General features: G+C 38.4%; 1 protein-coding gene across 3 annotated transcripts; it reads right to left on the bottom strand.

Moving 5' to 3' along the window:
• Nucleotides 1-14,306: 14,306 nt before the first annotated feature.
• Nucleotides 14,307-65,976, bottom strand: CABCOCO1 (ciliary associated calcium binding coiled-coil 1). 3 transcript variants are annotated; one of them, XM_075757535.1, is made up of 8 exons: nt 65,761-65,976; nt 59,105-59,217; nt 56,033-56,202; nt 52,783-52,927; nt 47,718-47,790; nt 18,709-18,831; nt 18,177-18,317; nt 14,307-15,498 (listed from the first exon to the last, which is right to left on the bottom strand). In XM_075757535.1, the coding sequence occupies exons 1-8, from the start codon at nt 65,776-65,778 to the stop codon at nt 15,421-15,423; spliced, it is 861 nt and encodes a 286-aa protein (XP_075613650.1). In that variant the 5' UTR covers nt 65,779-65,976; the 3' UTR covers nt 14,307-15,420. The 3 variants fall into 3 exon arrangements, with proteins under 3 accessions (XP_075613650.1, XP_075613651.1, XP_075613652.1); XM_075757536.1 differs by having other exon boundaries at nt 14,307-15,494; nt 65,761-65,790; XM_075757537.1 differs by having other exon boundaries at nt 56,033-56,091; nt 65,761-65,790.
• Nucleotides 65,977-72,089: the final 6,113 nt, after the last annotated feature.

The following is a 72,089-nucleotide window of genomic DNA, read 5'->3' as shown; positions in this document are numbered from 1 at the left end:
ACACTGTAGACTTACACGTAAGACTTCTAATATAGCAGCACAGTTTATTCCCATTTCCAGTTAAATGGACCCTTTCTGATTATTCTCACAGCATTGTGTAAGGGGTTTTTTTTTTCCTGCTGCACAAAAGGGAAAAGCTCCTAATAGTGTTCCTGAAATGCCTCGTGAAGTTAATGTGACTTATTCTCTATCATCAAGAGAATGATCCGGGAATGAATAAAAGTCAATATTTTTTCTCAAAGTTTCTTAATATTCAGTCCTCATACGGCATAACGGAGTAAACTCTCAATTACCCAAAGGCAAATACAGAGAAATCCGTCAAAGTCAATAGAGTTATTCTGGACACCTGAGTAATTTGTCCCTTGGCATGATTCAGTCTCCAAAATCCACTCTGAATGTCCATAACGACTGTTTGCTATTCACTTACATTTTTAGCTCTGTTATAATTCTAATTTTTTCCATGTTTCACAAATAGCTGGAGTCAGTTTCTTTCAGATGATGCTGTTTCCCCAGCTTGGCTTCCCTGTGAATAACCTCCATCATCACTATGCTACTTTTGCTCGAATGTTTCATTTTTAACAATAAACATCTATCCCAGATGTCTTATTTTCAGCTTCATTAAATGTTTTACTAGTTCATCTTGAGTCACGTCAATATTTACCTTGGACACGGTTCCGTATCCTTTAGTTTCTAATACCAAAATTCTCCAGACAAGCTTATTGTTCCTGGCTTGCCTTCTCCAAGTCACAGCTTAAAACTTTTTTTGACATACTAAATAAGATGCAAATTCACCCAACTATTTGCTTTGCTGCGTGCTGCCAGCTATGCCTATTCCAAACATCTCTGAACTGATTGACTTCAATTTCAGTGTACACACGGGCCCCAAACCTGTACCCAGTTGCTCCAAGGTAATTTCAAAGCCATTTAATCGTAGCAATTAGCAGAAAAGAAAGCAGAAATCAGACATCAACCTTTTGGGTGTAGTATCATGAAAGACTGTTTCTACTGACCTTTTGCATCCCAGAGGAAGGGTGTCAGGAAGCCAGGAGGGTCTGCCAGCCCCTGCACCTTCGTGTTGGTCCTCATCGTACAAACTGGGATCCTTTTCGGAGAGATGGGACTCGGTGTTTCTTCACTTCAGCTCCCTCCCCTGTTCCTGACCAGCAGGACCGACTTGTGCCGAGCCTTGCGCCACACGAAGGTCATCGTGCTGCCGCTTGTGCTCACCGACGTACTGAGCAGGTCAGAAGAAACCTTGTAAACTAGCGAGCAGCAGCAGGATGCCACGTTCACCAGACAGGAGGGCAGCAGCACTGTGGGGGTAAGTTCTCCGGTAATATCAATAACACGGGTAATGGTAGTAACCGAGAGACAGGAGAGGTGGTGTGGAGGGTCATATTGGAGCAATACAGAGCCTAGAAGGATGAAAATGCAAGTGGAACGGGTTCTGCCCCTTCGGCAGCTGCGTCAGAGCAACCTCTGGCTTTGGCAAGAGGTTGGCAACCACAAGATGTGTAAAGGAAAGCAGCTACGGGCACGGGGAGGAGCAGCGCAGGTGTCGGGGGGATGCTGTTTGAGGGGAGTGACAGGACAGGTGGGACCTGAAATAGCTCAGTGTGCTCATCCCCAAGCAGTCCTGAGCTGTCGCCCACAGAGCCACCCGGATCCAGGCTGCTCCTTACTGCTGTAAGCATGGCTTGCTTCAGAAAAGTCGTTCCAAATACGTACAAGACGACAGGGAACAAAAGTTTGAGAAGTGGAATTTTCTTGATAATTTTCTCGATCTTTACGCTGAATTTACTTCAGGTTCTTTTTCAAAGCAGTAGCACAAAAAAGGTAGTGTGAGGTTTGATATATTTATATTTTATATTCATGTACTGCACTGGAATAAAACATTTTGAATTTTATATTGGATATAAAAAAGCAAAGGTGTCAAGCTGGGAAAGTGCTTTGAAAATAACAAAGGACTTTATGTGGGATTGTTTGAGGTCATTTTATCTGTTGTTCCCGACAGTATTTAAATACCTCCTTTCAGTTTGAAATGCCTTTGGTTGTCACTCACTGCAATCAGTGGTGGAGGCTAACAGGGCAGCTGGGCACGCACCACCAGGGGAGACATGAGGAAAGCAGCTCTCAGCTTTTTGGAGATCTCCAAAGTGAATATTATACCCGTGCCACCAACCCACGTTTCTCAAGAGGTGTCAATGTGCCCTAGAGAAGCCATGAGCCGTGTTCTCGTGAGAGGGGAGAAAATTTCACATCGTGCTGCCTTCCTTGAGCAAAATACTCCTAGGAGCAGGTGAAGGAGGCAGCTTTAGATCTCAACCCAGGTGTGCAACAGTTTTCAGCAGGAATCCAGGGTATTAAGCTGAGTTCACAGTGCAGGGATTTTAGTGGTTGCCACACATGCAGATACACGGGGCTAGTTTTGAAATACCTTGCTTGGGTGCTTGAGCAATAGCAGCACAAGTAAATACTGTCTGTAGTTAGCCCACACGCCATTGCCAACATCCCAGAAAGAGCACCTCTGCTCGGTGTAACGAAGCTAATATTTCTGTGCACCCTAGGCCACAATAGAGCTTACGGACTGTCCCCCTGTGCTTTGACCCCAAAGGGCTGTACTGCCAAGATGACAGCTGAGGGTTTATTTGTTTTTGAAAGAACTTGCTCACCTCTAAAGCACAGGTGGTCATTTTCCTCTCTTGGTCTAAGCCAGAATCAGAGAGAGAGAGCAGTTTGAAACTGGGATATTCAAATTCCCTTCTCTGCCCTCTGTTCCCCTGCACATATACTCCAGCAAAAAAAAAGCAGCTTGGTACAGGAAGGGAGATGAGACAGGGTGAGGGACCACTGTCTCCCCCAAACACACGCAGCCAGGAGATAAAAGGGAATGGTTGAATACGAGATTAAATGCAAGTTTCATGTAAATGATCACTTACAGAGACCTAATAAATGATTCTGTGCAATGCACTGTCAGAGATTTTTCTCTGCCATTTTTGTTTTTGCATGCGTATTTAGGAGCTTTTTCCCCTTGGAGGATAATGTTCAGGTTTTAAAATTTGTATTAATCTGTCACTACATTAATCTGTCATTCTGTGAAAGGGCTGCTTTTTTTTTTTTTTTTTAATAAAGTGTCTTTTTTTCTTTTAATGTGTTGCCTTATCAGAATGGAGTATTTAGGATAAGCCCTTTCAAAGCAGTACCACACAGGGTGGGATGACATGTAGGAAAGCACTTTACATATCTTATGATCTCTTTTGACCCAAACAACTAATCAGAATTTTAGAGGTTTTGTATTTACCCTGGCTGGGGACTGGCAAGGGTCTTCACTGGAAATCTATCTGCTCCCAAGGACAGTCTTCATTTCCAGGGCAGAGAAGGACTCAACCAGAGACAGGGGCTTTGCTGACAGGTTCCCAACACTTCTTTCAGGCAAGAGTGCTGGCCCAAAAGCTCTCAGGGTGGGGTTTTTTATGTTTTGGTTTGGTTTTTTGGGTTATTTTCCCCACTGGGTCAGGGGTGCTACTCTAAAGAAATGATGAATTGCTCCTTTCAGAGCAAAAGTCTTGGCCAGCCTTTGCTGGGTACCATCAGATGTCCTCCCCTCCCCTGCTCTCCACCCCACCTTCCAGCTAGAGGTTACCCCCGGCTGCAGCCGCTCCTTACCCACCCTCACCTCCTTCTCTCATGCGGGTCTGAAATCCCCGCTGTGAGGTTCAGCCTGCGTGCCGACTGAGGCATAGCCATCAGCTCTGTCCTTCCACCTCTGCTTGGAATATGGACAGAGAGGGGACAACATAAGGAGGTACTGAAAAGAAAAAAAAAAAAAAAAAGCAGCTGAGGATGCCCATCAAGTCCTCACATTTCTTCTTGTTGCTGTCCTAGACAGCCACCTGGGCTAACTGCCTGCCTGGGGGTCTCACTCGGGTCTGTACATTTCAGCCCCTGCGACCACAGAGGACACCTTTCTCTCACTCTGTGCTGTCTCAACCCTTCTTATTCTGAGCTTGCCCTACCTTGTGACCTAACTAAAAATGGCATCAGATTACTGTGCTGTGATCAGTCAGTGTGTCCACTTCCTCTCGCTCACTCTCTGCCTGTGTACCTTCAATTATTCTTTCCCTCAATTGTTTTTTTTCTTCCCATCAAAATATCTGGAAGCATTCCAATAATTTTTTCCTGCTGCTGAATAGGAGCATTTTATTTGCTAACGTCCACTTGAACGTGATCTTGAACAGCACGATGGCTTTACACATAATATTTCACATAGGGCCCATGATTTCGGTGCCGATTGCAAGATAGAGACGTGCTAGTCCCACCTGTTTGAGTTCTGTTTTCTCCTCAACTCTGGGAATTGCCATTTCACCAGTCTTCATTCCCACCAGCCATCCTGCGTTTGGCCATATGATTGCTTTTCTCCTGGAACAGAAGGGACAGTCATTCAGCCTGCAGGTCATACCTAGATTATCTTGAATCACTATGCAGCTTTGCTGATAGCAATCTAATTTCTTTCAGAATAAGGGAAAAAGCCTCCATGAAAAAAAATAGAGGGTGTGAGGATGCTTCTGAATTAGTCACTAAGAAAAAGGTCCAAGGCTTATTTCTCATCATCAGCCTCTCCGGTAGAAACACAGAGTGACTCCAGTAAAATCGGTGTAGCTGAGATTCAGATCAAGACAGATGTTTTGGAATATGCTGCTGTGAAGGTTTGGTTTTTTGTGGGGTTTTTTGTTTGTTTTTGTTTGGTTGCATTTTTTATTACTGACATCTCCTCTCCTGCTTTATGAGTTATTTTGAAGGTTTACTGTATCCAAGAAAGTAGAGCAGGAGTTCAGATTATGAACTTTGATTGCTCATGGTTTATTCAATATTTTTAATAAAGTTTGAAAAGGTTCCCTTCCATCAAAGAATGTCCCCTTTGAATAATCAATTGAATTTGATATTTTTCTCTATGAAGAATACAAAGCAGTATACTCCTTTGCAAGTTGTTTACAGGCAGCTTCACAGCACACAGTATAACAATTATTTTCTAAGTAAAAGAGCTGTGATCAGAAATGTTAATAAACCACTTAATACTGTGGCATCTTTTTTTCCTTTAAAAAAACCACACAATAAGGACATATCAAGCCATTTTTAATATAATCTGCATAGTTTCCAAATAACATATTGAGGGAAACAGAGTCGTCTTAAATGGCCTCCTTCACATTTACATCTGTAACAGCTGCAGTAGCAGCTCTGTCGGGCCTGATTTTATTCAGTGTTGCAGGATCAACATAAAATCTAGGCTGAAAATTAAAGGGAGTAAATGTCCCCCTGACAGTCAAGAGAATGATTTTGGTCCAAGAGTATTTCTGGCCACAACTCACTTTCAAAAGCAGCTTTGTCATTTGTGCCTGGCCTGGTCCCAATAAGTGCTATTATGATTTGTTACATTTTCTATAGAACCAGGAGACCATTTATTAGCCCCATGGTATTGTATTGAGCTTCAATTATGTAATAGTCATTATTCTGCTGAATATCCGAAGCTTTGTAAGAAAGTTTTAGTTCTGGAAAGAAACGTACAAGGTTCTCAAATGATTTCGAGGAAGATCAAACTCCCTCTTTTTTTGTTAGTTGAAAGAGGAAAGGTCCCTTCTTGATATAAATCATGAATAATTTGAATAGACTTTTTTCTAAAGAAAAACTCCTTTTTCTTTGAAAGCCATTGATAGCTTGGGATTCAAGCAGAAAAGAATAAAAGAAGAAATAATAGTTTCTTCCTAGAAGAGAACGTGATAGGTATGCTTCCAAATCAGCGAGATTTTAATTTAATTACGACCGAGGAGTGTGCGTGCACGTGTGCTTTGCCTGCTTATAAGTGAGGAATGAGGGTCCCTCCCGGGCGCAGCGTGGAAGAGGAGGGGGCAGGTCCTCGGCTGATGGGAGCCTTGCAGGCCCCCTTGATGCCGGTTTTGCAGCTGACGTAAGTCAAGGATGCGCCCCGCGGTCCCGTTTGCTTGTTTAGCTGCCCTTTGTGGTTCAACAACGCAAACTCTTGATACCTAATCAAATCCCAGTGGCCCCCCGTTTCAAACTGGTCTGAGCCATCTGCATCTCCCAGACTTGTCAACAAATTAACTACCATAAAATAACTAGTTAACTAGTTACCTGACATCCATAAAATAATACCTAGTTACCTGACATCACCCTCTTTCTATCATCCCTTAGTGTTTATTTACAACAACCCACAACCCCAAACCATAGATTTTTAAAAGCACTGACATCAAAATAAAAATTGATCAGCTCCAAGCAGTTCTGCCCTTCACAAGCCATTTTACATGATTGAAGGCTTCAGCTTCCAGTTCTCAGAGGCTTCTCCAGTTCTTAGCCACATGTGAATTTTTCCCTGCTCTCTGTCAACAGCCAGACACTACAGTGCCTCCAACCACCAGGTAAAAGTCAGTCCAGCTGTTGCCTCTGATGTTTTTTTTTTAAACAACGAATACCCCCCTCCCCAATGCACATACAACATATACATGCAATAGCTGCTCTGCCTCAGAGTAGTAAACCCAATTACTTCTAGGTATTCTCAGGAAATGGAAAAGCAATGTTCCCAAGGCTGACAGATTTCTGAAATGATCTTTCTTTAATGTATGCTCAGTTTAACTGGTATTTTAGTAAAATGACTCTAGCTTTATGCCAGCTGAAGAGAAAGTAGAAAGTAAATCAACAAGCTTTTTTTTGGGTAGACTTCAGTATCTCAAAAATTCACAACCAATGGAAATTTGCTGCCCAGGTTGTACCTCTATTACAGAAACAACCAATTCAAACACTGCTGCTACAACTTGATGTGACTACAGCCATCGCATAGCAAGCATATGTATGCTTGCACGTATGTTTTGCCCTCTGTGAGAGCAAGCAAGAATAACGCAGGTGATACTACATTTTGACCACAACCATGTCATCCCCCGGTTATTTTTGCAGTATAAATGAGTTATACGTGGATCAGATGCATTTGTATTCCATTCACTAATTACACTCAGAGCAGCATTTAAGTGTCCTTATTTTTCACAGTAAGAGGAAAGAAGTTGCATACCCAGTTTATCTTAAAAAATGTGAACTGAAGTAAAACGCATTTGCAAGTTGCACATTTATTGGATCAAGTGAAATAAGGCATCAAGCCAGAATCTGATCTTGTTTGCCACTATGTAAATGATGAGTAAGTCTGCTAGGGTCAACAGAGCAGCAGCGGAGTCACATGAGTCACAGTGTACTGCTCTTCGGAAAGATTTCTCCATGGCTAAATATACTCTTACAATTGCTTCAAGAAAAGCTCTGCGTCAAGTTCTAATAAATGCTGGCAGTGATGCTGAGCTCTGAGCAGTCACAGAGCCAAAAGGATGAACGGGAACTAACAAGTGGCCTTAAAATCCTATTGAAGAGAATGGAAGTTTTGTCCGCACAAGAACTGAAGAATCAGGACTTTGGTAATGAAAATCATGACCTAATTTTTCCACTACTCATGTTTCAGATGGGCCTGGGGGTGGGGGTGGGGGGGAAGTAGAAAAGGAAACAGAATTTTCTTCAGGATCAAAGTGCAGAAAAAACCACTATACTCAATAGACTAAGTTTGTACAAGTGACCGCTCAACTACGCAACAACACGGGGTTTGTTTCACTGTGATTTAAACCAGGCTTGTCCCAATAAATGATGTCTTGCTCCTCCCAGGGGAATGTGTTAACCAAACCTACTGTTATCAGTGAACAGGAACAGCCACACTGACAGAAGCCAATCCAACACCCCATCCCTGTGATCCAGCAAAACCATAATTCCAATAAATACCCTTTATATCTCCATCGGATACACACAGTGCTGAATCTGGAAAAACAAGAGCTCAGTAAAACATAAAAGAGATGCCCTTTGGTCTTGTCTTTTTTCAGTGGGCTCATAATTTAGTGCTATTACCACAATAGTTTTAAGTAACTAAAATTCCTTATCAAATGCAGGTTTGCATTCTCTATCAACGAAGTACTGAATTGGAAGAGATTTCATAATTCCTTATGAATTGCTCTCCTACCTAGTCTTTCCACTGGAAGCCTGATTAAATGAGTATTATTTCTTCTTAAGTGGTTTTACAGGTCGTTTATCTTAGATTTATGAGTATCAACCTACTTTAGAAGGTATTAGATAGCTTTGCCGTTTGACACGTATTCTCTAAATCATTTACAGTGCTCTCCATTTGCACTAGACGATCAGTAATCTTCTCAATATTAGGTTTTATTGACAATGCACCATATAGAGTTCTTATTATATGGTAATGATTTAAGATAGGTGCAAGATTGGGAACTAATAAATCCAAAAGCTCATTTTTGATTGTTGACACAGAGCTGAGGACTAACGTGCATCCATCTAAATCACCCTGTCTCTCAATAACGTTAACACACATACGTGTTTAACCTGTTAGGAGCACAGTGCAGAGATGTGCAAACAGATCCTAATTCCTGCTTTGAGCCCGACGGACTCATGCATTTACTCAGAGAAAACCGCCAGTGGATGAGAGACTCCTCCATTGCATGGAAGCACCTGGCAGCCTCAAGCAGCCCCAGCACACCTCTGTTACACTTGAGTCACGCCAAGGTAAAGATGCCTATTGAGATTGAGAAGCATTTTGCCTCGGTAGGGAGTTAGTGAGACTGAGATTAAGGGCTTAAAAATGAGCCCCGTAATTTATACTTGGGAGACGGTATCGAAAGCTGTCATATATAACAAAGACATACCTTCATCTAGCCCTACACAATAGTAATTTCACAGAAATATTGACATTGATAGTAATTGAATTCAATTGAATAATTGATTCGACTACTTCAATAGATCAGCCCCCATATCTACATTACTCACAGAAAATTGGAGTAGAAGAAAAAAAGAAATAAAGCAAGCGCCTTTGGTAGCAAACAAACATCTCTCCACTGAGTTCTACAGAATTAAAGTCTCATCTGCAACCCTGTAATCCAAAGGTATGTCTTTGAAAAGCAGTCATGAGTCCTGCTTTTAGAGCTTGTCACTGGAAATGGTTTCTGGGGCATTGGAGCTGCAGGAACTGGCAATTTGTTAAGTTGAAACGTGACATTTCAGAAACAGGCTGGAGTGGTCTCAGAGCAAAACCAACACAAAATCTGAATCCCACTTTTAACCCAACAACCACCTGGGAAGAAAACTCCAGTGAAAAATTGGTGCTAGTGGCAAAATCATCCTGCGAGAATTACACGCGACTGTAACTGTGAATAGCAAGGAAGCAAAGAGGTGTCTTTCTCTCACCTTGCTCATTCAGAAGACAAACAACCCAAAAATCCTTACTCAGGCTAGAGGCTTGGCAGGCTCACTCAGCTGCCTACAAATGATTTAGTAGCAGAGGAACTTGTGCCACTAAACTCCAAACTCCAATCAAAATAAAACACCTCATTCAAAGCAACGCAGTAAGCATCGCTGTCTTTCTTCAGTAAAATCAGGCACATATTTGCTAGGGGAAGAGGCAAAAAGAAAGGAAGGAAAGGAAAAAAAAAGAATCATCCCCAAATTAGCACACCCCAGTGCTGCATGCACACTTCTGGCCTTGATACGAGGGCGCACCTGCAGACCCCCAAGCTAATATCGCATTAGCAGGCAATTTACTAACATGGTGGGTAACAGCAGAAATATCACAAGCTCCATTTTTCTTATTAACGGAGCTAACTGCATTCTGCAATGCGGGATCTACATTTTTGTAAGCTCGGTTCATTCACTCAGTTCCTAAATCAGCAGAATTTAGCAATCTTCAACGTCTCTCAGTGATGAGTGAAATTTCTTTTACTACTGTGAAGAAGGGAGGAGGTCAAGAAGGCTTGGGAAAATTTGTTAGCATGATCTGTAATATGAATTTGGCAGAAAAGAAATTGAGAACGTTTCTTTGGAAAACAATCAAAGGGCAAAGTTTTCCTCTTGGAGCTGCATGGTAATTCATGACTTATATGCTCCAAAGAAACTTGCTACTCTGATGATCAGGATAGCAAAATATTCACTGTCTGCCTGACGGACCAAAGATGGTCATTTTTCCTCCCTTTGTCAGTATCTATCCCTCGACATACAAAGATGGACTGACGCACACTCTGCTCAGAAAGATTATAATCTAAATTGGATATGGCACAAAAAGAAATGACAAAAAGCAACGGGGCAGGTGGCAGAAATTTAGGCTCGGTCTTGCAGAGAACGACACTGCTTTCTCTTACCTGGATCTTGTCTGCTCCTGGTGTATGTGAAAAGTCAGCGTCTCCATGGTTCACCACTTACAGAGCTCAACACACACAAGCAACCAATTAAACTGAAGACCTTGAGAACATCCGAGATAATCTTGAGCCTCCTGTATCTGTTCCAGCTGGGGTAATCAAGACAAAATTAAAGCTTGGAACTCATTGCTATGGAATAGTAAGGCATCCAGGAGCACAACTGAATTCAAAAAAGGACTAGGCAAATTCACGGAGGAGATGTCCTTTGATTTCAAACCACTGTTGGGTCTGGGTGCATACTTTGGCTCCACAAGTATCTACAGCACCGATCAACGGAAGGGTATGCCTTCGTGTGGCGGATACTCTTCTCTAAGCATCGCCCATAGCCAACGCCACAGGAAGGACCCCCAGGCGCTTGGATCCTGCTCTGCCCAGACATGACATTTCTTGCACTGTAATGAATGCAATCATAAAAGTAGACTGTTTAGACAAGAAAATTGTTTTAGGTGGAGTTTAAAAGAAATAAGAATCAGATTTTAAGAAAATGCTGTATGAGAGATCTTCCGAAAGGGTTAAAAAAGAACCAAATGGAAACTTTGAAATATTCACGTAGACTAACCTCAGTGGAGGGAGGCGAAATCCTGAAGCCTTCTTTGCAGTCACTGGAGCAACTGGCTCATCTAGGAGGCGCTTCAGAGCACCCAGCAAAGGCTCCCACCACCAATCACTATCCACATCAGCATCCCAAACTGATACAGCTCCAGTAGCCTTTTTCCAGGAATGGAGAAGGACTATACTCAGTTTAGGTGAATAACTTTTATGGACCATTCTTCCTTGTAGCCTCTAAATAATTTTCTTCTGTCAGGCCACAGTCTCTGCTCTTGCTCCTCCTACCCCACCTGGCCGGGGTGCTTGTAGCAACTCACCTTTTCCCTTTTTGTTCTTTGAATCAGCTGCATAAATATGCGAAACACAGACCATGACCAGTGGGCCTAGGCAAACACTGTGAGCACAGAATTCTGCACCAGCACAAACCTCACACTTAATGCAGTCTTTGTTGTGACACTGACAGTGGAAGCTTCAAAGCAGTGGGCTGCTAAGTCTACTGTGTAAAAAGTCAGGTTCTTTCTACCCTGGAAATACTTAACATTCTGTATTTTCTGCAGTATTACTAATTCCAAGTTCTGTTTAATGCTCTGCATCTGAATGGGACTCTCAATTACATGAGTCACTGCAACTATCCTTTGATTTTTTTTTTCCTTTTTTTTTTGGTCACGTATGTGTAATCTGAATCCGCAGCTGCTGAAGCCTGAAGCTTGCTCTGCACACTCAAAGTACCACAACAAAACGAGCTGAATTGTTACATTCAGTTTTGAGTTGTTCACAGCAAGCAGCGCTGCCCGCACGTTTTGTCACTGCTGTCACTTCCTTGTGAACTGTGGCAGAGACGTGGAGGTGGTTTCGCCTTGCGCACAACCCCTCCCTAGACTGGTTGCACATTGTGGCAGGGGCAGGTATAACACCATCCTAAGATGAGGGAGGAGAGGAGAGAGGATGAATTGTCCAGTTGCCTGCAATACCTCTTGCCATACTGGCTGGTGCTAATAAGAGTTCAAACATCCATTTCACACCCCAGTAAATCTATAGGTGTTAGCTATGAACTCTTTACCAGCCTCACTACGTACATCACCCATGTTAAACTTCACCTGTGGCATCCACACTCCGCCATAAACAGGCGCAAGCTGCCCATGAGAGGATACAGCCCATCTTTAGCATCCTTTCTTCTGCGCAGCCCTCTCCTTCACGCTTCTGGGTTAGCCCAGGATCAACCCTATGCTCTGGAGGCTTTTCAGGTAAGTACGACGTGTGCACCTGGATAAATATGTTTTGGTGGTCAACTGAACCATGAGCTCAAGAGTCCGATTTAACAGGACCAATGCACACATTTTGTGGTCAGGTTAGCAGTGTGGGTTATTGAAGAAAATGTCTTTTTCTCACTTGTGAAAAGCTGAATTTGATGCCTACGCACAGTGGCTTTTCTGGGAAAGCAAATTTTCTAGGAATGCCAGTTACAATTTTAGGGAGGAAACAATGTGGCAATTTCCAAATTCAAATCAAGTTTTGGCCCAGAAGAAGAGAAGCAAGGCTTGAGAAGAAAAGGTCATGGCAAAACACTATGAAACAGGTAAAAAACTGTTTTCTCTTTTTGTCTCCTTTCCCATTTTTTTTCAAGCTAGCCTCTTACTAGAAAAGCTGCTTTCCATCTCTTCTAAACTTTCATCCTCTGCCAGTATAATGCAGGAAAGCACTGCCTGAAAACAGAGCTTTTCTTCTACTGGAGGATAATTACCAGTTGTTCACTGTCTCATTATAAAATCCTAGTGGAGACTAGGATTTTCCCTGGTGGAGACTAGGATTTTACCATGAAGATGCTAAAAATTACCAATATGATACCTTATATAGGAAAAACTATTGTGTTTCACTCGGTCTCTGTCCCCTGGAAAATCAGCACTTCTCTGGCAGACAAGGTGGACTATAATACCTCTTTCCTTCCTTTCTACAAGATCTGCCTGATTTAAATTGAAAGCTCTCTAGGGTGGGAACCTGTTAGGGACTATGTTAGGTATGTATATTGTAAAGAACTATATTACATCAACAGTCTTGCAAAAAAAAAAAAATCAAAGATTGTTATACCAAAGCCTCAACTGTAGGTCCCAGGAATGACAGTGTAATTATTTTTAGAGATGACTCTAGCAGTAACTCAACATGACATGAGAGACCTGAAAAACAGCAAGCCTGATTTAAACCAATGGAAAAGCCAGGAATGCAGAATGGAGACTGTTCTTAATGCACCATATTGCATCTGAACATTTTGTTCCTACCCATCTATCCAAAGCATGACGTTTTGCATTTCATATTAACATTCTGAAGACATTAAAGGATTCTTCAATTTGATGTTCATATGCTGTGTCAGAACATGCACTCTGCTTGCTTAGAGAGATGTTATGCCTACCTTTTACTCATCTTCCCTCCTTCAGCCTCCGAACCACCCTCCCTCCCACTCCCAAGAAATCCCTGGGGCTATTTTTATTGGTAGCATTATTTAGTTCAGCAGGAAGATAGCTACAAATACGGTTTGTGGGATCTGAACTTCACTTTGGATTTCTGCAATACCTCAGCTGTTATGCATATGTACTAAGACTGAATGCTAACAAATCATTGCAGTAATACTTGATGTTCATATACAATTTCTCATCTTCAAAGCACTTTAAAATTTCCCAGAGGTTCTACAAAATCTGGGAGAGCGAGGAAGAGATACGGGCAAAAGCCTTTGTTTAGCATTGGTCTTAACATAAATCATAGTTAGTCCCTTTCTGCCTAGCGCTACAGCGGGAATGCTGTAGTCTTCAGATTTAAGTCTGAAGTGCTAAACAATGCTAAATTGCCAAGAACACATTTTCACTAAAAAGCATTTAAAATACTCTTTTTTTTTCATACGGACAGCTCTCTTCAGAAGTTCTGTTCTCACCGTTGACTTCAAAAACCAGGGAAACTTGTGACATTAGCATAATGTATTGGGAGATGAATTAATGTATCAAAATAAAGGACATTTTGATTACAGAAAGTTTTGATAACAAAAAATCATATTTCAAAGCATTAAAACAACAAAGAGCATAACCAGGAATCTTAACAATTTTTAAAGATTAAAAGATTTTTCAAAAGATTCTTTAAAAGGTAAAACTAATAATTCCTCATGAATTCCTTCAGTGTTTAAAGCAGAACAGTTAGCTTTTAATAGCTGAAAGGAAGCTCTCACCAATTTGCTGGCCAGAGCTGGAAAGAGCAATCAAGAAAACTTGGAAGCAAATCATTACAGACCTTACTTCTCCTGATCACGTACCAGGGGAAGAATTTTTCCTCAACGCATGAGACCAAATAAAATATTCTGCCCACTTAAAATCTCAAAGCATTGCTTTACAGGAGCTCGGTGCCCACATCTGAGGTGCACTCTGAAGAGCACGTCCAGGCTGCTGGCACCCAGAGGCAGCTCCTGGATGTTGCCTGTAGGTGCTGATGAGCGTGCAGGCAATGCCCCCTTCTGTCTGTGCGTGCAGCCCCAAACAAGACCTTCCAGGAAAAGTAGTTCAAACTACTTTCCTTTTGGAGTGGGCTGAGTCAGGCTTGCAAACTGTTTTCATTATCACCATAAAAAAATGGGGATGAAATGAAACAAAAACTAACTTTTTTACTTAATGGGAAACAAATATAAAATTGAAATGAATAAAACACTCTCTTTCTCAAATATTCCACTGAACACGTAATCCAAACCAGCCTTCACGCTTGAAAGCATGACTTGCGTTCAACATGCTTTCTAGGGCAGAGAGTTCTGTAACACAACAATTAGTACAGGCTCCGATTTTGAAACATAGATGTTAAACTGGTTCTTCTGAGGTCATTTATTTGGTTAGATTCCTTTTGAGTTTGAAACATTTCTGTAATGTCTGACAAAATATGGAAACATTCTCAGATGAAAGATTACATGCATTCCAGAAAAATTTCCACTGAAATCAAAAGGAACTCTTCTTGGGAATACTGTAAAAGGGCAAGCTCTTCATTTATGCAATTTTAATATGGTAGAAATAAAGAAGTGTAAGATATTAAATTTGTTTTAAAGTTAGGAAGCAATTTAAAATGAAATAACATACATATTAATAATGAATAACTATAGTGAAAAGTGTGTAATTACATGTTAATTAAATTCCCTCCTTATTATATCTGCAGTGCCTCAAAACAATTTCTTTCTTTCTAGCAAAATATCCCGAGAAAACCCCATAGGTGTAAAGCCGAAACTGTTAAATATTTCACAACTGGAAAAAGGAAAGAGAATGAAACTACAGCAATTTTTTTTTTTTAAATTAGGATTTCTGTTCAGAAATAAACTGAACTTCAACATGTTTTAATTACATATCCTTCTGTTTATAATCTTCTACTTAAGCTTAAACAAATAACAACACTGGCAGAACACAGTAAATTTGAGGAACTAGGATGAACTATTTCTATCTAGGTAAATGCTAACAGAACCATTTTTCTTTATACAAAAATAATTACGTTCAGGCAGGGAGCCAGTCTTCTGTGTGTGCCATCCCCTACTGCAAAATCCACCATCACCTTTCTTATCTGGCTATTTAGGACTTTTTAATTTTTCTTTTCTCAAAGTATAAGCTTCTTCTTGCATTTGCAGCTTTTCATTTATCTCTGCCTGTAAAGAAAATCAGAAGAAAAAAGTGGTTATGATGGAGCTATCTTAGGCTGCACATTGTCTTTGTGGTTTTGACACACTGTAGTGCAGTAAGACAGACATTATCCTACACACCTTCCTGTTTTGCAGACATAACGGTGTTTCAGCCTGTACTTATGTGATAACACTTTATCATATTACTGTGCACAATCCCAACGTATGGTATGGCTGCCATGAACAGGAAGTGATCTGGGACAGCCATTTCTCATGTAACCTTGTCTTGGGAGATAGGCTAATTTGCCTGTATGCTCAGACAGACTTTACCAATAAACACCAAATCACAAAAATTGCTTTGGGATTTGGTTGTTGCCACTGTTTTCCTTGGCTGCAGATGTTTGTTCTCTAGTGGAATACATTTTATTGAAACACTGCTGGAATTAGAAAGCATTACTGAAAATGAACAATAAAACCCCCATATTTCTGTGATGTTGCCTGTCTGTCTTAATTGCAAACACAATTATGAATGTGTATCTCATTCTGGAAATCCAAACTGCCATAGACAATGAGTGTTTAATTTGCAAAGTAACATTTGTGAGGAAGGTACAAGGGTTGTGACACGTTTTAGTGAAAACTTTGGCAGTGATAATGCATAGCAGTCTTTAATTCTATAGCATTTGGAAATGTGGGATGACTGGAAAAAAGGCCACAAATACCAGGGATTTATGGGGATTTTATGTATATTTCTCAATATCAGCATTCATCACTGCCAAAATACATGAGAAACAGAAGGAGTACAATGACGCTCTTTCCAAGAATGGCAAAGTTTTGTCCAAACAACTGGAACAGGCTCAAAGGTCCTTTACAGACTTCACATAAACTGATCCAAAACTTAGAGTTACATTCTAACGGACTTCGTGTAATTTTGATAAAGTGAATGGATTTGGCCCAGAAAAGCTTGCAGTAACTTGCCATTTTAGGACCTTTGTGGCTCGCCAGTCCTAGAAATCCCTACTAGTGCTATACCGCAACCTATCAATGGATAAACACATCTAAAATGTTTTCAAAGTTCTCAGTAGCTCCAATTAGCATCAAAAAGCTGGAGTATCTTTGGAGATAGCCTTCACCATATTCAATCCACCCTCAAGTGTCAACAAGTATGTCCCTATCTTTCTACTTCCACAAATCATATGTATACTTAACTGCTTTGCTGTGGAACACTGATCCTCCAGGCTAATCCTCTCCCAGCCACCCCACATGCCTTTTTTTCTCCAGTTTTTAAATCTCTCTCTGATTCTACATTCATTAAAATCAGCTGCCACCACACTCGCTCTGTTGCGATCATTGAGTGTCAGCACTGATTTTGGAGTAAAAGCTATTTCCTAAACTAGAACAAGAGATGCTTCATGTCCCCCTGGAGATGTATTGCAAATTATGAAATCACAGTTCTCATGTAACAACAAAATGGTATGAGTTCGATTATGTATCCAGTAAAAATCTGATGATAAGATTACCTCAGAGGTCAACAAACTGAGAAAAAAGGTGAAAAAGATACATTGCTGGAGGACTTCTAAAAGGAAAGTATTTTCTGTGTATATAACCAGAATTGCAAAAGAGGAAAGAAAATATGCATTTTTCTCATCTGTGCAGTTTTTGTAAAGAAAAAAAGTTCTTAGCACTGATGCTAATGAAATCAAGGTCAAGTGAGAGCCATGCATTTCATTTGTTCTGTAGGTAGGGACAGGAATAAGAACATAGGCCAGGATCCCTCCCATTTCTAAAGACATGTTGAAATGGAATATGAAATCAAATAGGTAGATCTAGTGATGGCATAATTATTCCAATTTATATTCCCCATTCACACATAATCATGTAAAGAAAAATATCAACTATTTTCAGACAGTACTAGGTATTTAATAAACTGCTGCTTGGCCAACAGTGTCCAGCTTAATGCCACCCGGTTGTTGCAAACGAGACCAAATTCCACCAGTTCCTGGGTGGAACTGAGTTCTAGCTGGTTTGCTTTCAATAACTTCGTATGGTTGAGGGAGCAGTTTACAAAACAACAATGATCTACTCTGCTGGCTTTCCACATGTTTCAATTTATAGACCTCCCTGTAGAGAAGCAGATCACCCTTCAAGAAATTTAAGTGCACTGACAATAGCTTCCTTCCCTTTCATGAACTCCACAGAAAGAACTCACGGACTCCTCAGAGTCTGCAGAGCACATACTGAAACCTGATCTGTTCCATTAAGGCAGCTCTTGTATAGTTATGTACCTACCAAATAAAGTCTAGATTTGGCATAAATATGTTATTTCTTACACAGATTGAAGGATGTGTAACATAGATGCATCTAACAATTTATATTAAGCACACATTGCATATGCTCCGTCACAGCAGCTGATCCTGAATCCCTGCAAAGGCATTTTATCACTGACATCACTGGGAGCAGGATTTGGCCCATGTTTCTTAACACATAGTAATGTTGAAGATATATGCTGTTATATTACAGAATATTTTTTATCTTATCGCATGTAAGCTGACTAAACTAGGAGTTATTTATAGAGGCTAATTCACATTTTTATAGCATATGGATGTGCTTTTTGCCAGCCTTAGCACGAATACAGTTTATATTCATTAAGGCTGAGCTAGCTAATTAACCATAGACAGAATTAGTGAATAGCTTTCTAGTAATAGTACCTCAAGGTTGCCAATAATTTCATTTGGGATTTCACACGCTGTGGACTTCTGATCTTCAGCAGTGACACCGGGCACTGTATCTGCCTCGAAGGACTCTACCTCTGGACAGGGCTCTTCCAGGTAACCCTCTTGATCAGAATCCTAGCAGCAACCAACCACAAGAAATACGCGAGTTAGAACATCCTCCTTCTCTCTATAAGACCAAACAGAATCAGCCCAAAGACATGCAACAATTTGAGGACTCCTGCTCCGACAGAGACCATCGGTGTCTCTCTGTAACTCCCTAGGCCAGGCAGATCCTGAGGTTATGAAGTCACATGGGGAGAGAGCCCAGAGGTGCTGACTCAAATGTCCTCTGTTGACTGATTAATGCACTAAAAGCAACTTCATCCAGTCTTATAAGAGAATGTATGCTATATTCTTGGAAATAAATATCATTAGCGACTGGGCTCCAATGGGAATCAATGAGGTGGGAGACTCATAGAAAAATAGCTTTTTTAAAAAAAAAAAAAAAAGGAACAAAACTCTATACCTTAGATTCTGTCTCTGCAGCTGTTGGCGATATCATGAATGATGAACAGATATCTGAAGGTATGCCTTCTTCCAGCAGAGCAGGGACAGGGGGAACTGCAGGCTGGGCAAGTTCAATCACATACTGGCAGTATTAAAAAAAACAAACAAGCAAAAAACAAACAACAAAACAAACCAAGTAGTAGTAATTCAGGTTTCATTATTGCTCAGAGGTTTAGTGCAGATTTTTTTAAAAATGGAAATGAAATTGCTGGCAAACAACAAAAACCAATACCTTTTTTGTTACTATCCAGGTGCTCAGAACTGGAAAGCATACTGAAAATGATTATAGATCAGCTTTAATTTCTAGCTGCATCTCAAGGGGCCCTCTTCATAATACTTGGAAAGAAAGATGATTTTCATAATTTCATAACACTACAGCTTCTTACTCATGTGGATAATTAAGTTTAGAAAACACAGAGCTTAGGTAACATGCGGTCTTCCCAATGCAAATTTGTCACTTCTGAACAGGGATCCTGTTGCATTTTGGAATTAAAGGGCCCGGCTGACCACCAGGGCATTCTTTCAAAGGAGTCAGCTGGAGTAAGGGTGTAGTGACACCGCATCAAATAAGGCCCTAAGAAAAATGTTTTCATTTGTGACTATAATATAAGAATTGCTAATGATCCAAGTGTTGCTGCTTCATCAGCTTGCTCCCATTTCTCTTTCCTGTGAACATGGGAACCACACTGGTATTCTGCTGGCATGTGAACTGCGGCTCCAGGAATGCTCGGACCAGGAAATGGCTTCTCCCCCCCCCCGCCGGAGTGGCTGGATGCAGCACTTAGTCCTTGCTTGGGCTCTCACGAGTGACGCAGAAGGCAGCCCTGCGTCCTCTAAAGGACGAGGTTTTGTGGGGTTTTTTTTAACAAATGGATGACAGAACATATATGCCAAATACGGCGACAAAAGACAGTTTTGAACGAGCCTGGAACAGGGTACAACAGTAAAATGGTATGTTTGGGTCCTCTACAAGGGGAAGTGCCCACCGAGAATACCAGGCAGATGTTCCAGTTCTGAGTCAGCTATTGGAAACGTGATTTTGCTCGGATGGTGTAAGTCAACTACATTAATTCACATCAGGGTAATTGCAGCTCCTATAAATTAATTTCCTCATACCTTTGAAATCACAGCAAGGTTGATATTTGGTTTATTTAATTACTTGCTACAGTTAAACATGCTGAAAATATTAAAGGTTCTGTACATTTGCGAAAGTGATAGCAAAAATTGAAAATAAACAGTGAGACCTAGCCATTGTATTTCTTGGATTAAAAATTTCTTTTGTAGTCCTAAAAGCTTTTCAGAAGTTATGTATTATCTTCAAGATAGCCAAAAAGTTTAGGGTTTGCATCAAAATGAAAAAGCCTTATGTTGAGCTAAATGTTATTATTCTTTCCAAAATAAAAAGAAGCTTTGTTTTCAAATCCTAATTTTTTTAAAACTAGAGCTCTTTTGATTTAGCAAATATTTCCATTTTATCCGACTTCTTACCTTATATTTTCTTACTTAAAAATATTAGCTGAATTGGATGAGAATTCACAATTACATTCTGCTTCCTTAAAATAACATTTTTTCGTTAGTTAGTTAACTATTCACTCAAAATATTTTCTTTATTTAGATTAAATCATTATTCCATTTATTCCCTCCGGCCCAAATTTTAAAAAATGAAATAATGTAAAAAACTAGAATGTGTTTTTAAAATCAGTTCCTGGCTGATCAAATACATTTTTGCAGCATGGATAAGATTTTCAGAGGTTCTATTTTAGAATAATATTTTTACTTCACTGCATCCTTTTAAAGAGAGCCATTCTTTACTCATCTGTTCCGTGCCTAAGAATAACCCTTGGATCATTAAGAAATAACTAAATTACAGCAGAACTAGTCTCTTTAATGAGCCATAATAGTCTCAACATTCAGCCAAAAGTTTTTTAAAAGACTGTGAAACTTCAATGTAGAATATGAAGTATTTTGTTTAGTAATAATAAGTTTATGAGCAGTACCACAGTTTACAGCCAAAATATAGTGACCTAAAAATGCCATTCTGCATTGCTCCTTCCTATACATTGTGTCCTTAACAAGTCCAGGGGAAAATTAGAACGAATGAATTGTGGTGAGAGCCTGAAGCCAACAAACGTATTTAAATGAATCCTTCTGATGCAATACTTTCCTTTAAAAAATACAATTAAGTCTTTGTATTTCCTTTGAACAAAACCTCATGTTTAATAGCACCAATGGCTCTGTAGTAAAATCTATTTAAAAACAGAGAAGGAGACACAGTAAGTTTTATACAGTTACAGTTAGCTTTAAAAAAATGTTGCTAGTTTCTGAAGTCTGAGTAAATTTATGGTGAATTACTTCCACTGACCTACATTAAAAAATTCATCCTCCTTTTTGTAATTCCTGAAGATTTGTCATTATGTGAGCATTATTCACTGTGACAAAGATGTATTACTCAAAGTGTCCTCTTGAATCAATCTAACTATCGAAATGTGAGAAACAGTTTGGCAAGATGATAATGCCTTAAAATTAATTGGCAATATTTTCCTGCACATTGTCATCCGATGGGTCCATGAGAATTCAAACACAAAGAAATCGCAAGGCACTTCCACAAATGTAGAGGGCATATCAGTGTCAGCTGCAGACAAAAGGATGCTCCAAAAGAGACTGGAAGGAGCAGAAGTTAAATGCAATATTCTTACTAATTCCTAGGTGCGGTGGGGTGCCAAAAGGCCACTTGAATCTGGACAAGCTGGGGCAGGCCAGAGACTGCTTTATCACTCAGCAGAGGTTAATGCAGGAAATAGCATTCGGCAACACCTTTGCTTTCCCACCCCAGTTGCATCAAGCCTCAGCGTAGTCACAGCTGAAGACTGTAGCTGGTGTTCCAACATTGCTCTCGGTGTACAGCCCCCTGCTGCAATTTTTCTCTGGAATTCTTTCTGGTAAAAGCGTGCGTAAAGAGAGGTAAGTATAAAAAAGGGTCATGTTGTTCTGTACATAAACCCACATACTTTTCTTGCTGTTGAGAGCTAGCAAATTACCTTTTTACAAATGTAGGCAGAGCAAAGACAATAAAGTAGTATACAGGAAAATTTCTAAACCAGAATAATGGCAGGAAAGAAGATTGGTAAAGCGTTCTAATAAACGAGTTCCACAGATGTGGTAGTTATTATAAAATTAGCTTTGCATAACTTACCAATATACCATTACATTTTCCCCCAGATGTTATCTGTTACTTAAATTAATTTTGCTTAAGTTACTATTATTGCAGATTTTATCCACACTGTATTTTATTATTTAAGTTTCTGTGGCATAAAACAAGCCCTGGCTGATAGCATTACTTTTAATAATATATGTAAGAGGTTTTAGTATTATACAAATGGCTGCTGGGTATATCTTAATACTCATAGCACAGAACGTCTGCTCTCAAAATACTATGTAGATTAAAACCAGCTATTTACTTACACTCTAATTCAAGTCATTGGAAAGGTTTGCAGTATTTATGTATGTGGTATGAAGGGAAACAATCTACTCGGGGAATAAATACTAGAGTTTGGAAATTAGCAAAGCTAGGGTCAAGGTCAGTTTGGATTTACTAACATACTTGCTGAAAATTAGAATTTATAGTTTATGTTTACTTATTTCAGAAATGAGAAAAGAGACTGAGGGGGTGGTGCATTTGCCTCTTTGATACAAGGCTTTTGTATCACAGAAACATTTTAAAACCACCGTTTCAGCTTAATATTATCTGAAATTCTGTACTCCTCTCCACAGAGTCTTAACATAAATTCTCTGTAGCTAATCTTACCAAACATAGGAAAATAATTATTTATAAGGATTGGAAAAAATATCCCACGTTCAGCATGGACCATTTCTAAAGCCTTGTAACATCTTTCAAAGCCTTCAATGGCCTTTCAGTGGATATGGATTTGATTTTATATGAATGACAGATGCATTTAAAAAGGGTGTTCTTTGTGTGTTGTTCTCTATATTCACATCATGTGTGTAGTTTCTAATTGTATGCCATAGGACCTTATGCTACCAGAGACCTGCGCAGACTTCTCTCTTGTATATGTGTGAGATTTGCCACGAAACAAAACATTTAATGCAGGATTTACATTAGTTTGCCATTCATGCTAAGCATGCTCAGCTACACACCTACAAATGTGCTGAATTTCAGTCGCTGGAATAAAAGGCATTTACAAGATATGGTTTGTTAGCTGCCTGTATTTCATGTGGTTGAATTTGAATGAATAACTAATGGACAGAGATGCACTGTCTCACACGGACTCAAACGAGCCTGCCTTCCCCCCTCTCCTTTAACCTGCCAGCATATGCAAACACAACAAATCCACCCTACCTGCCTTCCGAGGCATCGCCCACCACCGTTCTCACAGGTGAGGAGGTTTCTGGGAGGCTGCTGATAGCTCTACCAATACATTTGCCATCCTATTTCGCAGCAGTGCTACACACAAGGTCCAAATGACCAAAAGATATTATGAAGCACTCAAAAACTTAATCCAGATGTATGATCTGTGCGGCGTGACTAAGATGGCGGAGCTTCCTTCTGAACGCCTTCACTGTACACATTTGTATTAATATTTAAAGTGGAATTAAGATCAATGAGGGACTAAACTTGGCCTCTGAAGTATGTTCCCCAGTTGCTAGTGATGCACATGGAAAATCTGTGTGCATGTTCCTGGGCAGGAGTTTTCAAACCACTGTTCCTTAAATGAGACAAAAGTTCAGTAAGTTAAAGGTATACTTTATGCTCTTTTTCCTGCATTTCAGAATTCAAGTTAATATGTTTTAAAGAGAGTTTTCCACGTTTCAGAGCTGAGATGTGAATCAACTTTGTTGACAATACATTAGTAATTAATCTAGTCTAAAATAGCTATCTGAAGCAATTTGGTGCCTACATTGACAAAACAGGATCTACTTCTCCCCCCAGGAAGCTGTAAATCAGTCAGTGACATCTGGCCTCAAGGACATCAGAGTCATCTGAAATGTGGTAATTTATATTAATGAACATCAATATTAATTTTTAAATAAAAAGAATTTGCTACTGCCATTATGTTTACATACGGAATATTATTTATAGCTCATGTTCCTCCTTTCCTACATTTTGCCCATAAATTACTGTAAGGAAACACACTGTCACAGTTATAAATATTTTCCCTTGGAGTTAAAGCTTTTACATATCCTCTTACTGTTTTCAGTAACTATATGAGGCAAACAACCAGGATTTTCTTGCTACTCCAGGAACCACTGCCAATTTTAATGCTCAACTGAGTAGAAAAGGGTGCTTCTACAAAAACAACCAAAGCCTTCGTCTCTAGAGATATCTTAATGCAGAATGCCCTTAATACACAGATTCTGTAAAAATATCCTAACATACCAGAAAAAAACCCTAAATACTGACTTTACTGGACTGCAGTCATCTACTTCTTCTTTTACCAAGCTTCCAATTATTACTGCCAATTCGCAGATTATTTAGAAAGACAAAATAAGAGACATAAAAAAAAAAAATCCCCAGTTGGCTTTCATGCTGAGGACACATCACTAAATGATTCACCTTGGAATGGTCACTCTAAATTCACATTGTGTTTAGCATTGCCAAATCTCCTAGAGTTGTGGGATTACAAGAGAATCTCAGCTTTCATTTAAAAATAAAGTTAGTGTCTAGCTCTTACGGTTGCAGAGGAAAGATTGAAAACATAAATCTTGAAAGCTCAAAAACTAGACTGAAAGCAAAAGGAACCAAACAACAATTATTTTTAAGCAAGTCTCATGACTTTTTGGGATCTGTCTCACCATTTTAAATGCCCAAGGTTAACAAAACTCTTAAAAACAATGCATACACATTTTGAGGAGGGGTGAAGGATTTTTTTTTTTTTTTTTAGTACCTGAAAGTGCAACTCTTGCATCAGGACTCTTCAAAGTGCCAGCCCCCCCTTTCCACTTCAAGAGCACCCATCAAACAAGCAAAGAGCACACAGCTCCTATTCTGGCTGTACAGAAAAATAATCTTTTGCTGTTGGTACAGTAACATGTAATCACTGCCTCAAGTTGGACAGAGGTCCCACCTCCTGCCTTTGTCCGCTGCCACTCTTGAACAGCCTTCTCTTCCTATCCATTTCCTCTGCAACCAGCATTTTCTCCATGCAAGACTGGCCACGGACAAGCCCCTCACACAACTGCCCCATACTCCATGCATTCCTGCACCACCAACTGACAAAGGAACAAGCTCTCTCTAAACTCTTCTCAGTCATCAGGTGCATTAAATGTGAATAGGCTTGTCTATATTGATTCACTCCTAGCTGATGCTACACAAGAAAGCTGCTCTAACATTTAAAAGGTTGCATTAAAAAAAAAAAAACAAAACAAACAAAAAACCCCAACACACAACAAAAAACAACCTAAAGAATACTGATTCTGAGCTAAGAGAAAAAAAAATTGCTCACACAATTTAAAAACTGCAATATAGATTTTTTTTTAAATATGCTACATTAGAAAACTTTTCAGGATATACGGTCACATAAAAATGGAGAACTTGTGTTCTTTGTTATTAGACCTAAAACATAAAGTCTTTGCTTGAGTGTGTAAGTTTCTGTTAAAACAACAATTTGTCCTGTGGACTGTAAATTCAATTACTGTTTTTATTGGAATCACATTTTGCTTTGGAAACAATCATGCAGAAAAACAACTAGTAACTTAGACATCTTAAAACCATCTCAAAACAGGCATGGCTCTGAGAACAAATCACTTATGGTAATTCTTCCACTGTGAACTGCAATGTTTTTAAAATCCATTTCCATATTTTTAATTAACACCTAGTTAAAAAAATAATCTTACTGTAGGTCATTTTAATCGCAAATGGGAAAACAAATTTGCTTTATCAGAAAATTGACTCGACACTATTTTAGGGACTTATTTTTCATGTTTTTATCATCAAAATTAAGTTATTAACATACATTTCCAATTTGGAAATGCAGAAGTCAGTCAATTTTTCTCTCAAATTTCAGACTTACAGTTTTCAGTCACCTCTCTATGTGAAGCTAGTCTATTTTAGCACCAGAATATTTGATCAGTACTCACAAACCCCCATAAAACTCTAAGATATCAGAACTTCTTTACAATTGTGTTTCTATATAACTTGAATCTGCAGTACTCTCACCATAGCCTGTTAGTCAAAAGAAACCACCACTTCCTTATACCACACTTGAATTTCATATCCCATTGTAAACAGGCTCTCCTTATTACGGTATGTGTTCATAAATCTGTTTATATTGGATCTCAGCTTGAATGCTGGGGTTGGTTTTAACTCTATCTTATAATTCTGTGATTCACATTAAATAAAAATAGAGTGGTGGAGAGGGGCAGGGTTAGTCTGGTGAACGCAAGAGTTAAACAAAGCTTTGTTTTAGCATAGCTTGGCTTGGTGGGTGATTTGAAATCTAATAAGTTTCCTCTTGGTAAACTGCCAAAGCTAACCACACCTTGGATGATGTGAGATTGTTTTTGAGAAGGTAACATCTCCTCACAGATTATCTCCTCCTCCTTCAACTTGGAAGGTTTCTGAGAAGAACAGTCATTTCCATTTCTGTTGGGGCATGAAATGGTTTCTGGTGAAAAAGCGCATAAATCTCATTCTGCTTTGACTTGTTAGGTAGCTCATGACAGATCATATAATCAAATATGGATATTTCAAAATCTCTTTAAACAAAGGATGAGAAGAAACAAGCATTTATACGGAATAATTTCTCCCCAAATTAAAAAAAACCCCAACAAACAACAAATCAACAGACACTTAACTCCTTATCCCTTATAAACTTTAAGTTAACTTAATCTTTTAGAAAATTACCACTCACACAAGTAACAAAACCAACCATTTGTTCGAAGAAGGTTTTCATACAGAATTTTAACACAAGTCAGGATCAAGAGCAAAGGCTTCAAACTTTGAAGTGAAAAATCTTGAGTCGGCTATAGAATAAGTGAATACAAATGGTATTGGGTTGAATTGTATACAAGCGGCTTTCTTCTCCTCCCCTTGTGTTTTGCCTTTTTGAGAAACTGTTCTACAAGAATAGGCAAAGACAATGTCATCACAAAGTTTGCCTGATGAGATAAAGATGACATGTCTGTGATGGTCAGCTTTTGATGGGAAAAAAAGAAGCAATGATGTCCAAGGGATTTATCTATTTATTCCTTTTAACACCACCTTTTCCCTGGCAGCTTTCCTAAACAGCATCATCATCACTACCTAGAGGGAGCAAATGCCAAACAGCAGCACCTTCTCTTAAGAATGCAGAGCTATACCCAGAAACATGACATTGCCTTCTTTGATGCTGCTGTCTTTCGATCTAACCTTCAGTAGAAAACACCTATTAGGAATACCAAGTGTGCCTGGATTGCCAAGCAGAGAAGTTGAAGAGAGGGTAGAAAAATCAATAATGGCTGGAAAGCGCAGCTGGCAATAGAGAGAAAGGCGAGGTGGACGGGGACACAGCAATTAAATTGGTCCTGTGGAAGGAAAGACTTCTTCAGCAGCTCAGGAAAAAGCATGGGTCAATGTGCAGAGGAAGAGAGCAGGAGTGATGGGAAGTAGCTAACAGCAGAGGCGAACGTCTCGCACGCGGAGAGGCAGTGAGGCTGAACAGATCCATCTTTCCCACTCCGGCAGCAGAGTGCAATGCTGAACCGTAACACTTATTATTCTAGTCTCCAACTCCCCTTTGGCCCCAACCACCAAGCATGCTAGGCTGCACAAAGCAGCTGAATGTCTAGTGTGGCTCCAACAGTATCTCTTGTCACCAAACCAAGACTTTAACTTACTTTTCCAATAGATTCATAACCCAAAGATCATGTCAAAGATGGCACTCTAAAGACTTCTGGAGGTGGGTTCTATTCACTTCCTTATCTACGTCAGGCTATTTCCCTTTGATAATCCCTCGCTCCATCTAGACAAAATGTCACATATCCTAGGTCCTCCTGTCATATGATACCTTATTTTGATTTTAACATTTGGCAGAATGTGAGGCAGCTCTCACCACTGCCACTGGGTTTGTGGGTTTTTTAAATATATATATATATATATAGGTTGTATATATATTGGTAATTGCTAATTGTTATTTAAGCCTAGAGGAGCTAAAATAACCAAACCAAAAAATGGCTTTTAAAGAAGGAATTGATACTGAGAGCTGAAAAGACCCTACTAGAGACCCTAAAGAGAAAAGACCTTACCAAATATAATAGACAAAGTTTTCAGTATAGCCCCTCTGCACACGCTATCTTCACATTTATAGGATTGTCTGGTTTAAGTGTTCTTTGCAGGTGTTCATTAGATCATGTATACACCCTAATAAATCATACTGGATGCACAGCTCCATGTGGAAGAAATAGAGCTGATAGGCGATACCTTTGAAAAACTTGGTCCCAAAACCAGAGATAGCTTATTTCCCCATGACAAGAAGTAACTTAACAGATATATTTGTCTCTCAATGGTAAATTAGTCTCAAAGCAACATCCTCCATCAGAGAAAGATCTCAAGGTGCTCTTATAATACAAGCGATAGCCAATTCAAGCACTTTAACTGGATTTTTTTACAGCCCTAAAATTATTAAAATTATCAACTTTAAATAATTATATTTCAACCAGTGTTTTACTAGTTCTCTCCCTACCTTCTCTGATTTTAATTTTCTCACTTGTCAGCATCTCTTGGCAGTGAGAACAAGAAAGACCTCAAACCTTTGCTGATTGCTTTCCACGCAATCTGATTTCTATAAATTAGAAGTTGCTGATGGGGAAGCAGACAGCAGTACCCTTTGATCAAGATACACATCTTGATCTCTTTTATCATTTTTTAAAACAACAATAATATTACAACAAAAAAAAAATCATCATACAAGCTTTTCGATCAAAGTGTGTCACTGTCTGCTTCCCAGTCAACATACTGCCAGTAAATTGGCAAGGTGCCCAGAAAGAGCAGGCAGCAGCTGGTGGGTTTGATTACCATCTGTATATCCACTAATGTATAAAATATTATGTCTCCATCTAGTGGGCAACTGCATTTAGCAGGGAATTTGAAAATGGGTTGGAGCCTACGTCTGCGGATGGCAGAAAGAGCTTCACTAAACTCCCCATCAGCAGAACTGGGCTGGAAAGCTGTACCATGTTGGAAATCTACCTAAAGCAAGACAGGTCTTGAAGTCCCACTGGTGGGTCCACCACGGTGCGGGCACTTGCCCTTGAAATTGTGTTTTCTCCAGAAGCATTCATAGAATATCTGACTCTGTGCTCTCCCAACAAACCAGCCCCCTCTAACACTCTGTAGCACCCTGGAAGTCCTAATGGCCAAAATCTGAAAATGCAAAAGATAACAGGAAACATTAATGTGCAGAGCTCCTGAAAGAAACAATAAAGAATGAGATAAATATGCCAAGACAATGTCTTCCTTTAAGAAGAATTAACAAACAGCATATTAAAGCATTATCCCCCCAACTACTTGATGATAGGACATGCATTAACTTTCTCATGCCATTGCAGATAACATCCTTGACTGAATAGCAGCAGGGGTACCATGAGATATGCAAATTTGTTTTTCAGAAAGTGCCACAGAAACAGTCCTGGGACACAGATTTTAGAATTCATGCGGCCACTCAAATAGAGGAGAAACTGAGGCACAAGCCAGCGCTCTCACAGCTGTCTTACGACAGATACAGGACTAGAACAAATAGTTATTAAAAGATGAATTCTACTACATTCATTACACCACCCTCCCCTTCATTGATTACCATCCTTTTTGACAACTCTGCTGTAATGACTGGACATATTGTATGCACAGCCATCTAGTGTGAAAACTGCATCCTAATGAAGAACTATCAGTACAGCAAAATGAAATAAAGAACAACAACAAGATCATGCTATTGATTTTTTCCATCCACCTATGGACTAGACCTAACTTCCCTTAGCTTGAGAAATCCGTTGAGATAACTCTCCAACATAGCATGATTACATTTTCATTTAATGACTTCTCTGGATGCATGATAGGTCCTAAAATAGATCTTATTTTTCTGAATATCTTTTAATAAAGTTGTTTTAGATGCATTTTGATTTGACACACCTAAACTGGTTACAGTAAAGCATTTTCCACTGTTATCATATACTCCATTGCATTAGAACAAAGTTTATTACTCTATAAATAATTCATTCAAAGGAACTTCAGTTTAACAGCACCTAATAGACACAATCACTTAAGGTAGCACGCTGGCAAATTTCAGCTTTAAATCAGAAGCTGATCTGTCTTCTCATAAAGAAAAAAAAAATCAACTTATCAGGAGAAAGCATCGTTTTAAAGAAACTCAGGCATGGGCGCTTAAAATGAAGTCAATACATACCAACAACTTTCGTGCTCATTTATTATATTGCTTGTTTGTGCAGGAAAGGGATGAGATTTGTTTCAATCTAATCTAATTCACTTTATTTCAACAGAAGCTACAAGAATTAGAAATGAATGCTGTTCCCTCCACAATTTTCTGTGATAGAAGCTTTATTTTTCAGGCCAGCATCTCCGTTTTTGATTGCTCAATGGGAGCACCAGAATGGCTAAAAAAAGAAGGCTCTGAAACATTAGGAAATAGAAACTGCTGACTACCTGGTGAAGGAATAATGATTTATAATATATGAATAGGGGCAATAATTGGATAGCAGCTGTACTCGAAAAAGCCTTAATTCACAGATCTGACATCAGAAAGTCATAATCCATCGATCTAGCATCAGAATGATGGATTATGACTTTTTAAGAACATGTAGACATGTCAGCTTCACGAGCATTCCGGGAATCGTAGTCCAAATTGTTTTACTGAGGTCATTTGAACAATTTCAGCATTTTCCAATAAAGCTGATGCACTAATATTTTGAAATGTAAAAGTTCTGTTGGATCCATTTTTTTCTTTGAAACCCTAAAAATCCTCCAACCAAATATCATAGGTTGCCATAACTTGTGATTATAGAATTATTTTTTTTTAAATTACTTTGAGTCTGTGTCATTTTCTTACAGAGGTGAAAACAATTTTAAAGCCCAATTGATTTTCATGTCAAAATTTCTGTATTCAAATTTGGAGGTGCAAAGTGAGGGATTAATTACCATGTTTTCTTTCAGGAAGAGTACTGATATATACTATGCATGTTTCCCCCTGGACTACTGCAAAAATATCTAATTTTTGACCTCTGACTCCTTCCTTTTTTCGACCCTGATTAGGTTTCAAACTGTCGCTACCAAAACTAAAGTTATGATGTGAATTTAGATGGACTCTTTTAAGAAAAGAAATAATACTCTTGCAATGTGTGAATACCTAGGGGTTGAGATGTAATTTTTATAAAGAATCTTTTGTCACATTAACTCAAGAAGACATCTAGCTTCTTCAATGAAATACTTACAACTTCACTTTCCTCATAAAAACAAACATGAGCTAAGGTTATTAAATGAAAAATTCAGGAAAGTTCCTGAGATCCTTTCATTGAGCATCATGTACTTATTTACAAGTAAATCACCATTTCATTCATAAAAGTCTATTACAAAATCTTCCAGTGGTGTTTCCCCATTACAATTAAGCAAAGCCACCTATAAATTAACAACTGCTACATTAGATTAATTCAATGGCTCGGCCAGGTAAGAGTTCTTCAAAAAATGTTTTCTGCTCCAGAAAAGTGTTAAATATAAAATGACAAAATATTTTCAATGTACACACATATTAAAACCATAAAATACCTGTGACTAAAATATCTTCCAAAGGTATAAAAACTTTAAGTTTACAACAAGGGCTAAAGGGCAAAAGAAACAAACCAAACCAAGCTGTGGCTGCATATCTCTATATTTTACCGACAAATTCCTTTTATCTACCCTTGTCTAGAAGGCTGAATTTCTCCTCCTCTGGTCTTTCTCACCTTATTTCCCTTCTCACTCTTAAAATGTTTTTAAGAAAGCTTATTAATAAAGTAACTACTTATGTGAAGCTTTTTTTTTTTTTTTTAAAGTTTTGTATATGTTCATACCTAAAGCCACTATGGAAAGGAGAAGTTGTCATAGGGCTCTTTTACAATGGCTTAAATAATTTATTTCACTAAAACCCATGTACATTGAGCAAAGGCATCCTGGGTCCAGTCTCAGCCCAGATTTCAAAACAAACAATAACAACAACGAGACTGAAGGAAAAGACAGCTGTGGAACAGTACCCTTTAAATTCTCGATAGTTCATAGAATAAAAGGGAAAAATAATGCACTTTTTACAACACTAGACAGAACCAATTTACTTCATTTTGACAAGTAAATATGAAATGGCTAATGAAAGTCACTGCCATGTTACACACACTCCTTCCTCTAAACACACCTAATCTTCTTAGAGGTCTCACATAAAGGGATCACATCACTGAAAAGCAACTACTTCTTTAAAAAAGTCTTCAACAACAATAACACTGCACAACTGATCAAAAGAGAGAGTACCTCATTTGATTAACTTCACCGGAGAATTAACATTGGCAGGCTGTAATTACTCACTAGGAAGGCAGTCATGAGGACATGATGGCCAACAGTTTTCTGCTTGTGATTTACATGCTTGAGGTAATGACAAGCGCTCAGGATATCAGTTTTGCATCTTCTTTCAAAGAGCCTGTGATGCAGTGCCCTAGCAGGTTCGCTATTACTTCATCATCAACCATCTTGTACTTGAATTTTCCTTGGATCCTTTCTGACCTAGTATTTACCCAGCTCAACTCAATTAAGATAATGACATCAAATGAGACCAAGTAGGGTGGCTATAACCTTTCTAACCTTTCCAGACTGAAGAATGAATACAGCCCTTAGGACTGCGCACAGGGGAAGACAGGACCCTGACAAATTGGGTATCTCCTGATTCCTCCTCTTTTTCGGACCTATGCATTAGTCCTACATCTTTTGTTGTTATTAAACCGGTTGTATCCTTTCCTTGTCTCCATTGACACCACCAACTCATTTAATGTATATTATGAAGTAGCAGTCAGATGTTAACTTTCTCTCTTTAATGACGTGTGCTTGAACCAATGACCTTGAAGTGAAAGGCTCTGTAGATCTTTAGCATTCCCTCGATACTCCAGGCCCCTTTATTCATCTAGTTTATAAGCAAAACCTGTACACAAAAGGAACACTTACTCACAATTGCTATTATGATAGTTCTGCTGTGGTAGTACATTACACTGAAAAAATATGAATTATAAAGTGCACGGGTTAGTAAAATTTAAATCAAGCAAATGTTTAATATTAAGCCATTTCATCTTTTTCCAAAGTTCGGCAAATTTATTACAAAGCATTGAAATTGCACTTCAAGCCCTAAGGCTTGCAGTGTCGGAGCCTGCCTGATTAATGTAATTAAAAGAATAGCATAACTCAAAATTTATTAAAAATTAAATATATGTGGCCTTATTGTTTACTTCCAACTGATAGCATGATTTCTAGCTAAAAATTTGCACTGCTTAATACCCGATAAGTTGTTAAAGCACATCTCCTTTCTCCTGCTGTGCATATGATTAAAAGAGCAGAGGTTAAACACGGCAATAAAAAAAAATTGGGGAATTCTATTTTTGGCCACAGTGGTGCTTAGTTCCCCCTTCTCATTTTTACAACAAGCAGGTGCTGCTGAAGAGGTGGCAAGTTTCATGACAGGAGGGCATCAAGCTGGAGAAGGGTAGGAAAATGCTTCCTTGGACAGAATCTTCCTGCCACGGTCACTAAGTGTCTTGTATTGAAGGTTTTTTTCTTAGCCAAGACCTGGCTTGCAGGAGGAGGCAAGCTATATGAATTAGATTGCTAGACATACACAGTTTGTGAGGCCTGATCCAGAGTAATGTTCAATGGGTGCAAAGCTGGCAAGTTTATGTGGCATAAAAATGCTCTCTTACACAGTGGTCGTGAGACATTTGCAAGTGCATGGCCAGCAAATGCTGGGTAGCGTACTGAGGGATCCCAGAGGTCCAAGGCAGGTTTTATGGGATGGAAACCTAATTTTCTTCACTCTGAAACCACAGTAAAAAAGGCTTACTTTTTCTGCAAATCTTGCTTGCATATCTCCATTTTCTCCTGCAACGGTTTTGCATTTACCTTCAGCCAATGTACTGATCAGCAGCCCCTCCCAGTACACGAGGTGGAAAGCGAATGAAAAAAATTAAAACAAGTTGGCAAATGTACCTCTATATACATATTTCATGTTAGCACAGTTATGCTTTAGAAATTATGGCAACAGCAATAGAATTCTGCTGCTGTGATCATGGATAATCAAAGCGAGTGAAAAAAAAGCCAGTGCTGAAATATTTTCAAAGGTATGAAAGTCTTTACTGTTGTGTAATTTAAATTTACTTGCCATTACTTGAAATTTCTTTTCGTCTGTGTGATTAGAATTTAAATGCTCCCAAAGTATATTCACAAATATAATTCCTGTCATATTACAGAAATACAGCAGTAACCTTCTCTTATTGCTGAAAATTAACTAGGCTCTTTAATTTACTATGGAAAATACAAAGCAAAATTAGTTAAAAAGTTTTGAATATGAAGTCTTATTTGGGAATGATCCATAAGACGAACTAACACAGCACTTTCTACTCTACTTATACATACACAGACATCACAAAGGTATAGCAGTATTTTATACAACTGGAAATATAGGATGGTTGCATTTTTGCAAGAATATTTTTGAATTTAATAATTTTCAGTTTGAGGTCGAATTTTGCTACCATTATGTACCATGGTAACGTAGTGTCTGTTTTAGATACAATCCTACTACATCCCCTAAAATTATTCAGGGTACAGTGGATTGAAGATACCTGAATTGGATTGTAAATCCTAACTGGACAGTCAAAATTCATACCTGACAGCAGTAAAAGATAAAGCACAGGCATTAAAAGCCTTCTCATGGGTTATCACATGATGAATTTTTCCAAAAGTCTCCATCTCACCAATTTCTTTAATTTTCAAATTCAAGATTTCCTTATTAGTAGAAATTACTGTTTCCTGAAGATAGAGTTCAATACAATATTAGTATCACACTGAAGTTTTTATGCAGCCCAAGTAAATTGGGTCTTAATATGGAACAAGTCAACAGAGTCATTCTGCACACACCGCCCCCCCCAGTAAAAATGAAGCTGCAACACCCTGTGGCACCACTACTTTTTATTGCAGCATTGAGCATGTTTAGTGTATGTACTCTTAATGAGAACCTTTACGTATTCCCCCTGCCATACTGATCTCACTGGACTTGACACACAAAATCCGGTAAGTGGCACAAATCTACAAAAATGGCCTTTTATGCAACTGAATTCCATAGAGCAGGGTTTAGTTTGTTAACAGCCATGCTACCTTTTCTTTACTCTTCATTCATTCTTCCCCAATTGATTTGGTAGAAAGAGAAAAGGGAAAGTAAAAATAAAAAATCAAATTCTATATTTCTGCATAAGTTGGAGTTATTGACACCCATCTGATTAAGCAATTAATTTTGCTTCTAAAATTGTTAGTACATTAACAGATAAGTGCTAAGGAAGAAAGCAGGGGTTTTTTAATTGTATTTATTCACTACGAAGTGGAACAAGAACAATTCATGTTATAGTCTGCAAAGTGGTAAATTTATTAAAATGGCAATTGAGCACTGAAAAACTTTAGTGTCTAATTCCCAATTCCCAGAGCAACCCACAGACCCGTTTAATACACCATGTCCTGTTGGCCATTTAATGCAGTCTTTAAACTTTCCTGTTTCCTAAATAAGCTCCCTTACCACAGACTTCTACATTTTATTCTAATGCATATGGTTTGCTGCTTATTAGTTTGTGTAATGTTCCCGCTATGAAAGAAAAAAATAAAATCCACAAGACATGTTCTCATTTATCTTGCACTTGTCAAATATTAAGATTCTCCTAGTCTGTCAGACTTCTAAGCTTGTCTAATGTCTGTCATTTGTATCCAAAATTAATAAAGTCTATCCATGCTGTATGATTTTTCAGTTGCTCTGATTCTGATTATACACAATAATTTGTAATTTAAATTCACAAAAAAATATGCCAATGTAGCAAGGTGTTTGCGTTGTCAGTTTTAAAGGCTTGGCCTTTATGACTCTGATACCAAAGCCCCGTTCTTTCCGCTCATTACAAAGTTCCAGTAATGCTTGGACTGACCAATTACTTCTGGTAATTTGATTATGTACCCTCTTTCTTTTATTATTTAACCTTTTAACTGAGGATTGATCAGAATAAAAAGAGACAATTAAATACACTGCAGTAAAACCAGTATGAATAACAAGAGTAGGAACTGAAGTCAAATGAGCAGTAGTTAGGAAACACGGAGATAAGACTGAAATCCTGTCTTTGACTTCTCCTATTGTGTTTTGCTGTGCCAGGGTTGCAATGAAAAGGATATTATTTTTACATTTAGTAATTCAGAGAGCTATATTTGCAAGCACAGCAAGGAGGGAGAGAGAAAAGATAAAATCTCTGTCATGGCAAAATGAGTAATGTTTGGCTCCTTTCTCCATCTCCACAATTTCTTGATTTCTCAAACAAAATGTGATTATTAAACAGAAATGAATGGTTCAGCACTGAGTTACATGCATGCACCTATCAATAGAGTCAAGGGGTCATTCTCAAAATGGACAGAAATGTCATGATGTTTTTAGAAATCCCACTGGAAGGCACCACAATGCACCACTGGTAAGACTTTAAAAAAAAAAAAAAAGTCAGCAACCTAGCCTCTAGACCTCACTTTCTTTTCATCTAGGCCCGCAGGGACAACAGTAATGTTAAAAATTGAAAACAGTCTCCTGCAACAAGCCTAACTGAGGGTAAAATTTTTAAATACTTCATTTGAAATATGATTATTACAGGTAATTTAACATTTCTCCAAATGTAAATCTACAACTACATCCTAACTCCTGAAGAATACAAAAAGCTGGCAAAGTATCTTCCTTAGAACAAAAGAAAATCATTAAGAGTCCTGAATGTATAACAGACAGAGATGAAAATGATAAATGGGTATCATGAATACAAAATGAATGCTAAGAAAAACTCTGAAAGAATGTTAGGCAGATATTCAAAGTAGAATAAGCTCAAAGGAACAGCCCTATCACTCCTCCATTTTATTGAACAAGAGTACACACACATTGTCAATGGTTGCAACGTATATGTATTGCAAATCTATTCACAGCACACGCCATTCAGTGAATCTAAAGATATAGACCCAAATTCGAGCCTGTTAGCACCTGAAACTTGGCCACAGCCTTGATCAATCCAAAATTGAAGACTTCTCAAGCATGGGATGTTTTCACAACTCAGACTGTATTTGGATGGCCTTGCTGTAAATTAAGCACGCAACGTTCATCTTTATCACTCAGAATCTACGCCATTTCCTTAGATAGTATTCATAAGCCAAATTTGATAGGCAGTCAAGATAAACTACAGAGCAACTGCACAGAAGATATTGTTCCCTATGTAGCTTTATTTGAATAGAACAAAGAGACAACAAAACTTTTACGAAGCACGTGAATTCTAACACTAAGAAAATAGAGTAGTACATGTATTAGCATGTAATTCATGCAAAATGTTCTGTGCTGTGAGAGCAGTAACAAGATTTTCTGCAATATGTTTTTATAATATTGTTGGATTCTTGTAGAACCAACCGAAAAGATCAGAAGGATCACTCATCATAAAAAGTGGAGAGCACAGTGTTAATGTATTTCAGCTGAAAACATCCATTTATATTTGGGTTTTATCCTGGACACAGCATCATCTGCAGTGCAACTCTGCAGAACCTACACGGACTCTGGCATAGGCTTTGCAATCTGAGACAAAGGCAAATTTTAAGGGTGATATCAGTCTGGATTAAGAAAAAAAAAAAGGCAAATAAAGTTTATACAAATACTCATCACCTTAGGATCTTAAGGTCAGCCAAAGATTCTGCCCACTCTTACAAGTAAGGAAAAGCAAACATTAGATATAAACAATTAAGTATTCCTCCTCAGCTGTTTTAAGTTGGTCAAGAGGAGACTCAGGATGACTTCACCACCAAATTTTCAACAGTGCAATGCAAAGCCAAACCATAAAATACTTCAGATAACAGTCTTAATCATGAAACACTCCAAAAGACTCTAGCTGCCGTCTTTTCAAGCCCACCCTGAGGAGATATGGTATAGTCTATCTGATGTTGGCTTTCTGAGTGCAATAGCTGGAAATACATAATGAGGTCTTAGCTTCTATAAGCAACACAGTAGACTGGAGTAAGACTCACAGAGCATAAGGTTAGTTAAGGCTGATGAAAATTACAGATAGGAATCTATTTCCCAAAACAGAAGAACAGGAAAGTGAAGCTCCACGGGCTGGAGCTGGTGGGAGCCGGCCATCAGCCTGTACTGAAGAAGGGGATTGGAAGGACAAAATTTCCCCCTCTGCACTGTTGCTAGCAACCTGCAAATGACTCCTGCTTCAGGGTCAAATGGTAAAAGAAATAGCATAGGAACTTGGTCATGGCCCTTCTCTCTCCTATCTGCATAGCTGCACATGAGCTACCTCGGCTTGTTCTCTTTAGGTGCTCCCTAGGTATGGGCAAAGGAGGATATGAAGAAGACACTAAGCCCAAAGTAAATGGCTCTCCTTCCAGTACCATTTGGCAGCTTCTTCCCATGTTTCTGGTGCCTCATAATATTGTTGCGGTGTATTCGGACTCTCACGAAAGAATCAAGCACTATGTGTTGGATAAAGTCCACCCCTTTGCCAAATGTTTTCCCCATTTAAGCCCTAATAAAAACATTTCCAATGATTACACTGAACCTAAATGGTACTGAAGTCTTCCAAAAGTCTCGCAAGCTACCCAGAACAAATAATACAAACGTTGAAGAAAACAGTTGTTTTGTTAATATTCTATTTACACAGCTGGGATCTTAGGAATTTTATCCATCTGTATATTTAGTAAGCAAGGCAAATTAATTGTGAAGAACTACCATTCCCTAAGTAAAAAAAAAACAAACCAAAAACCCAGTAAAATTAAAAGAAGGCTCCCCCCAGTCTGTCTTCCTCCGCTCCATTCCAGATAGACACCCCTGTAACCATGAAGCACGAAGTAACTGGAGAGGATTCTTCACAGACAGATGTAATTTATAACAAAGACAGGAAAAGGCAACCCGAACTCAGAGCTTGCTGCCCTTCCTATAAAGTTCACCTCCTTACCAAGAAAAAGCAGAGAATAATTTGTTTGGTTTCTGTACTCAACTCCTTTTTCTTTTATTGTGAAAAGTTTCCATTGTCCTTTTATGTTTTGATTATTGAGTAAGTTTAAAGACTTGCCAAATAGCCCTAGATTGTTAACAGACCACCACTATTTAACTTTGAATGCTTTAACAAAATAAAGGCACAGTTCACATTAATATTCTATGCCCTCATTTTATTTATTATCTTTTCTTTGAAATTTAAACAATTTTCCTAGCTAAGGTTTACTACATGTAAGCCTAAGTAGCAATATAAGTTACCTCACATACCAACCAGACATCCTATAAAACTCAGCTTTCTAATTAGTAGCACCACATTTTGCTGAGCTTAGCATATTTATAGGAAATCAAAATAATATTTTATGAATTAAATATTCAAATACATCAGATTCAATGTTCAGTAAAAATATTTTATGTTGTATCTTATGACAAGTTGTAAAATTCAAGGTGAAATTAGAAAACATATAAACTTTCTGGTGCGTTTTAAAAAGGGATTTAAAAGGATTGCAAAACTTGTCTTATTTAAACTTTGAATACCTTTGTCCTCAACACCAAGTGAAAGGATAAAAAATTATAAAAATATATATTGATTATAAATCTTCACAGTAAAGAAATGCCATACTGTTTATTTATATGAATAAGGTCAGCATGTTATTCATAACATAAGGTCACAAGATGTATGAATTTGATACAGAAATATTCACCCATGAGGATAACATTCCCATGAAATATCACATCACTTGTCCATTCCACAGATACTGTTATGAATACAATTTAATCTTCAAGATGATGAAAAGCTGTAGACAAAGGGAGGGGGTACAAAAATAGTTCATGGATCTCTGCCTGCTCATTAACAAAAATGATGATGAAAATTTTGGAAATAGGGCAATTGCTCTGCAAACCAGTCTCCAGTAAGTCACACAGGACCAGCAAGGACCCAAATAGTACCTGCTGATAAACTATTAAAAAACCCAAACAAAACCCAAGCTAAATTTGAACCAGCAAAATATAAATGAAACACAGTACTTCCTTGAATGACTCCTTGATCTATGCTATGTTACATGGAAGAGTTTAACAAAAAATAGTATTGTTCTGCATTGGACATAACGCAATGGGATAATTAAAATAAAATGTTTCATTTTGGTTTTTGGCAGATTCCTTACAAACTTTATTCTTTATTCAGCCTAAAAAAATTAGGATGGAGTTAGCAGATTACTTTCTACCAACAAGCCAGCAGCAGCCTATCTGGTTCTCACCAGCTTACTTACAAAGCTCTTTTGACATGGTTTGCCACGCTGGCTGACCTAGCATTCTGCTTTCTGGATTTCTGGCTCCCCAAAAACATGCCTTACGAACAGCTGAGGGCAGATCGCAGACCCCAGAATCATGTGGGCCACGCTCTTGCAGAGCCAACTACACTGTATGGCGCCAGGATGGAGCTTGGGCTCTGAAACGGCCTTCAAGAAGTCTGCTTTGGAGTGAGGGAGTTTAAACAGAGACATGCGAGAATAGCAATTCTGTTGAAAGTGTTTATTTTTTCTTTTAAACTGGAATTAAATCAAACTGTAAAAATCTCGGAATCTTCTATGCAAAAAAAATTACTGATCTATACTCAGCTCCAATTACTTTGTTTTATGCTGGTCAAGCAAAACAAGAACTCCCAAAGGGCATCAACGAAGTAAGCTATTCAGGAATACTAGAAAAGTAAACCAAACTTCATATCCTAGTAGTCTACCTTCAAAGACTTTGCTTAACCACTTTAAAACTTCCCCAAGTCAATACCTTTCTGCCAATCTCATTGTCTTCCATTAAAATTTACGTACTGATAGATAAATATTTTTAAATGTGTGCTATAGTCTTTGGATACAGCACTTAGTCATTGGGATCGTACAACATTCTGATGACTAGCAGAAACACGCTGTCATTAATATACGGTCTGTCCTTCCAGTCAAAGCCTGCAGTTCCTAGTTGACTTGCATTCCAGCAAATAAATAAGCCATTACTGCTGTTATCAGAACTACGTACGTTTACACACACACGCATACAGAAATCAAATCACTCTCTAAATAAATAATTAAAAAACTCAGAGAGCACATCTGTGTATATATTAATTCCTGCACAGTTCCAGAAATGTTTTACTGCCAACAATTCCAGGTTTTTTCCCCTATCTCTCATTTAACATCACACAGTCAAAAAATGTGACGCTTTGTGAACTGCACAACTGCAATCAAAAGTTATGATGAGCTTCAAAATGTTTTTTGCTCTAGTGTCTTTAGCTTTTCATCTTCCAGGGTGCTGAGCAGTGTGACCCCAGTCACTTCTCAGTTTACCTCTGTGTATACAAATAGGTTCATTGAAACAAAAGTTCCCAAGTGCTTAAAAAGAGGCACTTGTTTACATGCTGGCTGGGTCAGAACCATAGTGCTCAGCATACTGAAGGCATAGCCTATGTCAGCTATTGAGCATTTTTCCTGCTTTAATTTTCGCTTTCATGAGTTCACACATGTTACTGAATTAAAAAGCAGGTTTGTTTTGTATTTGATGTTTCCTAAGAAAATATTTTTTTAAACATTTTGTCAATCATTCTCTAAAGGAACATTTGCAAAAGTACTCAGTACTCATTTATGAATTCCACTAACTCTCTGGAGTTTCAGGGCAGCACAGTTCAGCTACCCAAACTGAGGAATGTTAAAATAGCTGTAGAAGACCATCAGCATATGACCTACATGGAAGCATAACTGTTAAAGGTCAGAATATCCCACTACTGACAACTGAGTATACCAAAGACAGTCTTTGAAAAACAAGGGTGGTTTCTACTGTGCAAGATACGCTTAAAATATTTCAAGTAATAGTGCATACAATTCCAACAGACTCCACTTTTCATTCAGACTAATCACAAGGCCTTCAACATCCCTCTGGTTACAGCCATCACAAACTTCAAGATCAAAGGACTGAATATCATTGATTTTTGTCACAAAACCCACTGGTTCTCCAGCTGTTTGCTTCAGTAATCTGGTCTTGGGCACTACACACTTCTGTAACGGACATAAAAAAATTTCCCCTCAGACATCAAAAGACCAAGTACCAGTTTGCTAGTTTTAAACATTCATAATCGTAAAATAATGAACCTGCTCCTGATGCTGTAGTTTTGATCTTCATAGTAGTAAAAGCTTGAGGAACATGTTTTGAAGAAAAAATAAATAAGGACATGGAAATTAAAGAAAAATGGGATATAACACAACATTGGTTTATCAAAGATACAGGATGCCAGACTAACTTCATAGTTTATTTAGTAAGATAACCAATTTTCTAGACAAAAGAAATGTGAAAGACATGATCAATTCATGAGAGGGCAGGAATACAGATGGGACTGAATGACCTTGAAGAATACTCGCTCTTTTACTCAATGACAAATTGTAAGGTGACATTGTAGGGACATAATTTTTTTAAAACCTACTGTACACTGGGAGTACCTTAGCTGGAAAATGCAATGATAAAGGAGAACCAGAATAGCAGACCTGTGACGAGACAGCCACATGATACAGGTATGAACTGCGTGACTGATCTAGGACCTATCATGTAGGCTATTCCCAGTAGAGAACAAGAGAGCACTACTGATATCGTACAAGGCCTTGCTTTCATCTCAGCAACAATACTACGTGCAGTTTGGTCACTTATGTTCAAACACAACTGATTTAAAGTGGAACAATTATAGAAAAAGGCCAACAGGATGACTAGAGGCTGGTATGAATGTAAGAATGTATGCATCAAAAGCCTACCGTAAAGGCAAAGATTAGAGAAGGCTGGCTTTTCTCGTGTAGCTAAATGAAGGCTGACAATAAGATTGCTGTCTCTTAATATACTAGAAAAATAAACACTGGGGATGGAACAAGAACTAAAGGTCAACACTGGCACAAATTGGCACAAGGACAAACGCGTGTAAGCTTGCCATGGATACACTTAGGCTGAAAATTAGAAGTTTTATAGCCGTTACAGAAATCAGGCACCAGGGCAGCTTTCTAACTGGAATGACAAAGGCAAAAAAGTTAACTTTTTAAGCCGGAGCTTGACAAGTTTCTGAACAGGATTATATACATTTTCCTATGAGAAAGCGGCTCTAGAGCTGACAACTGCAGAGGTCCCTTCCAGTCCTATTCTTATTTCCTTCAAAGTAGTCTTGATGTCTTTGCCATGGTGATATTTACAAAACAAAGCTACAGAAAATCAACTCAGTGGTTTTTAAGTATTACAAATATTTGAAACCTTCAAGCTTTTAAAAGCATGCACTCCATTAGCTGGGGAATGAGTCTCTCTAGTGTGAACTGATATGCTTATGGAAATGTTCTGGTTTCATACATCTTTAAAATGCAGTTCTAAAGAAATCATTGAGCAAATTTGTTTAAATAATGATTGATTAACCAATCTAAATATGCAACACCTAATGAGGATTACATATCAAAGTGAAGTCCCAGACTTCAGGTCTTTTGCCATCAGAAAAAAAGCTTTATTAGCTTTCAAATAGTATGTTCTTACTATCCACCCCCTCAAATTCAAACACAGAAGGGATTTTGTTCAAACTCTCAAAAAAACCCAAAACCCAAAAAAACCACCCCAACCCACAATTGGATAAAGACCAGACATAGTCCGAAAGCTTAATGTTTCAGCAAGTAAGGAGTACATGGAAAGAAGGCATTAATGGAAACTGTTTTGGAACTCAAAGTACAGAGGATGATATCCAGTGACTGCTATAACACTGAATCTGCACTGCCATTAAACTTAATCTTCAATATTTTTATTGCAACCTGACCCACTATGACATCTCTAAAGAAAATTACATTGTACACTACTATTTCAAGAAGTCAAACTTAGCTAGTCATCTGGGCCATAAAATAGCAGATTACTCCATCAGGCTGGCTCAAGCAACTAGGAATAAAACTAGATTTACCAACCACATTATTTTTATTAGGAAATGTTTCAAAGCAGACATAATCCCAAAAGACCTTAGCCTCATTCCATCCAAAAATACACAACAGAGAGCAGCAAAAACATGAAATGCAGTATAAGGTACAATTTGTAAATGTGAGAAAAAAAACCAGGATGTGTTGTAATATATCATCCTATCACAGCAAAATAAATTAACTGAACATAGAAATAGAAAAGAATAAAAACTTCTACAAGATACATGTATTAACAATTTAAACCTTTGTTATAAGATCTGACATGCGTTAATAGGAATTGCTCCACTGAATCCCTGCACATCGAGATTTAGTCTGTACTCCTTTTGCTTTCTTTGAAATTGCAGGCTAATATAGGTGTATTAAATCACAGCTAGAGAGTAAAACCTCCAGAGCAGGCAAAAGAAAAAAAAAACAACCCAACAAACCAAGCAGTATCTTTAACAACAATATTCCTGAAGAACTCTGGTATGTTAGCACTACATGCATTTTATTTTGGATCACAGCCACAGAACAGCTAAAGCACTGCTTCTTCTGTAATCATTTTAAATGTGGGGAACTGCTCATAATAGTGACAGAAAAAAAGCAATGAATTTACTTGGCATTCTTAGCACTTCTCAGTAATTCCTTGTACTATCATGTTTTCTAACAGGTATTCATGCATACATAATATATAGGTCTTTGCAGATCTGGAATAAAGGAGAAGTAAGAGATTTGATAGCTGGAAAGGCAAATTTTAAATTTTAAATACTGCCAAAGTAGGTTAGATGTATGATATGTGTTTTATCATCTAACCAAGCATTCATGTCTTTCAGTTTTAACCTTTTCTTTTTTTCTTTCCTAGGTAATATGATCACCTCAGGCAATTTGGTTTAAAGGCTTTAGCCAACGTAAAAATATATTTAAATTAGCCAGGCATTTGTTACTACTTTTTTTTTTTTTTTACTTAAATACTGTCTGTATTTTACAAAGGTGGTTCTGTTATGCTAGTGGCATCAAACACAGAATATTAATCAGGCTGTGAAGCTTCACTAATTATGTGCCATATTTAAGTAACTTAAATTTTGTTAAGTGGTACGGTCACAGATATTGTATGCATAATCTGGGTTTTGAGTCATTTCCCTTTTCTTGTCTGATTTTATTCTATACAGGAAATGACAGGGTCATTTGGAAATAACTGCAGTGAAAGATCAAAAAGGAAACCTGATTGAGAACACTGTATAATTGCCTGTGCTAGAGAAAAAATAAAATCCAATGAGTTTACAATACATCGCTATAAAGAATTCTCTGGAAAACACATACTGTGGTTTCTCTAGAAGGATATCCATTACAACACTAAGTCCTGCTTTTAGTTGTTGTAGCTGCATCGCTTTTAAAAAAGCAGGTCTTCTCATTAGGCTGCTGGACTTTTATTCTGTAGGTAATATTTTTGGCACACGTGGAGCACAAATTTACTCACTGAGCTGAAGCAAGCCATTTCAGTCGAAGCAAATCATTTCCGTTGAAGCAAGTCATTTCACTGACTTGTCTCAACGTCTTCATTTGCAAAAGGAGATAATACTGTAATTAAGCTCTCAGAACACCATGGTTCTTGTTATTCGGGCAAATCTGGCCATTACAATTTACAGTCCCCCGTTCCAAAAGAACAGACTTTTATCACTGGAGCTAAAAGAAAACTTTTTAGATGTTAGTAGCGCTCAGCATCTAGCTGTGGGCTGTGGTGTGTCTACTCGGGCTTTTTTTTTTTTTTTTGGTAACACATTGATCTACAGCAGTCAGCCTTTCAGCACGGATTTACTGTCTACTTTCAGCATGCAGATTTCCCAGTCCATCTCCTGGCCCCTTCTGTTCCCTGAGCAGATGCACTGCAGAGCATGCGACTCCAGGTGTGCCCCTGCCACACACCAAACCGCATCTGCCCAACTAACTCGTCAGGGTTTGAGCTGTTCATCTAAGGGACGGCAAACATAGAAGGTAATGCTCTCCTTTATGGATAAGCATTGCTAAATATAACCAAGTTGTAGCAAAAGAACATGAAGTCTATGCTGGGTAAGCATATGCGTTTATTTTAACACATAAAGCGAGTGCAAATAATGCCATAAATTTCTATGCGTAGCTTCAATGCCTTAAACTGTTACTTATTGAAGAACAATGTATCACCCTATCAAAATAAACTCTACAGGAATACAAGTATTGATTTTCTTGGGCACTGCAGTGTGGTTGGACAGATTAAAGACTCTCTGCCATGGAACTCAGAATACAAACCAGATGGATTAAACTCAACTAGCGCATAGGTAAGAAATGGTCGTAAAAGAGTTAGGGCTAAAAATTGTTATGAAGGTTTTTGTGACTGTTATAATCGTAGATTGCACTTGTTCCTTTGATGGATCATGACTAAAGCAATTCACAGAAACACATTTCTGCCACTCCTTAGTGGAGGCGGTGCCTTCCGCAGAGGTGGTGCTCCCCAGCCCACAGACTGTGCAGAGCAACCACGCTTCCATGGCTGGGACAGCGCGTACTCACCTCAGCCATCCAGAAATGGGTTTCAAGAAAACACAAAAACATTTCTTTTAAGCTGGTCTACAACTGATAAGATACATTATCCAATTTTACACAAGAAATTATTTAATCAAAACATCATTAAAAATAATTTTACCAATTAGAAAGTGCTAACCAGCCATTGGTCTGATTAGCTAATATAAAAAACCAACCCTAACACAGTAACGCCGAAGTCCTGCTCTACTTATGTAATGATAGTTTGTCACTGATGTCATCATAGTCGGAATTTTAACCCACCTTACAAATGATGACAAAAATTTCCAAATATTTGTATCCATGTCAAGAAAAGTCATTTTTTATAATATGGCTATTTAAAAGCAACATGGGAAGAAATAATCCCACATCATTTACAGAGTCAAACCACCAGCTTAAAGTGTAAAGAAAATTTTCCAGTGCATTAACTTTAACTTCCCTGTGTACTGATAAGCTACAATATAAGTGCCATCAAAAAAATTCCACTGCCATGCCTCTCTGAGCAACCAGTTGTCTCCCAATATAAATTATAAATGTAAATACTTTTCACTGCATTGTAACATATATCCTCAAAACGCACAGTCAGGCTGAAGGAAGGTTTATTTGATGAACTGAATCTGTCCCTTTGATTAAAGGCCACATCCTGCATCAATGCATTTTCCTATGTATTTTTTCACATATAAGTTGGAATACGTGACAAAGTTTACAGTCAAGCCAATTCACTATTATTAACTGAATGCTTTCAAAATGCTGAATTTCTAGCTTGTTTCTTTATAGTCAGTATAATTAACTGTTGGCTACAGTAGAAACAAAACTCTGTACATACACACGCATAAATAAATATCAGGACTGTGGTCAGACTAGGCTTGGTACGTAACCTTTTCTGATTTTGATTGCTGATTTTAAAATAGAGTCAGACTCATGCATTGCTAATTCAAATTACATGCATCAACTTATAAAGACATACACGAAAGTATTCCTGATTTAACACAACTAACATCTTAACCAAGCAATAAATTTACACTTTTTTGAAATCCAAAATTAATTTTGAATATGAGGATCAAAACATCTAACTTGTATTCTTTAATCAGCCATTTTACGTTAGTAATGCAGTAGTGTTGACATGAAGTTGCTTTGAGCAATATAAAACATATGCCATGGTGCATTCATTAAATAACTCTGCATAATGAGTTCCATCTATATAAATGACTTACCTCGTTACTTATCACAAATTCTTCTCCAGGACTGTGGAAGAGGTATTCATATAGTTTATAGTGTTTAAATAAGCTGGAAAACAAGAGAATAGGGTACTATTACAGCTGTAAATCTTTGGAAAGGTAACAATATTAAAAATTCTGTTAAACTAAGAGTTACTCTCCAGCATGGTAATACTCCAAATTTTAAAAAGAAATGGTTGTTTAACTTTAGGTACAATATGCAGAATATTTAGTTTACAGGATTTACTACCAGATGGCCCTAGAAAATACAGTACGATACTTAAAAATACATCTACCTTGTCCGTATGAAATTGAACTCTGAGAAGACAAAGTTCTACTCTGAAAAAAGTAATTCCTGAAACACTTATCGCCAGGATACTTATGCCTTTAATATCAGCAATAGTAGACAAGAAGGAAACAAAGCCAAATCAGCTTTCAGATTCTGGGATGGGCTGCCAGTCCAGGGAGCAAGTTTGATCTTGGAACACCAAAACAATAAAGAATGGAAGCATTTATTCTCTCAAGGTCATGTTTCAAAGTCAGTGTAGCATTTCCTCAAAGAAAAACTAAAAAACTAGTTTGACACACTGGAGTTTTGTGTATTACAACAAAAGTAACTTTAAGCAGACTTTCTCAATGGCCTAAAATATTTATCTTCCTTAAAACATATACGGCTTTCCTTTTCACATGTTTTAAATAATTTTCCTTGTTCCCTTTCCTAATGATCAATGATATGTCATTTGTTTAATCAAAGGTTTGGTTTGTCACAGTCCATCTGTTACAATTACTTGCTCTCTTAAAATCATGATACAGAACTTCTGGCTTCTGTCATGTCATTTTGACATACGATTTAAAACACAGCTCTGTGATTTCATAGCAAGTCCAGGTTGAAGAATGATATCACGAGTTTATCACGCTCCTGCCTGAGGTACCCATGAAAGGTACAGCAGTATTTGCAGGGAACATCTGTAACTGGTTCCTGTGCTTTCTGGCTCAGGACAGGACACAGGTTCTTTTCTTAAGAGAGCCATCAACTGGGATGGCAATGCCTCTTTGCCTGGCACTTGCAAGGCCACATCTGGAATACTGAGGCCTGCTGTGAGGAGGGCTTTGGACTAGATGGCCTCCAGAAGTCCCTTCCAACCTCAGTTTTTTTCTATGGGTCTTTGAAAGTAACAACTACACCCAACATACACAATTACCCAGCTAATGCTAAAGACACTGCTACTAGCTGCAGGATATCGTGCAACTCCTATGACAACATGTTTACAATACCAGTGTCTGGCCACATAACCCAGCGCAGCCTGCTCTTTGAGACGTGGTGCTGCCCAAGGCTCTGAGAGAGCCAGCCCCGCAGGTGCCACCCCAGCTGGCCACCCCTGGTGCCGAGGGTTGCCTTGCACCCCGGCAGGGCCAGCAGAAGGGCTCGACCAGCCAGCTGTATGCAAAGGGAGAGGCTGCTGCGGAGGGACGCAGGTATCTGAAATACAATCCTGGCTCTGGGAGGTAATGGGGAAGGCAGCTATGGGAGTCCATGCTCGGTACACACTATTTTAGCTGACTGTCCTTCCCTGAATCACCACTAGTACTTACACGCTGCCACTGGCCACTGGCACAGCACCAGAGGTTCCCCGAAATACGGCAGACCAGGGACAATGTGCTCTAATTTCAGCAGTGCTGAAGTGCCAACTAATGTACAGCAGTGGTTCTTCCAGCCCACAAAAGCAGCTTGGAATGAGGAGAATAGAATGGTGGCATGGCCTGCCTCTCACACAACAGTACCTCTTCCAGCAGTTAGTCAAATGCATCTGCGAAACTTTCAAATACATTTTTACCCGAATGGGCGCAGACATTTTTGCACATGTGTACAGATGCATTCCTAATTTGGTGTGAAGCATTATGGCAGCCTCATTGAACATTTTGCTCTTTAAGTGCCATATAAAAGTTTTATTCTACAGTTAGATTTAATTCAGTCATTCAATTACCATTAGTTAAAAACCAAATTTGTTTACCAACTTACATAGGAAATTTGGCTACCATAAACTACAAGTTCCCTTCCCCCAAAGCACATAGGCAATTAATTAAGTTGTTACAATATTTGCCATTTCATTTGCAGTACATTTTTATTGCAGTACTTCACCAAAGAATTCCTGCCATGTTTCGGTGGAGATATAGGAATTATATTTAAGGACTTCACCTGGAAATGACTCACACCAATATATGAAAATATACGTGTCGCCTCACATGCACACCTATTATTTGGTAAAATTCTAACAGGGAGTATTTGAAAAAGACAAAAAATATTTTATGAACATCAGACACACAAGAAATAAGGTATACGTCTTTCAAACTGTACCAGTCGAACTTAACATTTCAAACTTTTCTCTTTTATTTATTCCAGTGCCTTGGAAAGGAGCCAGATTTACAGCACCTGAAAGTCAGCTCTTTCCCTTCCCCTCTAAATGTGTTATGATATTCTTTATAGACTATGTTACAGTTACAGATAATTTATAATAATCCCCAAAATATAAGTTATTACTTTGGGCATTTCTGAATTTTATTTATTTATTTTTAAACAGAACTCTGTTCAACCTGGTACCCTTAATCGCCTATCAAGGAAAGATTTCCTCCATTTAATGGTCTTTAAATCACATCACAAAAATTATACATCGGTATTTATTTTGAAACAACCACGTAGTTTTCTTTCTTCTACCAGGCATTATATAAAATGTTTTTTTGTTTGTATCTGTTGTGAACAATTAAAAAATTTCATACCAACATTTTTAGCAATTACACCAAAATAATTTTACTCATGCAAGTAAGATTGTTAAGAATAGACCCTCTTATGATGTCATACAAGAATCTGAAGGTGATTAACAATGACATATTTCCCTAGCTCCACTGTATCCTGAAAGCAAATGTCAAGAGCTATGTTGACGTGTGTTTGCCCAAGGAGACAAGATAAAAAGATGATAACTGTCACCTTCCACCAAACCTGAAGGTGTCATTATAGTTGCTGCACAGTTTGTGCCAATGTGGTTAAGCATTTGTCCCCATTTCCATTATAAATCCCCTGGGTTTATAGCTCATCTGTAAAAATGTGATCTGAACTAAACCATGTCATACTATCTTGAGTAGAAAAAAAAGCTATAGCCCTATCATTTAAAATTAAACAAAAAAAGTGAAGAACAAGAAAAAAAATGTTGAAGTAATACATTAATTTGAATTGTAATATAACTCAGACAACCTATTTCTGAGTTCACAAACTTCAAAATACACCCACATAAGAAGTGTGCTGATTCAGTTCTTATTTAGAAAAAAAATACTGAAATGACTGAAATAATGGGTTGTATAAACTGGACACCTGACACATTTCAGTCAATGTGTATGTATCCATGACCTTGCAACAGCACATACTTCTAATAAAATTGAGCAGTTTGAACATACAACCACATACTTGGTGGCCAAAATACCATTCTGCTGCAAAAGTCTCGCTGTTTGATTGTATTCCCACCCAATTAATAATTCTGTGGTAGTAGAATGGAGCATCTAATCTCTTGGATGAAATTCTTGCAACTGTGAAGGAATTACTTCATGGACAAGATATCTTTCAATGGATAATTTACACAACAGCTATAGACAGGCTATTTGGAAAGAAAATTTGTTCCAAATAAATATACAAAAGGCACAGACAGGAAGGGAGAGGTAAAAGAATTTGAGTGAGACATCTCAAATGCCAAGTTTCCTTTTAATTTAGGGCTAGTACTTGGCAGGACAGTGGTTTGCCTTGACTACAGAAATGTGAGATTTAAAGAGATGTTCTCATTTCATATGGGAAAAACCTGATTTTTTTTATATTTTCCATGAAAAAGAAACAAAAGAAAAAAGAGAGAACAGGAGAAAGAGACAAACTTTATAGCCCAATTGTAAGAGAAATCACCTGTGAAGGTTTTAAATCCCCAGTCTGAAGCTGAGTACCCTAAACTGGAAGGCTATCAGCTGTCCTAGTATTTTTGTCTGTCTGCAAGAGGAAATACTTTCCTGCATCCAAGAAAATACTCTGAAAAAAACTCTTTGATGTGTTAAACTTTTCCTACCTAGCAAAAGAACAGTCAGAAAATTCCCAACAATTCTATGTATGGATCAGTATGACCTTACCCACTTTTTATGCCCATTTGCCACAAAATCTCTCCCTCTAACTACCACTCAGGTCAGAAAACAGGCTGAAAGGTACCAATGTAGCACAGTGTATGAGCATATGTTACAATAGTACCTTTTCCATTTTCCAGCTCCTTGCCCCTGACACCCATGGGTGATAGCAGAGGCTGAGAACCATTCTGTCCATCAGGTACCGGAAACAATGGTAAATTAGTATGGTCAACTATGGCATCTCAGTGTAGAAAGGTCTGTATACATTTACATGGTGAGGTCTGATTGGCTGCTATCAGACCCTTAATTTTTTTCTCAGATAAATAATTGAATTACTACTGTTTGTATCTTTCTGTGTCTCTGTTTAAAAGCTGAGAATTGTCACAAAGCCTTTTCACCTAGATACTGAACTTTTGCTAACTTTGAAATGCAACATTTTTATGACTCATATATTTAATTCTGTAAAGTACGTAACTTTAAACCACTTAAGTCCACTACAGCTGTCAAGGTCAGACAAATACTCAAAGTTATAGACAAAACCTAGGATGTTGTTCAACTGGAATCTAAAAGTAGAATGTTTTAAAAGCAAACCAAGAATATTCTCTATATACCACTCTCCCTTTTTCCTTTTATCACCCAAAACAAAACCCATAAGGAAGCTTTTCAGCATAATCTTACATTGTGATAAACTTCCAGTCTAAATTTATTTCCTGGGCTTTGACATCTGAGGCCAAATCTTTACTGGAACTTGCATATTCTCTCTTCTTTTTAATGTTTTAAAGTTTGAGGTGTGCAGTATGTTGGCACAGTATGCACGTTACCAATTAAAAAACTTCAACTTATTTTATCAGTCAATTTCCCACTGTGTTAAATTACTCAAATAAGAAATAATGGATCTTATAGCAATAAATACCTGATATTTAAGTAATCGATGATTGCTTTGGCTTCCTCAATGCTGAAGAAATTCAGGTCACCGCTTCCTTCTGAATCAGTTTCTCCTATTCCAGCCATTGCTCTTCCAAGTTCTTTTAAATTATCTCCTAAGGTCATATGTTTGTCTGCAAAGTAATCCCCAGGAACAAAAACTAAGTATAAACGTGACAGGGTGGGGGGGTTTGGCTAATTTTAAGACTTTGTGTAGTTTAAGCAGCCATGAGCCATGTAGAATCTTAAAAAGCAAGAACAGTCAAACATTTTTGTCTGTTGCCATTATTCTTATCAATAAAATGTACATTAAAATTCCATCACAAAATCATCGATCCACCTTCATAATGTAAGGATCACAATAATGGCTGCTTAAGATACTACAGCTTGGCCTCTTATGTAGGCATAAACGCAGACAGAATAGTATGTAAATTTGAGATGCGTAGTATGTTTATCTTAACACCAAAGTTACTGTTGGTTTGTGTATTGTAAAAGATTGTTCTTCTGACCATGCACCTTGTAACATAAACCTTTAATACAGGAACAGATATTAAAAAGGGTAACCAATTGGTTTTAAGTGCTTACAGTCATAATTGATTAAGCATGAATATGCATACTACTCCGCATGTATCATCAAACTTGGAGACATTTTTGCGCACACACACCCCAAATAGATAATTACTTTACATTTTTACCCTGGAAATCAAAACCAAATGCCAGAACAGCTTTGAATTAAAATTTGAATTGGTTTTGTTAACTGTCTTGACAAAGAGGAAAATCTGAAATATATGTGTTCACTGAACCTTTAAAAAGAAAGGATTCATCTTTCTGATTTGCGTACAGGGTGTACCATCATTAGAACTGTGGTGGAGTTTAAAAAAGTTTTGAACACAATTTACTACTTCTTTTCAAGTCTTAAAAAATCTAGAGTAGAAAATGGGGAAATATCCACCAGTGGTGAAATAGATTTATTTTCCTTATTGTTTTAATTCTCTACTGATCTGCTCCTTGGTTCTTTGTACAGAAAACAAATTAAAAAACTTACAAGATTCTGGGCTTTATAGTTTTGCCCTTTAGTGGTACAGCAATCAAAACCCGGAAAATTTCACCTCAGTTTTCAGTAACAGAGGCAGCACAATATAAATAACCATAATGGAAGAAGCAAGAAAGAAATACAGAGAATGTGGAGGAAATAGAATAGAAGCCATGGGAAATGAGAAAGAGTAATAGAACCAGAAATATCACAGTTAGTAGGGAAGTGAAGCCACATAACAAGATCATGAGAGGTCACAACACACAGGCCCAGGTCTGTCGCCGGCTTGTCCAAATTTTCTATCATCTCCTCTGCACAACTGATTTTCAGCCTCAACTACCTCTCTCAGGAAGGCTCTCACAGAACTTCTGTGAGGTAAGGAGCACTTTACCCTCAATGTATAGAAGATTAACTAAATCATGTAAGTAATTCATCCTGGCTCCAAATCAACCAAAGTCTTCGCTTTCCAAACCTCCATTTTCCTCTCTCCTTTACCAGCCTTAAATGAGTTTCCACTACCCTCCTTCTCTAAATCCATCTTCCTGCTCTGTGCTATTCTTGCTATTATGGTCAAACCAGCTTAACTCTCCAGGCCACTTGGGTCCAGTGTAGGGAAGGGAAAGGAAATGGTCATTAATATAGAAGACACTAGCATTTTGCTCTTAGTTGAAATGTTTGGTCTTGGAACTTGCACCAGCTGAGAACGGTAATTACAAGGAAATTCATCTCAGCTCTGGGCTACAGCATACTTTACAAGATGGATTATTCGGGAAACTTAGCTATGAAAAAATAAGAAGTCTCCTGTAAGCATTTACAAACTGCATTTTCTTTCCCTAAAAGCTATGTATCTTAGCCAAATCCAAATGGATTTTTACAGGACAGCAAAAAACAAATTCATATCACTTGCTCGCCAAACCTTATGTCTTTACTTCAAAGCATTAGGGTATTAGAGCTGTTAAAAAAAAAGGCACAAAATAATATTTTTTTTTTTCCACAGCCTCTGTCTGGAAGCCCATTGAACTGTTTTAGTTGTAATTTCATATATAAAAATTAATCAGAGGCAGACACTGCCATGGAAAATTTCAGCTTAAAGAGTTAAAGTTTGGCAAAGCTTTCTGCAACTAAGATCACATTCCTGAAAAACGTCAGTCAGCTTTAATAATCGGTTGTGCTACCAGTCTGTCTAGTACACATGCATTACATACAGTCTCATAAAACTAATTTCTGACATGTTTCCATTCTTCTCCATTGTTGTATTAATATAGTTAGCATATGTTAAGATACTTTCTCATTGGAAACAGGAAGGACAACTGGAATTCCAATGATCATAAAGCACGTACATATTCTGTCAAAATTCCAAGTCAGAAAGGCCCTTGAATTAAATTACAATGAAAGAGTATAATAACTATTATAAGCTTGATTTTAAATATTCATCTTATCTTTGAATAGAGCTGCTGAGTCCTTTTGCTCTTCCTCTGGGATGGACTTTTCTCGACATAATCACCTTCAAAGTGAATGTTAAGTAAGCATTGTGATCTCTGAAAAATGGGGTTTAGAGGATGCTGCTAACCATTTTTTTTCTGGCTATTTTGTTCCCACTAGACCCAAGCTACATGCTTTGTTGCAAATTTCCTCATAGCCACAGGAGCCACAGTCCTTTCATAGTCATTTTTCATCTTTGGCAGTGATGCCAGTTTACTTCTCTCACCAGTCTTTAGTTAACCGATATATTTTGTGCCAGAAAGTTGACCTCCAAGGATAAAATAAATGTAATTCACCTGCTGTAATGCTACAGGATGTACTGAATATCTCAAACAGCAAAGAAATATGCTCAAGGCCACCGTGAGTCAGTCACTGAGACAGCTGGAATTGGAATTTAGGAGCTCCTTGCTCTCACTCTACTGTAATTACTATTTATTTTACCATAGCAAAGATGAGGTCTTTTCAGGACCTGGCCCTTTTGTACCACATACGGTACAAAGAATGAGGGATATTCTGCTACAAAGACTACAGTTCTCTCTAACAAAAGTTTAATGTCTGCCAATAGGAATTATTTTCAGGTACAAGGTACAACATGCCAACATTCAAGAGGAAAAGAAATCATTTTACAATTACTTGTAATTAAATATCACTTTATTAAAATGACTGGAAAACATTCTTGCCTTCCACTTCAGATATTTATTTTACAGTGTTTAATTATACTTACCACTGAGGTTCTCCAACAGGAAATTTAATAGATCCATGAATCCTGAGAGCTGTATAAGACTGAAGTTCATTTCTTTAGCCCACCAAAATCCTGCAGTATAATAATCTAGCAAAATAGCTTCTTTCAAAGAAGTCTTTAACTGTTTAAAATTCAGAAATTCTTCCAGCTTTCTAGAAGAAATTGCAGAGTAAAATAATGAAATTAAAAAATAAATTGCAGATTCCAGAGTTTAACTCAGTCTGCTTGTCATTGTATCTATAATATTTACTAATATTTTATATATGTGTGTATATATTTTCCTGGAACCTAGCTACATCAATTTCTAGATATGAACATTTATGACCAGATGACATATCAACTGAAAAAAGTAAACAAACACCTACAGGTTTCAACAGACACTATTTAAATGTTAAGATATGATTAATGAAATAACAAAAGTAAGAGAATTACAAATAACAAAGAGAAATACACTGAAAATCCCAGAGAAAAATCAGTGTTTGTTCAGGAAGGGGTTTGTAGGATGAAAGGGAACAATTAGTTTCCACTTTCTGCTACCACTCTTTCACTCTGATTGAGATAGTTTTATAGTACTAAAAAGATCTTGCTTCCCTTTCAAGATTATTTTTCATGTAGCCTCTGAAGAAAAATTACATTTGAAAATTAATGTAAATATTATAATATAAAATTACTGAAAGTACCTAAAATATTTAGAAGTTTAAATTCCACTTTCAAAATGGTCAAGGCATTTAAGAAGAGCCTCATCCTATTTTACTGGCACACTGTGGAAATTTTTCCACCTTAACTTGAAAAATTAATGAAAAAATGCACTCACTTGTAGGAGACCATGCTGTTGCTGACACTTTCATGTCTACTCTATCCAAACATAGAATTAGTTATGTCTTTTATAATAATTGCGTGCATTTTTCCATAAGAAGGGAGGGGATCAGGGCTAGGGACTTCAGTTTGCAGTTCTTCTAGTATAACTTCAGCCACATTTCAGGTAGTTAAGTTTTACATTAAAGCAGTCCTTAGCTGCTTAACTACACCTGATGATACAGGTGCCAGTTGTGATCACAGTTTCTAGTTCCCTGTAAGAGAGCAAAATCTTTTTTTTTCTTTTTTTTTACCCCCCCTGCTTCTTATTCCTTCCTAAGAAGGAAGGGCATTAATCTCAGACCTACTGATAGGCAATTATTAGGGTTTTCACCAAGCCAGTAGAGATACACTGTCAAGTAAGATGAGTTTCTTTTTTTTTTTTTAATTAAAGGCTCAATAGCTAACAAAGTAAAGCATATAATCCAATCAGTTTTGTTTAAAACATGTATTCCTTTGTTCTGCATGACAAATTTGTATGGCTGCACACATGCAAGTCAGTTAAAAACACTTAACTGTGTACTGAAATAGAAGTGGAACGTGGCCAGCTGAACTTTCCAAGGTTTGAAACAGTCCATATCCTCTCTTTCTGAAGCTTCTGCCAACTCTGTGTTTTCATAATCAGAGCTTCTCAGGGATTTAGATTTTCTCTGATGCTGCTAACAATGCCAGTACTCATCTTTTCAATATTCTGTAAGGCACGTCACTGACAACAGTATCTATAAATGATTGGGAAATGACGGGGCATTTAGATTTTCCTAGTTACCCTGATTACTATTTCTTCCTTCATGGAAGCTGGTCAAGTCCTATGGAGTCGGACAGCAGTATAAAACTCCATGATAGATGGGCATGCAGGACATCAAAATTCTCATACTGAATCAGATCCATTCTGATTTGCTAACCTTAGCTGTGGCCTTCAAACTGATCTTGTGTATAGATGTGATGCGCTATGGTAAACTAACAAAATTTCAATGCTGCTGCTAAACTGCTTAGAGTACATAAAATACCCTATAACTATTCTCTTTTCAGTCAGATGCAGTATATACATTATGTTCCACTTGTACAGGATATATATATAAAAATACATGTTATCAGCTGAGACTAAGAAGAAATGTATGATCTTTCAATGCTTTTCTTTTTAATCTTGATGAGAAAGTTTCACAATAAATTGCATCATTAAGCACGTTTTAGTCCCCAGTGAGTTGCATGCTTCAGTCTCCTCTAAAATAAGAGGCCTATGGTGCAAGAGAAAATGGTAAATGAAAGAAATTTTTTTTTATTATTTGATGGGAACAAATTTTCTTTCCAGTTTTCTTAAACAAACAAAAACGGAAAGAACTTTTTTTTCCCCTCAGAACAGTGACAAATAGGAAAAACAGAATATATTTCAGGAATAATATTTTCATCTCTATTAAATGGTTTACCTATTCAGAAGGACAAAGTTGGATTTTTTATTTCCCCTCCCCCAAAAGTAGTCCAGGGGACCAGCCCTTTGACTTTCAACTCACTAAGAATTTGCTAGTGGACACAAGGGCTCCTAAATAACTTGAGTACTTCTGAAAAAATCCCATCCTTAAAATATAAGCCTAGAGTCTCAGGTTGAACTGGCCTCCTAAATGTAGCTGCTGTTATGGACTAATAACAAGGGAGAGTGTTGCTACAGGAAAGACAAGATGAGCTTACGTCAGAAGTCTTTGGCTGCCTCCTCTTTCCCCAGTGCACCATAATGGCTACCTACTAATACCTTCCTAAGCTTTCCATCCCTGTCTGAACTTTTAAAACCTTTCTGATTTTTCAATAACTCATGTTACAGTACAGAATTTTAAATGTTTTAGGAAAAAAAGTTACCCAGTGAGACTTCTTAAAAAAAGCTCAGTATTGGCCTGTTCCTATTTACACGTTAGTATTTCATTTACAGCATATTTAATACTATTGTACACTCACAAACCATATCAATGTGAAATATTGGGGGAAAAATAAGGAGTCAAAGAAAAATCAAGAGATACAAGAAATACAGTAAAACAAGGTGGATCCGAGATCAACAGTATGTCTTCCCATCTTTCACGAATCATATTAAATATCACTGATTTAACAATTAAAGACTAATGACATAATCATCACAAAAGAAATCTAACAAATAGTCTATAGTTTTTATTTCATTGTTATATTGGTTCTAGCATTGTTATCCTTGCCACTTACTTTTGAACTCCTTCTACATCTTGTTCTGACAAAGCAGTAATTTGGGAAAGAGGAAGAAATGTCCGATTAATAATCTTCTTTCCACCTTTGGCATCCTGATCTTGGTCTTCTTCCTACACACACATATGTATATAGGAATATAATTTTAAACGGTTTATTTTATCATGCCAGTAACTTATCTAAATAACATTTTTATTTTGAGGAGGTATGCAAGGGATTAATTCAACAAATGCCAAAAATGTAACACAGCTATAATTTTATGGCAGCAACACAATACCCTAACACATTTTCACTAGAGGAAAACTAGGCAGATACAGGGAAAATAGTATTTTTATCTTAAATTCATGTGGGAACATAGTGACATATTATGTGCAGCACAAGATTAAATTAACTTGCAAGTAAAAACAAGAGAAATATAAAGGTGCAAAAAAATATCCATGAATCTAGATTTGACCAACATGATATTAGACTGCACAGTAATTAAATTTTAAAATCAGTTTCTGCTTAAGGTATTATGAGTACACATACATATTACCATGCTATTTGCTCTCCGCTCTGTACTTGATTGCATTTTCAAATTTACTGTCGACACTGACTCCATCTCTAACCAAAAAAAGAGTCCAAGATATTTGCTGCAACACAATGATACACATACAAGGATCCGACACTACTGTTTCAGGGAAGGCAGTTCCTTATAGGAAATACAAGGATGTGCATGTTATAGGGGATAAGAAACTGAGCATGAACCAACAATGCAAGAGTCTTACAAAAAATAGGAACATTTGATGCTATTTTGTAGTTATACAACAGCACAGGACAGTACAAGGAAAAATATTTCCTTATGAAGGTGATTAGAACAGGTTACCCAGAAAAGTGCAAGAATCCCCATCCTTACAGGTTTCAAGATCAAACCAAGACAACGTCCTGGTCTGCACTCTGTGCTGGCCCAGCTCTGACCAGGCAGTTGAACCAGCTCATGTCCCAAAATTTCCTTCCAGCCTCATCACTGTGACACTAACTGGCCTGACCTGCTTCTGCACCAGGACACAAAAAAGTCTGAGTAAAACCTGATCTTAATTTACTCATAGCAAGTACACTTCTGCATCTGTGGGACTTGGGCTTTAGAGAAGTGCAGCAAGGCAAAGCTTGCAGAATAATGTTTCTAGCTCACCTAGAAAGAGAGAAGTGGAAGATTTCCTAACAGGAGCTGATTTTGGAGCCTGAACAGCATTGTTCTGGGCTACTAACTAACCGTAGCATTGGCCAAGGAGAGCCCCCAAATAAAGCTACACTGCTCCCCCTGCTGCTGCCGAACTGCAAGAAAAACTCTGGGACTGGCTGAATTACAACATTCGAGACTGATGAAACAGGACTGAGAGCAACAAAGAACATTTAGTGCACAAACAAGGTTTTTTCTCTCAAATTAATTATTAAAATACTTTCACATGTACTTTAACGTGAAAAATTTTTGCTCCCAACTGTAAAGTTAGTCTCAGATACAATGTCTCATCAGAACAACAGGAACAAAGTAAACAAAGGCTTCCTTCAGATAGGAGCATGACATCAGTTTGCTTTTTTTTTTAACTAGCAATAATTCATGCCATATAAAAAGAAGCACTCCTATAGTCAGGTATAATTGAAGTTGCATACCACAGCTAGGAAATAAAAAATTAAAAATTAATAGCTCGATGTGCTAATATTATACAATTATTGAAAAATATTTTTGAATAATTAGGAAAAATATGAATGCTTTCCTGAAGTAACCAGTGGTGTTACAAGCCTGTTGAACAAGCGATTATTTAGAAGTAGTGAGAACTGAATTAAAAGAATAACTGATATTGATGTTTTTGAAACTGAATTAACAAACTCATCTCTTTCTCTTAGGATGTCCAATACATAGGATACTTTACTATGTCTGTTTGCACCATTATATAAATGGCATATTACCAGTCAGTTAACACCTTACTGACCATGCTTCTTTATAAGGCAAAACGTTAATAATTTACAGCTATCACCCCAGATAGACTTTATTAGCATAGCACAAAGAATTTAGCACTGTATCAGAAAGAAAAGCTAAAGAAAGTTCAAGGCATAGTAGTTGTGTTCTCATCAAGCTATCTTCCAGCTTCTCCTCTGTGGTTACAAGCCAGGTGTGAGTAAGAGCGAAGCACACTCTCAACCACCTGCACAACACTCCATCATTCAAGATCACAGCAGCAGCCCTATAAATAGAGGTGCACCAAAAGTCTTTTTTTTTCCTCCCATTGCTTAGGTTTCATACTCTAAGGAGCAGGTTATTAGGCAAAAAGTTGAACATTCTGGAAAGCAACTTTTTACCTGAACTCTCAAGAATCTTACCCAAACTAATTCCTCACTGTTTCTTGAAAGGTATAAGGCAACATCCATCATGTCAGAAAAAAACTTGTCCAAAAAGGAATTTTTTCCTGCCTCCAGTACACACCCGGTTTACTACAGTAAGAAGCTTTCTAACCCACATTGTATTGACAAGCCCAGCACACTTAACATGCTGATGCTAAGGCTCATCTCATTCTCTGAATTACAAACAGCAAGAAAGACTTCTGGGAAAATTTGCTGAGGTCTTAGTATGTAGTGTTGTGTTCTAGCAATATATAAGCTACATAAGATTACAAAAATTAATTTAAAAATAACTCCAGGTGCCTTGCACTGTCACCTATAATCTCTTTCAACACATTTAAAGGTCCTCTAGCATTAGAAATATATTCTTTAACCAACTGAAGATTGCAGTTTAAACTTAAGAGACATTCAAGCTGTTGTAACTCAGTAGTGCAGATAGGGCTCTGTAATCTGCACGTCAAAATCTGACAGTTTACATGGCAAGGTGAACGCTTCCTATTCCACCATTTCATCACCTAGCATCTGTAACGGTGCTCCCCATAGCTACACCCCCCTAATCAGTGCATTGCTATCATTGTTACTGCTCATAAGGATGGATTTGTGGCACCACTGTCTGCTACCACATCTGCGGGCATCAGAAAATAAGAAATACAGTACCAAATGACCGGTGAGTAACTATGGGAGAGAAAGTACATAATTTAGAAAATTAATTTTTTGAATTATCAATGTTTCTGTAATTAAAAAAAAAGTAGCAAAAGTCCATGAATCATTTGAATGATCTCATATTTGTGGAAAGTTTCTGTTTGGGTAGAACCTATACACACACATGACTAAAAGTTTATAATTCTTTTGATTGAATACTGGTTTGTCTTTTGATTGCTGTCTTTAACCAGCATTGAAAATTCAAAGCGAAGTTATTTTATATATATGTTCACTGATGTCAAAGAATTTACCATTCATTTTACTGTTAACTGTAGTGACTGACTGAGATCATCTAAGGTGAGTTAATTCTGGTAACACTATCCTCATGCGTTGGGGAAAAAAATCCCAAACCAATCCTATCAATATACACTCCTAGCAGTAGACTTAACTCTACTTAAATACAGACTACTACTAGATAATTATTTGTTGCTGTTTTATTTTCCTTCAAAGAACTTTTAGACATTCTGAATGTGTAATATGTTTCTGGCTGTTCAATACATCACTTTGGGAACCCTCACCAACAGCATCAAATCAAAATACCAAATCAGATATTCTAAAGCAAAAGAACAAGATCTTCCTTGAATTTCTCAGCCAATGGTTACAAACCACCATGAAGCAGAAAATATTAGCAGAAGAGCGATGCAGTTATACAGCAAATTGCAAAAATACCTTTGTGTTTGGGGGGTGGGGAAGAGCCCTCTCTCAAAAACCCAAACCTCAAGTGAGTCATCCCCGGCTAGAAAAAATACCCCACTATCTGCAGTTTTGGTGAGAGCCTTTCCAGAGTGGCAAAACCTGGAAACACAACAGTGGAAATTAGCGCCGGTGTTCCTGAAGGAAAATAAGCTTCTCCTTTGGGATGAGCCCTCCGCAGTGGCTGAAGATGTTACTTCATTTGCCCTTGTTCAAGAATACACCACCATGCCCTACAAAATCATGACTTTCAAAAATATACTCACAAAGGAACAGCTTGCCAGCTCTCTTAAGTTACAGCAAACACCCGAAGTGCAAGGAACCCGAGATCCTCCTGGCCTCACTCCGTCAGGGAAATTAGACTGGACTAAACTCTGCTGCCACAGCGAGACAGTTTCCAGTACCTGAGCTAGTTCATTTAAAGCTAGTTCAGCTACCTCTGTCTGAGCGATACTGCTGACAGCAGTACAGATGTACCCTGAAAGAGTGTTGTGTATCAGTTACAACTTTAATGAATGAAAAAAACCCAAACAACCCACCCCACACCAGCAACACAGACTGTTATTTGTATTATTATATGCATTTTGTTATCAAGCTGTCAAATACTTCAGCGGAAGCAGAAAATCTTGAAGCTGTCTACATAAATAGTTAAGACAGAAACAGAAATGCATTCGCTGTTCCTGTTTGTTTTAAAAAGGCCCCGCTTGTCCGCTCCCACAATGGGAAGTTAAAATCAATAGTTGCTATTTTTAGTCATAATATTTCTTTTGTTGTCAAACAAATAAGGAAATAAAAATAGTAATGCTAATTTCAACTACATTCGAAAGAGAAACATGCAGATATGTCAAATGCAAAAGACAAAACCTACATGGAAGGAAAGCTTTTGGAGGACCATTATAAACAACAGACACTGATAGTGTCCTTTTAATAACAAAATATTTCAAAAATTTGCCAGTCCAAACGTCAAGATTTATGGATGACCGAATGTATTATGACATTAAACGTTACTGATGTTTTCACAGCTGCAGACTACTTATTGGAAAAAATGTTGTTAAAAATAAAGCAGCAGCAAGACTTGCTAAGATCAGGATTCAGATTTTCTAATATGCTTTCTAGTGAAAGTAATTACAAGTCAAATCAAAAGGAATTGTCTCAAGATCTAAGAAACAATATAATAAAAATAGTGACAGAATACAGTATCTATCTATAGATAGTGACAGAATCTACATATAGAACATGCAAAGCTAGCTTCAGCCAAAACTGGAGACTAAATAATTTATTTTAAAACCCACACAATTCCACAGAGTTTACAATAAAAACAAACAATAAAGGATAGCAGGAGATATCACAAAGGTAAGCTATTGTCTGTAGAACAAACCAATACATAAGGAATAGAAAACACATGAAAAATGTTCACTGAATTCCCCTAAAAATTTCTTTTGTGAAGCCACGAAGTAAAAACGACAAAAAATTCAGTGGTACATTTCAAGTGGATGTACAATATACTTTTGACAGCCTGTCGTTTCTCATACAGTACACCTTGTATCCTTTTACTATGATCTAACTGACTGCATTACCCTAGTGTTATGCTGCTCCAACTGCCAAAATATTTACAGTGAACGTTAACAGAATACTGTGAAAGACGCATATATTTTTCATAAAGCATTTAGAATATGTAATAATACATTTTACATAGAAGAGGATTTATTTATTTAAGGAAACCTAAACGTTAAGCTTTTGTGCCGACAATGGCTAGGGTAGCTTTGTGCCAACAGATGCAGCCATCACACTGGCCAAAAGCGGTTAATCACTTCCACAACAGTCACAGTAACTCCTCGGCCATCTAAGACAACAAAGTAGTTCAACCGGAAGAAAATTGTCATAGTAGCTACAACTACATAGACAGGCTTGAGGGAGAAATTCTGAGCTGATGCAACACCTCATACGTTCCTGGAAGGAATAGCTTGTATTCTTAAATTTCTCTTGACGTGCAGCACGAGATGAGTTGCCTGACTATCAGAAATCACACCTCTGTTAACCAAGTCAAAAATTGCAATGCAAAAAAAGAAAAAACAAACAAAACAAGAAAAAAAGAGGAGACCAAAGACAAGGGAAAAAAGCAAATATTATGGAAAATAATGTGGATTTATGAAATTCTCTAGAGTAATCTGGCTACCTAAAGCAACGAAAAGTGAGAAATACAATTGTCATATTGCTGAGAGCAAGGTGTGAGCTTGCTTCCATCTCCTCAAAGCTCTTTGAAGCCAAACCCTACACCCTTCCCTCAACCATCAAAAATTAAGAGGTTCCTGCCACCACGAATGACCCAAGAAATCGCCATACACTCAACAACCAGAGTCCGTGACCGACTGAAGCCCAGTGAGTGCGGTGGGAGGTGTGGACGGCGGGCAAGGAGCTGACTGGCCGCACTTCAGCGGCGAGGCGGGTTAGGTGAGGTGAGGTGAGGTGAGGTGAGGTGAGGTAAGGCGAGGCCAGGGGCCAGCCGAGGCCTCTGCCCGTTTCTGGGGAGGAATTGCCCCGCCGGAGCAGGCGGGCGTCTCCTTTAATTTCTCTTGGGAACGAAGGTGACACAGGTACGTATACTCACGCTGCCTTTTTAACACCCCACCCTTTTACCGTCTCTGAAACTTAACAAAGACATTTAACGTTAATTATTAAAACAAAAAAGAACGGGTGTGAAGGCGGCGGGGCGCGAAGCACCGCTGCCCCAGCCCTACCCCGCAGCACGTCGCCTCGGCGGCGCCAGCGCCGCGGCCCCTCACGCCGCCCCCCCCGGTCCCGCGGGGCGAGCCACCGCCGGTGGAACGAACGGGGAGCGATCCGAAGCCCGGGCGCGCCGGCACAACGGCGGCCGAAGGCAGTACCTGCCCCGGCGCCGCCATGTCGCCCGCGGCTCGGCGTCGCCGTCTCCCAGGGAACGAGGGCAGAGCCCGGACGGTTGGCGGGGCGCGGAGCTCCTCCCCTCGGGACGCGGTCGCCTGCCCTCACCGTGGCTGGGCGCCATCTTGCCTCGCCGGGGTAGTCGCTTCGGTGCGCCGTCAGGGCGGGCTGTGGAGGGTCTTTCCCGGTTGTCACAGCGGTGATGGCTCGGGAGCGGGGGGGTGGCGGGCCTCTCCGGCAGATTCCTTGAGAGTAGTCCAGCATTGTCCATGGGACCTGGGGCAGGCAGGGCCAGGGTGAGCTGCCTTTGCAGCCCCTGCCCAGGACGCAGCTTACGGGTCCCTTGGGTGCGCAGTGGGGTGCCACCCGGGAAGGGGCCTGCATGAGGAGGGATCCGTCTGCCTGAGGGCTCCACCTAATCCTCTCAGTTCTTTGCAGTGCATCCAGGCGGTCTCTGTCGCACTGGTGAACTGCACAGTTCACAGAGCAAACACCACGGGTGGCACAGGAGCGTAAGGACATGGCATACCTAAAAATGGCACCATGGAGTCTGTGAGAAGACCAGTCCTGGCAAAAAGGTGTCAGAGGAGGTCTGAAGCACTTGCATCCTGAGGGCCCTGCTGCCTCGGTGATGTCCACGGCTGCCTTCCTGATCCAGTGACCACCGCCCAAGCCCGTGTGGAGAGGTGTTATGAGGCAATGGCTTAGGAACATCATGCACCATGAAGCAATGTTTCCATGCCCATTTTAATTTAGATCTTACAGCTTTCCTAATCCAAATACTGTAACCATTGTTTGAATAACAATTACAAGGATAGCATCACACAGTTATCCCTGCAGTAACCCTAGCGACATCCCAACTTCTTGAGACACCATGTTCAAAGTGAATGCCTAAACCTAAATACCATCCAAGAATGTCAACACCAATTGCTATAGCTCAGATGTCAGCAGGCCTAAATCAGCATGTCTATTGGGACCAATGGAGGGATACAGTGTTACTCCAGCTAAGGATCTGGACTTAAATGTTCATATTTTATGTACAACTTAGGAATAATTTACAAACTATAGTAAGTGGAAGAAGACTTAGAGACTGAACTGCATTTTCATTACCATATACATCAGTATTTCTTAGTTTTCCTCTTTGTCCTGTCCTTTTTTCTTTTTAAACTTGGAAGACTAATAAACGAAGCTATGCTGAAACGTTTTCTGTGTCAGATTTGTGTTGCATGCAGACTCACAGCAGCAGCAATTCAGAGTAATGGCACTTACCTGCAAGACCAAGTAAAACATAAGCATTTGGTGAGTGAACGGTAACGAGAACAAAGAGAAGCTAACTTACTCTGCAAAGTTTATTGATGCACTGAGGGAGCTGGTATGACAAAACAATTTCTTTGGAGTGCCCCACATAAAGCAAGGACATCCTGGGATTTCTGCAGCTGTTTCAAGGTCTTCTGCTGTCTCTGAGCAGTTTGCCACTTTCTGAAGTTTGTCATCATCAGTTTCTTAAAACGTGCAAACCACTCAGTACAGTTCCTGCGTCTTAGCTGGGTCACAAGAAACGAGAACCTGCCCGTTACCTACTAAGATTCTGATTTATAGTTTGAGATTCAACACGTACGTAACTCCTCTTCCTGCTCAAACACCTTGACCCTCACTGACATGCGTACACCAATCGCGCTTCCAAAAGGACTCAGAAATCTCTTTGAATGAGGTTCAGAGAGCTGGATCCTGCGGTGTTTTGTAGAATTATTCATCATATTTTAAAGAATTGCTTAGCTCTGTGTAGAGCCCACACTGTGAATTCCCACAATTTGTGCCGTGCTCTGTAGCTGATAGCAGTACAGCTGCAGTTACTTCCCCTTTTACGGTGTCTATAAATCTAACCAAATAAGAACATTATTCAGAGTTGCAAGTACCGCACACAGAAAGGTGTAAAAACTGGGGAATTAAATGTGATATTTGGATGCAATATACCGTTGTATACATTCATTCTGATGTTATCTGGTTGGTGACAGGCAGATTTTGGGCTTAACCCTGCATTCCTCTGGTATTGAAAATGCCCACCAGCTTCCAGGAACATTTTCAATGTGAAAGACGTGGAGGCTCAGAGCCCTCAGAAGGAGCTAATTCCATTTCTCTTGATATTAAAGGCCCCAGCCCCAGACTGTGTTCTTTCCTACAGAAAACCTGCACCGAGCAGGTTGATTGAAGCTGAGCAACGATTGAAGCTCAGCCCATGTTTCCAGTAGTGAGCTCCTAAACTTCCTACTTTTCAATTTAAATTTTTAGATAGTCAGTGTCACGAAGGTTAGATATAAAAAAAGATACAAAGAAAAAGGATTCAACAGTAGCATTAAGCCATTCCTTCTCATTTCATGTGGCCCTTCGTGTTTACAAACCCCACATTTATGTGCGCATGTGAGTATTTAAGACAGGTTTTTAATTTCCCTCAAATGCAGGACAAAGCGCAACGCAGAAGTAGTGATCTTAAAACTCTGCTCTAGTCCTTTCTTACTACAAGTAACCACGGTAGATTTTCTATGGCTGCTGCTGGTCACAGACACTCCAGGTCAGGGGAAAAGAACAGCTCCTGCTATAGAGCTCCTTCTTCTCCAGGGGCATAGCTGTGTTAGATGCAAAAGTTCCCAGAAAGTGTTGGTTCCGGCATGTGTAATTTAAACAGACCACACTTGAAAACCTGGCCTTACACAGTGTTACACAAGAAATGCTCTTCTACTTATCTGAGAAGCAACCAGGCTTCAGGTTTCTGAGATGTTTTGCCAAGGCTGGCATCACCCAGCACAGGAGTGTCTTGGAGGGAACACTGTCCTCCTCTTCTGTCTGCCTTTGATTAAAGTTCTTCAGCTCATGTTGCCTGGGCCACCTCCAGCCTATTAAAGATCACCAGTTACACTCAGCCCTGGCAGGGGCTGGGTGAAGAGCTGGTTGCTCTCCTCGATTTTCATCAGGTCCTCAGATTTTAATGGCTTTAAACTGAAGGAGGGTAGATTTAGATTAGATGTTAGAAAGAAATTCTTCACTGTGAGGGTGGTGAGGCACTGGCACAGGTTGCCTGGAGAAGCTGTGGCTGCCCCCTCCCTGGAAGTGTTCAAGGCCAGGTTGGATGGGGCTTTGGGCAACCTGGTCTAGTGGAGGGTGTCCCTGCCCATGGCAGGAGGGTTGGAACTAGATGGGCTTTAAGGTTCTTTCCAACCCAAACCATTCTGTGATTTTCATTTTGCTAATGATGCAGCAAAGCATCGTGAATATAGCAATTCCAGGCTGCTCCCTGCACAATCAACTGCACTGCTGTCTTCCTAGAAATCACATCTTTTTGGGAGGGAGCAGGCTCTCCTGCCTCACACAAGGCCATGTCAGAGGGGGAAAGGAAGTCACAGCTGCCCATGAAGCATTACAGGGTGCAGGCCACCTGCCATTGGAAGAAACACAGCAGCTGCAAGAGGGCTCCAAAACAGTCCACCAAGTCCTCCAAAGTTTCAATAACCAAGGTGATTCAGTCTGATTTTGTTACTCATTTGCAGAGGTCCTTGCATTTCAGCAGTAGATGAAGTTTATGACTTCATGAAAAGGAATGAATTTTCAGAAGCCTCCTTTCAAAAAGGAAAGTTTCTGTAAACTCCAAGCCTATTCACACATCCTCCTATTGATAGAGATCCTGTGAAAACATTCAATTGCAAACACGTATCCATTCACCTTTAGTTAAGCATCACCAAGCACAGTAATGATACCTAGGCAAATTCAGGACAAAAAGCAGATGGGAATTCCTAGCGGAGCCTTGCTCGTTACACCACCATCAGATGGACACACAGCTCCCCTGGCAGCCAGCCCTCACGACAACAAATCGCTTATATTCTTGCCCTGTGGGACAAGGATCAAGCGAACACGAGCGCATGTAGAGATGTTGCATGCAGTATTTTTGTTTGACCTTCTTAGTAACAAATGGGTAATTTGTGAAAGCAGCAGTATGTTAGCGCTACGTTAGCGCTTAATAAGGAGTCACGCATTATTGTATGTAGGCGCATTAACACAGTAATTAATCATCATCTCCTGGCTCCTTTATAACATTCATCACAGATACTCTATCCAGGGAACAGTATTCCCTCTAGGTAATGTTCTTCTGTTTTACATATCATATATCTTCAGAGAAAAATTCAGGGCATGATTATGTACTAGAAAAAGAAACACATAAATCCCAGCTTGTCAGGGAAACTTTTTTTTTTTAAAAAAAAAGATAATTCTGCCATTTCTCAGGCAATATCCAATTAAAATAAGATACAAGTATAAGAGGGTAACTGCTTCAGTGTATCAGCGGCAGGATGGACAGAGTCCTGAGTTATTTAGGGAGACATGCTGCTGCTTTGAGCTCACCATTCTTTAATACAATCTAGCTCAGAATCTCTCTTTGTCTATCTAATTAATAGGTAGGCAAAGTTTCCATGTGATTTGATAGTGATTTTGAGAGACTTGTAATGTTACTACTTGGCCCAGCAATAAGAAACTACAAGTTAAATTTAGCAAATCATAAATTTTCAATTATTCAAAACAATACACGTATAGAGAAATGAAAGAAGTAAAACATGTACTCTATCAATGATTCCATTATCCTCTCCCCGTAAAAAGAAGTGGCTCAATGGAGGATAAAAGCAAATATTAGATTGATTCTATTCTTGATCTTAGCAAAAAAATTGCTGTATCTAGTGCCAAGAAATTGAATTGAGGTTCATAGAAATCCTAGAAATTAGATAGAAAAGGCTTAAAAGGACATGTAGTCCATCTCCAGGGGACCTGTACTTTTTCTTGCCAACAAGAACTTCAAGAAGAAATATGAATTTATTTAACCCAGTAGTTCAAGACAGTCCCTTACTACGTATTACATTGTAAAAGTAATGTAAATGTGCACATAATATTGCAGCATGCTATCAATATGAACTATGAAAACTTTGGATTTTCTCCCCTCTAAGTACCTTTTAGTTCAAGAATCTAAACTATGAGACCTGATGCAGAAGATAAAGCAATATGAACAATTTAGAGCGCAGCTATTTCAGACTACTGACCCCCAAGGTCACCAATTGCTACAACAAACCCCAAATCTCTGTAGATCTAAAGGGCTCCTCACAGTCACCGTTCAGACCAGAACAGTCCACTAAGAATTCCCAAATTCAAGACGAGACAAAAAGAACAGTGCTGACCAGTGAGTCGCTAAGCCCCTAGGACAGGAACTGACTTTCTAACTGTCCTCACAGCCGTGACTACACTGGTAGCAATAAACAAACAAATAATTTAATGTAAACCTAATGTAGGTCTTTATTGAGAGCACGTAGGAAAGCATCGTTTCACTGACTGAGAGCTATATTCTGCAGGGGCACAAGCTGTTCAGTACAGAAAATGCCAATTAATGTAGTAAGGGAAATTATCAGAAGGAATAACCCAAATTAAACAACAAAAATATAATGGCAAACAGAGATAAAATTTCTTAAATACAATTTTACATATAGTTATGTTATCTATGAAACATATGTTTAATATGTATATAAGTACTGTTTTTATATAATTCATATGTATATATTCTTTCTTCAGACTACCTTTCGAGCTCAAATTCCTATCTATCTCCTCTATGTCTTTCCTAAAGATACAAACTACCATTAATTTTGACAAGTTTGCATGACCTGGAATATTAAACTCCACACAAAAGATGAGACATTCATCTTTTGGGCAAACTGTCTTCGAATTCCATTTTGATAGTCAAAACTTGACTTTTCAGTTTGAACTATTGTTTCACACTGTTGGCAGACCAAAGGAGATAGAAAGGCACAACTGTGTAAAGTAAAAGCCTGAAACTATTATTACATCTTAATAACATAGCAAAGCCAGCGAAAAAATATAAATTCACTGATTCCATTGTCCTTGCCCTTTTGCCCCCAAATGAGAACATCATTTCTTTCAGAGATTTTATATTTTACTTCTTTCATGTCTTTGTTGTGAAGCTCTATTGATTTTTTGCCACCTTCTCCATATGATGTTAACCAGCTTTTAGAATAACACATAACAATTTAGGGCAGTAAGTGAAAAAATACATCCAGCTGAAATTACAGGGGGATTTTCAATAGAGAGACTATAATTACCCAAGACACAAGTTGGCTTGTATACTGGAGGTTACGAAACCATCTTTTGAGAAGAAAAAAAAAAAAATGCCCTGTGACTTTCATGCCAGCCTAGATCTGTGTGCAACTTTAAGCTTGTCATTATTTCCAGTTTAAATTGACCGTTTTTTTTCCTTCATACATTCATGAAC

The sequence above is a fragment of the Balearica regulorum genome, chromosome 7, assembly GCF_011004875.1.
Source record: "Balearica regulorum gibbericeps isolate bBalReg1 chromosome 7, bBalReg1.pri, whole genome shotgun sequence".
Classification (NCBI taxonomy): domain Eukaryota; kingdom Metazoa; phylum Chordata; class Aves; order Gruiformes; family Gruidae; genus Balearica; species Balearica regulorum.
The sequence above is the reverse complement of the archived record's forward strand: the minus strand, read 5'-3'. Positions and strand labels throughout refer to the sequence as shown.

Coding starts and splice junctions, on each gene's coding strand:
- CABCOCO1 (XM_075757535.1), bottom strand. Junction 47,791..52,782: donor ATCGATTACTTAAATATCAG/GTATTTATTGCT, acceptor CTTGTTTTCCAG/CTTATTTAAACACTATAAAC. Junction 15,499..18,176: donor AAATTATTGGCAACCTTGAG/GTACTATTACTA, acceptor TTTTCTTTACAG/GCAGAGATAAATGAAAAGCT.